The 72,089-nt window shown below is 39.6% G+C and overlaps 4 protein-coding genes and 1 pseudogene across 4 annotated transcripts in view; 2 read left to right on the plus strand and 3 right to left on the minus strand.

The window, feature by feature from the left end:
* The first annotated feature begins 361 nt into the window (after window positions 1-361).
* On the plus strand, window positions 362-1,326 carry LOC108425017 (annotated as a pseudogene).
* A 7,564-nt stretch (window positions 1,327-8,890) lies between these two features.
* On the plus strand, window positions 8,891-11,112 carry LOC108425020 (serine/threonine-protein kinase pim-1-like). The gene is made up of 6 exons (XM_037535632.1): window positions 8,891-9,068; window positions 9,733-9,827; window positions 9,924-9,974; window positions 10,082-10,460; window positions 10,576-10,752; window positions 11,006-11,112. Exons 1-6 carry the CDS (start codon window positions 8,891-8,893, stop codon window positions 11,110-11,112), a joined length of 987 nt encoding a protein of 328 aa, XP_037391529.1.
* A 6,453-nt stretch (window positions 11,113-17,565) lies between these two features.
* sema3h (sema domain, immunoglobulin domain (Ig), short basic domain, secreted, (semaphorin) 3H) lies at window positions 17,566-45,579 on the minus strand. The gene is made up of 17 exons (XM_017693443.2): window positions 44,925-45,579; window positions 36,143-36,297; window positions 34,944-35,006; window positions 34,607-34,726; window positions 33,942-34,035; window positions 33,306-33,425; window positions 32,481-32,626; window positions 31,140-31,254; window positions 25,992-26,061; window positions 23,530-23,674; window positions 22,542-22,761; window positions 22,007-22,095; window positions 21,869-21,910; window positions 21,084-21,238; window positions 20,687-20,748; window positions 20,315-20,457; window positions 17,566-19,273 (listed from the first exon to the last, which is right to left on the minus strand). Exons 1-17 carry the CDS (start codon window positions 45,031-45,033, stop codon window positions 18,875-18,877), a joined length of 2,247 nt encoding a protein of 748 aa, XP_017548932.1. The 5' UTR covers window positions 45,034-45,579; the 3' UTR covers window positions 17,566-18,874.
* An 11,909-nt stretch (window positions 45,580-57,488) lies between these two features.
* Window positions 57,489-62,778, minus strand: rhoab (ras homolog gene family, member Ab). The gene is made up of 5 exons (XM_017693444.2): window positions 62,621-62,778; window positions 60,159-60,316; window positions 59,413-59,533; window positions 58,824-58,954; window positions 57,489-58,305 (listed from the first exon to the last, which is right to left on the minus strand). Exons 2-5 carry the CDS (start codon window positions 60,312-60,314, stop codon window positions 58,132-58,134), a joined length of 582 nt encoding a protein of 193 aa, XP_017548933.1. The 5' UTR covers window positions 60,315-60,316; window positions 62,621-62,778; the 3' UTR covers window positions 57,489-58,131.
* A 2,472-nt stretch (window positions 62,779-65,250) lies between these two features.
* The window catches only part of tmem115 (transmembrane protein 115), an 8,063-nt gene continuing 1,224 nt past the window's right edge, over window positions 65,251-72,089 (minus strand). Inside the window, exons 2-3 of the mRNA XM_017693445.2 lie at window positions 70,136-71,166; window positions 65,251-68,951 (exon numbers count right to left, since the gene is read on the minus strand). Of these exons, the coding sequence (XP_017548934.1) occupies window positions 68,729-68,951; window positions 70,136-70,992 (1,080 nt within the window). The 5' untranslated portion in view covers window positions 70,993-71,166 and the 3' untranslated portion in view covers window positions 65,251-68,728. The remainder of the gene's footprint in view (window positions 68,952-70,135; window positions 71,167-72,089) is intronic.

The following is a 72,089-nucleotide window of genomic DNA, read 5'->3' on the forward strand; positions in this document are numbered from 1 at the left end:
AAAAACAAAATGCAGTGTATCAGCCTAGAACTATCATAACACAAATATATTTAGCTTATGCTCTATGAAATAACATTAAATATTCAATTGATCATCCTGTACTCATACACTCCTCAGAGAAAAAGGAAGAGAGCTGTGGAGGGATGCAGCCAGTGTGTCAAAGAGGAAACCCTGGCAGGGAAGAAGAGGAAGGGGGCAGTGAAGCGGCCAAAAAGAATAACTCAGGGACAGAAGAAAACCACTGAGCTAGCTACATCCTTCATAACCAGTAAGTTTGATTGGTAATCCTCTGATCAGTAATGTAGAGACGGCTGATGTTCATTTGTAATTTTGTTTTCTATAGAAACCTTTGACTCCTGCTATGAGGTTGGAGACAAACTGGGTGAAGGATGCTTTGGCTCTGTCTATGAAGGAAGACATGTTTCTGATGGCCTACAGGTTCTGCTCACATCTCAGATTTCATTTTATTGCTCAATATTTTCCCTTCTCTCTTTTCACTGCTAGGAATTTTAATATCTTTTTGTTTGCGTGTAGGTGGCCATCAAATTTGTCTCGAAATGGGAAACTGGTCGATGTCTCTACAGCGTAAGTGCACCTACTTAACACGTAACACAAAATGGTCTCAGACCAACCCAGTGAGCTTCTCCCCATGTCCTTTACTCCTCACCATGTAATTATCTACTGTTCTGCAGCCTGTTGAGTCCAAGGTTGTTCCTGTGGAGGTGGCTCTCCTGCAGATAATGAGCCAGCCTCCCATCTGCAAGAACATAGTTCAGCTAATTGAATGGTTTGACGAGCTGGACAGATACATCCTGATCCTGGAGCGCCCCCACCCTTGTGTGGACTTGGAGAGTTTCATGGAAAACCTTGGAAATTGCCTGGATGAAGAGACGGCCCGAGCCATAATGGTCCAAGTAGTGGAGGCAGCGAGCCAGTGCAGCAAGCGAGGTGTCCTGCATCGGGATATGAAAGGGGAGAACTTCCTGATCAACACGGACACCTCAGAGGTCAAACTTATTGACTTTGGCTGCGGTGACCTGATTAAGACAACTGAATATGACAGCTATGCAGGTAAGATTTCAGCACTCCCCTTTGTGGAGAATCTTCAGCTAAAGGTGACTGAGTGTCCCACAGCCACTTAGCTGTTAACTGAAGTACTGTGCTTTCTCTTTGTTATGTTCTTAAGGCACGCTTCTGTACTGTCCTCCTGAGGTTTTTGTTAGTGGGAAGTATCACGCTGATCCTGCAACAGTTTGGTCGCTTGGTGTCCTGCTGTTCAGGATGGTTTGTGGATACCTTCCCTTTGCTGACCATGTGGATTTTTAACATCAAGGATGGCGTATCTGAAGGTAAGATAAATGAGGCCTGGTTACTATGTACTGTGGAAGGAAAATCGATCACATAATCAATAGTTAGAAGAATAGTTTTGCAGCAGAGCCCAGATGGTCCCAAATGTATACATTTATAATAGTTTCCTTTCATGATATAGTTACATCTCATCCTTTTACTGGTACTCTTCTGAAATTTAGTGGTTAAGTGTCTCTCTCTTATCCAATCCTGTCACTCTGAACAGAATGCTGTAATCTGATTGAGTGGTGCTTGGAATGTTTCCCATACCAGCGGCCTAGTTTGCAGCAAATCACAGGGCATGAGTGGTTCCAGTGCACCAACCAGGCCTAGGATGAGTTTAGCCAGGGAGGCTAGGAGAAGAAACGGTAAGCCTAAAATATCTAGTGACAATTGAGGAGATACTGTGGTCCACATACATGTCATAAGGAAACTGGAAATGAAGATTAAGATTAAAAGTCTGAAGGTTTAGAACGTTAGAATCTAATGCATATCTTATAGTTTATATTTCAGGTTATAAAGCGCTGTTATGGAGAGTTAATAAAAACAACAACAGCAACAAAAAGTTGGATAAAGAACAGTGACATGATTAAATACAACGACAATAAAAAAAGAATGACAGAAGTGGAAGAAGAACAACAGCCATGGAAGAAGAATAAGAAAAATGGAAAACAATCACAGTGAAAAAGACGACAGTGAAAAAGATCAATGACACTAAAAAAAGCACAATGATACTGGATAAAAGACGACAACAACAGAGGATAAAGGAAGGAAGATGAATGACGGACAAAGATTGAAAAAAGGAGGACGATGGTGGATAAAGGACAACGTCAGTGAAGAAAGGACAGCAACAGTGAAACAACGACAGTGAAAAAGGACACAATCAGTGAAAACACGACAATCACAGTGAACATTTTTTTGGTGAAATTGTAATTAAAGTCATTTCTTGATTCCATGCTTTTGGCCTGAACTCTATTAAAGGTAACTCTATTAAAGGTAAATGTACGTTTCAGTTCAATCATCAGTGTTTTGCGTTTATTAATTGTTATTTAACTCCATTGTGTCTCCAAAATTCACAATATACTGCAATCACAGGGTGGAACTGGATAACGTGCTGCTCACAGATATACAGACCTATGTGCCACATTGTGTGTTGTTCTCTATCTGAGGCGATACGCCCGCCGTGTTGGAGCGGTCAAGATCCACTTGTGAACAAATTCACTTATATTGAGAGACGATGAGTCTCAGGTTTAAATCGACCATAAGTTCCTTATTACTCAATTTCACCCAATTTTATTTCTTATAATCCTCAGTCATATATTAGTCTAGATTGCACGCACTTCTCTCAGTGGCTTTTATGTCTATAATAACTGATCTTGCCAATTAGCCCTCCGGACCAGCAGGAAATTATTCGGTCAATACCAGTGGCTAATAATTCAGTTTAGCGGGAGCTTTGGTAGAAACACAATTTCACAATCAGCAAATCCATCAGTGTGTGTAGTTAAGCTCACAAGCTCACAGTGTAGCTAGTTAAGCTCACAAGTAGTGTATAAACATGTATAAATCCACCCCATATGAAACATTTAAGTGGAGAATTCCCCATTTTGAGAAATTAATTTCAGGCCTTCTGTCATGCCTCGGACTACATTGATGACTTGATGACTACTGTAAACTTTATAAAGAAACTTGTTTGGCTTGCACATGCAAAACTCTGCTGTTTAAAAGATTACATTAAACCACATCACATCCAGACAGGACAGGACATAATAAAACACATCTATTCATATTTTGTTTGTACACATATAAACATATTTTATGCATCTTGTATTTTTACTATACACATATTTACTGCAATGGATTCATTAAATAAAGCTATAACAAGCTCACACAGGAATAGCATGGCAGGCAGTTTGTCTGTGTCCTTTTCTCCATGTTGTCCTTGCATGTAATCCCCCACATGGTTTGCTGTGCTGCATGGAGATGCTTCAGTCGCTCAAAGAAAGGAGTAAAAATGTTTATTTTCTTCTGACATGGAGAGAGGAAAACATTGCTGGCTCAAGTCTGCAGGAGCAATAACTAAATTACTTCCCATCACTAAAGATTACAACAACAACAACAACACTATGACAATGCATTTGCACGTTTCACAAACAAAAGCCACACCATTAGGAAGCTTAATGGTTTGTTTATTAACAATAAGGAACAGGTAAAGAATCGCAAAACCCAGGGAGTTGAGACTCAGGGTGCAGGGTGGGGGTGCTGTCTTATTGTAGGGAGTCTTTAGGCTGAGTTGAATCCCCCCGTGATTCTTGCCATTAATCCAAAATCAACTAAACTACAACATAATGGACAGATAATAGTCAAGACAATCACAATGCTTGCAAACACTCAATCCACTCAGTCTCATATTTGTTTACTCTTTAACATCTTCAATATGCTCTCTAAATCTGTATCAATAGTGATGTATCACAAAAATAGCTCTTTCTTTTTGTATAACTTATGTTAGCTCAAACTCCAAAAAGGATAATGATATCCTCATTTCACCTCCTCCATCGCTACCAGTCCACAAGCTCATGCCCCAATGTTATATTTAACTAAAATTAACTCCCACCCACCCTGCGAAAAATCATGTTTAGTAACCTTTTCCCATACATATTCAACAATGGTGGATGAAATAACATTGAGAGCAGGGAATTTACATTTACTAGGCTGTTTATGGTTAATAAACCTTAGGTGTTGTGAACTTTACTCAGCATCCGAGTCTAATCTGTTATCTGTTAATGTTCCCTAAATCTACTTATTTAATCAGGGATAATCCACTAACATACTTTAATAAACATGTTCATTTGATTCAGATGTGCTTATTTTATTGTTGCTGTGCAGTGAAAACCATGTATATCCATTTTTGTTGATTTTTAGTTGTTTACATAATTTCAACCCACCAGTCCTTTACATTGTGTACTTGTTTTTCATTGGACAGCGATGATATACAAATTGATTCTTTAAATGTCTTACCTTTTAAAAGTGCATCACAACCGGTCTATTTTGCTGCAATTCGGCTGTGCTGCTTAGTATTTTGCTGACTTCCAGGAACTCCATGATCCGCCATTGCTGGAAAAATATGGTCCATTGGACTGAAAGGACATGATGCGACTCTCTCGCTACACGGTCCTGGTTGCTTGTTAACTAACTAACTTTAAGGTCACACAAGGTAAAGAAAAGAGTATAAAGCATGAATGTTAGCTAGCTGAAGAGTCAACTATTTTAAGAATTTTTAAAAATTTCACAGATTATTTGTCTCCAAATTTCCATTAAGTGTTTCTAAATCACACCAGTATTAGCTATATATTATTTTTACTACATGTAACTAATACTGGTGTTTTTTTGCTTGTAGCAGTTTCATATTCCTGAATTGCTCACTCTGTAACATTACAAGGTAAGGAAGAAGTGGCACATACGCAGAAGCCCAGTCAGGCGACAAGATTTCTGCCAGTTCAAGCAAGAGCTGAAGAAGCAGATCTGATGGAGGTTACTGATCAAGAAGAAAGCGAGTGGGTGTTTAAGCTTTCAGTTAAAATGAATACTGACATGGTAGGTAGGTTATTCCTTTAATATATCATCATTTCTAAAACTAAATAAAAATTGGCTTAAACATGTAAATGCAACTACAACTACACTCTAAAAAAGCTGTTTTTCCATGGGTTCTCTAGTAAAGGGAATCATTCTATTTAGAACCATAACTTCTACAAAGAAGTATTTCAATGGTTCTTTGCATGGTGAAGTGGTTCTTTAGATTAATGGAGAACATGCCATATATGGTTCTATAAAAAAGTTTCTTCTACTGTCACAATGTCAAGCTTGTAATAGAAGAACTCTTTTTGGTGATTCATAGAGACATTTTCAAAAAGGTTCTACATAGAACCACATATAACACATTCTCCATCAATCTGAAGAACCATTTCACCATACAGAGGACAATTCATGCATAACACGATTCTATATAGAACATATGATTCTAAATAAAACCATTCTTTTTACTAAAAAACATTGAAGAGCCATCTTCTTTAAAAGTGTAGGTTATGTGGAACTGTAGCAGTGCATGTGCTACCCCGGGCTCAAGGAGGACGCTGGAGGCAGGGTTTAGGGTTGCAGCAGCCATGTTTCTTTATTTCACACAAAATAAACAAAGTTCTTCACTCTGTCTCTTGCTGCTGCTGCTGCTGTTCCCTCTCAGCTCTTTTTAAAGGCACTCACGCTGCCAGCCAAATCAGCATCAGCTGACGCTCATTAAGCACCTGGGCCGAGAGGGAACAAGCACTCGCGGCTCTGCCTCCTCATCACTGCCCCAGCTGGCAGCTCAGCCACCTGTGTCGAACGTGAGGTGTATTGAAGCGGCCTCTCTGCGTAAGCAGGGGCGGGGCCCAGGCGGTGGAACTTGGGATTTGCTCCTTTCTCTGGTGCCTCTCTTGGCCGGCAGCAGTGTCGTCATTCTCCTCCTCCCACTGTCACTCTCATGCCTCTACTTCCTGTGGAGACTGAAGAAGGCTCATCTCCCCCCTCCCATCCTCACCATGTTCTACAGGGGCACTGTGGAGAGCATCCTGAGCAGCTGCATCATCGCTTGGTTTGGGAATTGCACCGCCTCAGACCGCAAGACCCTAGAGCATATAGTGAGGACAGCTGAGAAGATCATCGGGGTCTCTCTCCCCTCCATCATGGACATCTACACCACACTTTGTATCCGGAAAGCCACTAGCATTGTGGACAACTCCATCCATCCCTCACATGGACTTTTTTCACTGCTACCGTCTTGCAGAAGGTACCAGAGCATCCGTGCCACCACTGCCTGACTTTGCAACAGCTTTGTTCCTCAAACAATCAGGTTTTTAAACTCACAAGGACTGAGCTAACCCACACCCCTCCACCACACACGCATATACTCCACACACACAACTCTTTTGATGCTCTACTTGCACTATCTGGATCATTGCTGCTACACTGTGTTTTCAGTGTTTTACTCAGGTTTTTCTCCCTCAGTAACTTCTGTGTTTGTCTGTCATCTGACTGCGTGACTCTCAGATCACAGCATGTTAAATATCTCTGCACCTTATTCCACGACCTCATGTCCACAATGAGTGCTGTGTCAGTGCTGCGCTGTCCTGTCTGTTTACTGTGTCTAATGTCTGTTTAATTTATCATATTTATTGTTTCAGGTTTAATTTTTGTTTGCACACGATGTCTGCACGTTCACACTTTATACTTTTTGTTCCTTTTTGCACCGTGTTGTTTCTGGAGGAATGTAATTTCACTCCACTGTGTACTTGTACATAGATAGAATGACAATAAAAGCCTCTTGACTCTTGACTCATGTCCGTTGGGGGAGCTCGGACTATGCGCCCCGCCCCCTCCACACTCGCGGCTGTCTCCTTGGTGTCCTCGCTGAGGTTCGTCGCCGCTGGGTGTCCGGGCCCTGCCTTCCTGCCGGCTCTCGCGGCTGTCATTGTCGGGGCCTGGGGGGCGGGCACATGCCACACAGAACAAAATCATTCTTTCTGATTGATCTAGCTGAGACAGTACTGATTTATAATGTGTGTATTTTAAATAACATGTTAAGGACGTGTTTATCTAAGAGAGAGGAGGCAACAATGCTTGACTATCTTTGATAGTCAGATTCGGTGTCTGTTTGTGCCATCTTGACCAAATTTGACCAATTGTTCACACATTGCTACTGCATAATTTTATGATGAACCGATATTTTGGAGTAATTACCAAAAAATATCCCAGGGGAGCATGCTCCCAGACCCCCCTAGTACAGGCTTAGTCCCCCCAAACTATAAATCTCTAGTAGAGAAACAAACAAGTTCTCAGAAAAATACATTGAGTCTATCTGGAGTGTCTCTTAAGGCCTGAATAACATGAAAATGAAATGAAAGGAGCTAAAAATTCTAATAAATGGTGTCAGTTACTGTAATTTTAGTTGTTTCCAAAATATTCAGAGTTCTCAATTTTTAAATTTAGTACAGCACAAACTTACAAACTCTTAAATCATACAGTTGCATAAGAAACCACTTAGTAAACTGATTTCTTTGAGTTTTAATCTGAGTGGCTGAACCATGTTTGAAGCCGTTGTAAAACTCTCTATATTCGCACACTAATCACCCCACAACCGCTGAACATTGTATTATGGACACACAAAAAATCCATGTTTTTATTATGGATTAATCTTTGACTCTGATGCAGCTCACATGAACCACTGAGTGTACTGATGAAGTAAGAACATGTTTTTGTTTAAACTGAGAGGCTGACAACTAACTTTCTTAACTTGAACTAGGCTGGTCAGCGAGACGACAGGCTAAAACATGCCTTACATGCTAAACAGCCCGCGTGTGGGAAGAGAAGCACCATTAGCATGTTTCTAAATAAGACTTGCGGTGGTAATTTGGTGACCAAAAGGTACTTTTGAATGAGGCTTTTTACATTAAACAGTGCTACTTTATACATTATTATACTACATGAAGTTGAAAAGATGAAATGACTGTTATGTACAGTGATGGAAGACTGGACGTCCCTGTCCTCATTCAGCAGCCCATGGTTCCTTAGGAATGATATCTGAGTCTAAAGGAATTACATTTCTTGCAGAATACTTGATTATGATGATAATAATTAATAATGACAAAGTATTTACTAAAAAGAAATGTATTTTTCTTACAATCAAATAGACCCAACATTCCCTGTGAAAAAATGGCAGTAATCAGCAGCCTCTTGTGATTTTTTTACGTTATTATAAATTACACTTCATGTGTAAATTGATGAATAATGTAAATAACATGAACTTTCAGTGTTGTTTTATTAAAGAACAGCTCCATTTATAGCTCTGTTAGTAGCAAACAGTATTGTTCAAAACGGCATTCTTGAATGTGGTTTTCTTAAATAACTTTTAAAGAGTCATTACCAGTGAAAAATAATGGATGGATGGGTTGATGGATGTGTGTGTATATATATATTTGTGTATAGAGAGAGAGAGCGAGAGAGAGAGAGAGAGAGAGAGCTAAAGAGAGAGAGAGCGAGAGAGAGAGAGAGAGAGACATTGAGACCCACACTGTTAATTAGGACCATGCCAATGTGCATTCAAGCATAACATCTTTATTATGATGTCACAATGGATGAGTGACCTTATAATCTTCCGTACGTCCACATTTTCTCATTTCTGATCAGTTCGATGAAAAACAAACAGCGAAGCAGCTTACGTCCAATTTCTGTAAACTTTAATCAAGTTTAGTGGAAGAAATTTAACACAGCAGAAGAAGATGGAGCGGAACTCTGCAGCTAAAGGTACCATACATTCCTTTTTCAGTTTGTTTATTTATGCATTTATTATTTTATTGTGTTTTTCCCACAGCACAATATGAGCACATTTCAATATCACTGCATGCCAAAATAATTAAATTGAGTATAATGTAATGTATCAGCCTAGAACTATCATTACTACAGATGTATTTAGCTTGTGTTCTATGAAATAACATTAAATACTCAAATGATCATCATGTACTCAGACACTCCTCAGAGAAAGAGGAAGAGAGCTGTAGAGGGATGCAGCCAGTGTGTCAAAGAGGCAACAAGCAATGTTCCCAACACTGACGCCCCTGCAAGGAAGAAGAGGAAGGGGCCAGTGAACCGTCCAAAGAGAATAACTCAGGGACAGAGGAAAGCCAATGAGCCAGGTCAGTCCATCACCCTTAAAAAATTGCTGAGAAAATATGATTGGTTAAAAAGAGCTAATGCCCTGCTGAAAGTGACAGCAGGGGAGAAGAAAAAGAAAGTGTTGGACACTGATTCAAAAATAAAAATCACTAAACAGAGAAAATGGATTGAACTGACAAGGAAAAAAACTTTTTTGAAAAAATTGTCTACATTCAGAATGTAACAAAGTATTCTACAGTAAGTATTATGCTAGATGCTTTGTTGTCCTGCAACTGAACAATTCTGATATAGTCATTGTAGTGGTGGGTCTGATGAGAATTCCAGTGGGGTCAAGTTGTGGGGAAACTGACAGATCCAGAACATTAAATATTAAATAATTATCCTGTACTTAGAAGCTCCTCGAGGAAAGAGGAAGAGAGCTGTGGAGGGATGCAGCCAGAGTGTTGAAGAGGGAACAATCAAGGTTCCCAACACTGACACTCTGGCATTTAAGAAGAGGAAGGGGACAGTGAACCCACCCAAGAAAGTGACGGAAAGACAGAATACAGCCAATAGAGGTCGGTCCAACTGCCAGACAACTGCATTCTATGAACATTTAATTTCACTTCATTCTTACAGTACTGTAATCCTCTGATCAGTAATGTAGAGACGGCTGATGTTCATTTGTAATTTTGTTTTCTATAGAAACCTTTGACTCCTGCTATGAGGTTGGAGACAAACTGGGTGAAGGATGCTTTGGCTCTGTCTATGAAGGAAGACATGTTTCTGATGGCCTACAGGTTCTGCTCACATCTCAGATTTCATTTTATTGCTCAATATTTTCCCTTCTCTCTTTTCACTGCTAGGAATTTTAATATCTTTTTGTTTGCGTGTAGGTGGCCATCAAATTTGTCTCGAAATGGGAAACTGGTCGATGTCTCTACAGCGTAAGTGCACCTACTTAACACGCAACACAAAATGGTCTCAGACCAACCCAGTGAGCTTCTCCCCATGTCCTTTACTCCTCACCATGTAATTATCTACTGTTCTGCAGCCTGTTGAGTCCAAGGTTCTGCCTGTGGAAGTGACTCTCCTGCAGATAATGAGCCAGCCTCCCATCTGCAAGAACATAGTTCAGCTAATTGAATGGTTTGACGAGCTGGACAGATACATCCTGATCCTGGAGCGCCCCCACCCTTGTGTGGACTTAGAGAGTTTCATGGAAAACCTTGGAAATTGCCTGGATGAAGAGATGGCCCGAGCCGTAATGGTCCAAGTAGTGGAGGCAGCGAGCCAGTGCAGCAAGCGAGGTGTCCTGCATCGGGATATGAAAGGGGAGAACTTCCTGATCAACACGGACACCTCAGAGGTCAAACTTATTGACTTTGGCTGCGGTGACCTGATTAAGACAACTGAATATGACAGCTATGCAGGTAAGATTTCAGCACTCCCCTTTGTGGAGAATCTTCAGCTAAAGGTGACTGAGTGTCCCACAGCCACTTAGCTGTTAACTGAAGTACTGTGCTTTCTCTTTGTTATGTTCTTAAGGCACGCTTCTGTACTGTCCTCCTGAGGTTTTTGTTAGTGGGAAGTATCACGCTGATCCTGCAACAGTTTGGTCGCTTGGTGTCCTACTGTTCAGGATGGTTTGTGGATACCTTCCCTTTGCTCACCATATGCAGACCATGGCAGGGATTTTCAACGTCAAGGACGGCCTTTCTAAAGGTAAGATAAATGAGAGTGTCCAGGTAAACAAGGTATACCTTTGACTTGGTGACTACATACTGTGGAAGGAAAATTGATTACATAATCAAGAGTCAGAAGAAGAATATGCAATACCGGCCAGATGGCCCCAAATGTATATTGTTGTAATAGTTTCCTTTCATGAGATAGTTACATCTCATCCTTTTACTGCTAGCCTTTCTCCAATTTACTGGTTAAGCATGCCTCTTTGATCCAATCCTGTCACTCTGAACAGAATGCTGTAATCTGATTGGCTGGTGCTTGGAGCGCTGCCCATACCAGCGGCCTAGTTTGCAGCAGATAACGGAGCATGAGTGGTTCCAGTCCACCAACCAGGCCTAGAATCAGTTTAGCCAGGGAGGCTAGGAGAAGAAACAGTAAGCCTAAAATATCTAGTGACAATTGAGGAGATACTGTGGTCCACATACATGTCATTTGGTATATCTTTTGGTTTATGTTTCAGGTTATGAAGCGCTGTTATGGAGAGTTAATAAAAACAACAACAAAAGACAACAGCAACAAAAAAAAACAGCTTTCAATGTGACAACACACTGCTGGATAAAGAACAGTGACATGACTAAACACAATGACAATGGAAAAAGAATAACGGCAGTGGAAGAAGAATAACAGCTATAGAAGAACGACAATAGTAATAAAAAAGGGACAATGACAATACAAACAGAAATGTGATAGTGAAAAACGACAACGCCAGTGAAAAATGGACAGTGACGCTGAAAAATGGACAGCGACTATGGATATAAGACAATCAGTTCAAAAAGGACACCACCATGATATAATGGACAAGAACAGATGTACAACAAAAGTGGATGACGCACAGTAATTGAAAAAAGGCCGACTCTGTGGATAAAGGACAACATCAGTGAAAATGGACGACATTAGTGAAAAAAAACAACATCAGTATCAAAAGGACAACGTCAGTGAAAGTTTCTTTGTTTAAGTTTGAAAGAAAAGCACTGTTTGATTCCATACTTTTGGACTGAGTTGCATTAAAGGGCTCATATTCTACATTTTTTCTCATATTGTTTTTTTTCCTTGAGGTGCACTGATGACTTTCATGTTTATTGTACCAAAGTCCCAAAACAGTCTTAATTCATTTCTACGTGAACACTTTATCTTTTAGAATTCAATAGGCCATTGTTGTTCTTACTGTACCTTTAAAACTGATATATGCAAATGTAATCTGGTCTAGTTGGCTGTGCTGTATTGTATATTGCTTTGTGATAGGACATAATCACGAACTTTAGCTAGTGAGACTGTACTGATTTATAATGTGTGTGTTTTAAATAACAAGTTTAGGACGTGCTTATCTACGAGAGAGGAGGCAGCATTGCCTGACTATACTTGATTAATAAGATAAGATATGCTAAGATGCGTTTATTGTCATTGCACAGTGTACAACGAAATTGAGCAGCAATCCAACGGCACTTTCTACATACAAAACAATTTAAACATAAGGCTAAAATATATAAAGTGCAATATTTAAGGAAAAAAAGTATCAAAAATTTTAAATATAAAGAAAAAGGACTAGAAAACTATATTCTAAAACAGTCATATAGAACAGACTATAGACAGGTGAGGTAGCAGTTGTTGTTGCACACCTTGGACAGCTTATAGCATTATATAATATTGCACATCTAAGAATTATTGCACAGAAAGAATACAGATTATAGATCACACTCTCGAGAACAAATGAATAATAAATAGAACAGGGGTGGAGTGGAACACTGGAACAGTGTAAAGTGTCCTATGAAATCTGTGCCAGTAAAGAGCAGAATTGGTGTTCAGTCGGTTCTACTGAGCACAGTGTTCTATGTAAAAAGTCCTATGAAATGAAAGTATGAAGTGTGTGTGTGTTTGTGCCAACTTGACCAAATTTGAACAATTCTTCACCCATTGCTGCTCTAAAATTTCATGATGAACCAATACTTTGGAGCAATTACCAAAAACTATCATGTGGGAGCATGCTCCCAGACCCCCCTAGTACAGGCTTAGTACCCCCAAACCATAAATCTCTAGTGCCTGCTTTCTCCCCTGCTTCAACACATCTTACCATTAGTCTATTTCACATAGTGAGGGACGAGAGAAACTTGGAGTGATGTACTGAAAAAGATAATTACTGTACTCATGATTCAAAAGAATATATTGAGGGAAGGGAAGTGAGAGGTACTTTTTTAGATGAAAATCTTGTGAGCACCAGATACTATGAGTAGAGCAACAGATACAGATGAGCAGCACATACAGACATGATACATTTTTAAAATAGTACCTAGTGCTCACCAAATAGTATCTGGTGTTCACCTTATGGTATCAGATGCACACCTGATAGTATCTGGTGCTCACCACATATCTGGTGTGCATTTGATTTTTGCTAAAAAAAAACACACCCTGTGCCTTTAAGGGTTCTGTAGAAAATGAAACATTTTCAGATTCTGTTTCAAAGAGGTATGAGTTGGCTTTGTGTCAGCCTCTTTCTCAACCTTTCTGTTCCACCTTTAATGATTTCCATACCAGTTTAAGTAATTCTGGCCAGTGAAAGAATGTAACTGCAGCACCATTTAAATGTAACAGAAAACAAACTTATTAGGAAGGCTGGCTCTGTTGTAGGACTCAAGCTGGACTCTTTGGAGGCTGTGGCAGAACAGAAGATGCTCAACAAGTTGTTAGACATGCTGGATAACACATCACTCTACATGCTACACTGGACAAACAGAGAAGCACAATCAGTGGCCGACTGTTACAGCTGCGCTGTGTTAAACAGCGCTGTGTGAGATCTTTCCTAGCCGTTGCTATAAGGCTCCACAACAAGTCTCCTTACTGCAGAAACTGTACTGAGCTCCTTGCTGTCTGAACTGTGCTGAACCACATCACTGCATCTCCTCTCCAATTAATATACACTGTGCAATATATCATAACTACTATTGTAATTATACTTTCATTATGCACTTTACACTGTAATATTGATGCAGGTCTAAGTTATTTATGTCTATAATAGGTGCTTTTAGTTCACCTCATACCACTCAGTGCCTGCTGTCATGTAAATACAACAAATCTGTCTTACATGCCATGTAAATATGTAAATAGATATACTTTTATCTTATCTATCTATCTATCTATCTATCTATCTATCTATCTATCTATCTATCTATCTATCTATCTATCTACCTACCTACCTACCTATCTACCTACCCATCTATCTATTGTAATGTGATCGGGAAGGGGGATTAGCGATGATGAGGCAGACGCACACACTGAGAGAAGCGAGATTCATTAGGGGCAAATCCAGAATCAGGGTCAAAGCAGTCCAGTGTCAGGGAACCAACGACGGACAGGCATGACAAAAATGAACACAGGAAAAACACACAATGAAGGCTGGAAGAACGACGCTAAACAATACAATACAACGACCAAACAAAAACCAGCAACCTAACAGGGGAAAACAAAGAGTTTAAAAACAACAGGGTTAACAAGACACAGTTGGTTAACACAGGTGGTTAAAATCACGGGCAGGGTCTGGAAACAAGGGGGCAGGACCAGGAAGAAACAAAACAAGGAATCACATGGACAAGAGCCAAACAAAACAAAAGCACATGTAGGACTGGGAGGGGCCAATGGTGAGATCTATCTATCTAAAATTTCAATTAGATAAGCTGGCAAATAAGCAACCAATATCAGCTTCATCGTGTTTTCTACAGCATTCTGGAAAAAAAATATTTGTTTTTGTTTCATTTTTTGTTTGTTATACTTTGTTATGTACTATTATACTCATAATTATTGGAATCCCAATCTCCTGGGTTGCCAGATATGAAACAAATTGGCAGGCAAACACAGTGTGCTGCAGACATTAAAGCAAAAAAAAAGTATTGGATCCCAACCTAAAAACTTGGAATCCTTATTAAAAGCTTCATCGCCAGAGATGTAGTAAATTGTGTGTAAATATTGGTGATGTACACTCACCGGCCACTTTATTAGGTACCTGTTCAGTTGCTTGTTAACACAAATACCTAATCAGCCAATCACGTGGCCGCAACTCAATGCATTTAGGCATGTAGAGGTGGTCAAGACAACTTGCTGAAGTGCAGACCGAGCATCAGAATGGGGAAGAAAGGTGATTTAAGTGACTTTGAACGTGGCGTGGTTGTCGGTGCCAGACGGGCTGATTTTAAAAGAGGTAAGGAGCTATTTCCACAGGTAGGGAGGTCATTTTACTTTGATAGTGGGACAAGACACCCTTTTGAAGATATTCATTTTTATTCATTCATTTTTATTCTATGAAAAGCTAATTTCTGTTCTGAATCATTTTCTTCAACCACATGTTGGTTTACGAATCCTCATCTACACACTAAACTCATGTACAATATTAATTTACAGTATATAGATATTGTTCTTAAAGGTTCCTCTCATTGCCTTACCTTCTTTAAAACATTCACATTACACACCAAATACAAATTACACTAAAGCTAAATCTGCATGCAGTACCATCATTTTGCCAAAGGTGGTGACAAAGCAGTAAGTTAGTCTGCGTCTCTGTGCTAAAACGTGCCTACCTTTTGAGTTTTAAATCCTTTTTAGATTTTATTTTCCATTCCCTATAATGTTTACTCTAAATTAAAGGAAATGTTAGCTATGTTTTTTCTAGCTGTAGATCCAGCTCCAGAGCTATGAATCTCACCATGAATTCTGAAACGAAACAGCTGTTATTATCCTCACCACCAAAATCCTCCCTGCTAAGAAGCTCTTAGGAGAGCCTGACAGCAACACACGAACCACACCCAGCACACTTTCTCTCTTGCTCTCTCTCTCTCTCTCTCTCACACACACACACACACACACACACACACACATCTGTTTAATAAACTGGAGCAGGGAGATGAAAGAGCTCTCATGTTTTTAGGCCTTCAAGCCTCAGTCACACAGAACCACAGTGTCCTCAGCAGTCAGTCATCACCCCTTGCATATTAGTTTCTCTCTCTCTCTCTCTCTCTCTCTCTCTCTCTCTCTGCATTCATTATTCATTTTGTGTGCCTGTTTAAAGGTTCTGTCGTATCCAAGGCAACACGCCGAGGTAATTTCACAGTCTGTGTTTGGAACACAGAATATAATCTGATTGTAGAATTTCAATGTTCAGTGTTTGCCTCAGAATATTCTACATGGCAGGCAGGTCAAAGAGAGTTCAAGGCAGTCTGGCGTGACGTGATAAATTACACACCACCAACACGCAGTGATCCAAACAGGGTAAACTGTTTGTGTGTGTGTGTGTGTGTGTGTGTTTAGTGAAACAGTTCAAAGAAGATATAACAGACTTTTGGAGAATGAATACACAACACAATCACATATTCAAAACACATTCAAGCAGGGGAACAAAAACTTTTTGTCTTAGTGGGCTGAGCAGCAATGTTGTGATGGGCTGAGGGCCTAAAAAACAAAACAATATACAAGTCAAAAAGGAAGGCAGGTTTCAAATGTATTTTATAACATTACACTTTGTTGTTATTTAAATAGTTCATAAAATATAACTTCAAAGTGCCCATATCATAGAAAATTAACAACGTTTTCCTCACTTTACTCATTAAGTTTGATGTAGCATGTAATGTTGTAAAAGTTTCAAAACATACTGTTCACTCCTGAATCCATATGGAAACTGAGCTGCAGAAACAGCCTGTGTTGAATTCACTGGTTTTGTGCCGTCACTTAAATAAACACATTTACATACATCCGCCTTTCAGCCTACAGCAGTTTAGTGCTGCCCACTCAGCTGAAGTTATACAGAGTGCTTTTCAATCCCCACCTGAGTAAGCACCCTGCACTATACCAATAAGAGTCCTTGGGCAAGACTCATAACACTACCTTCGTGCACCTGTGCAAAAAAATGATCAAATTGTAAGTTGCTCTGGGTAAGAGCGTCTGCCAAATGCTGTAAATGTAAATACATCTGATAAAAATCTGTAACTCTCTCTCAGCTTTACGATATTTCGCTAAAAGCTGGTCAAAGATGCCTGTGCCTAGTCACAGTTGCTGTTTTGCTAAGTCACTGTTGTTAAGCTATCAGGTTTCATGGGAGGGTTTAGGAAAAGGTGTCTCATTTTTAATTTTTTATTTATTTTATTTTTATTAATTTTTTTCTTACAGATTAAGGACATATGTTGTTGAATGGAGTAAAAAATAGCAAATAGTACTTTGAAATGCAGTGGAGTGAACAAAGTGTCTTAAAAAGTGTAAACACTTTAACAAAGAACACATACTTGAATAATGCACCCCACTGTTACGACACCACCACCCTCGGATATCTGAGATAAGAGCTTGGTGTTGCTCTAGCTCTCGTGGTTGAAGTCGTGGTTGAAGCACATTTTTATTTCCTCTCGCCCTGAATGTGTTTTCACTCCACATCAGAAATGACCACACGTTTAACTCTGACTCCAAACATCCTGACTGACGTGTTTGTGTTTGTTAGCTGGAGTCTTCTGACTCTTCAGTCTGGTAAAATCATACACACCCTTCTCCTCCATGAAGTAATAGAGAGAGAGGAAAGAGAGCAGAAGAGACAGAGAGAGAGAGAGAGAGAGAGAGAGAGAGAGAGAGAGAGAGAGAAATAGACAGAGGGAGAAAAAGAAAGCGAGACATGGGCAGAGAGAAAAGAACAGGCAGTGGCCAGTTCTATCAAGCACCTTATTGTAACCTAGTTTTTGTCTTTTTCATACATTGAAGCTGATCCTAGGCCAACACTCTGACATGATACATACAGCCCAGTTCAACTGAGCTTAAGAAACCACTCACAAATCCACAGAACATTTTGATTTATTTAACATTACAGCAGCCAGTGGGTTCTAGCATTGGGAAGTTGCTCAGTTAACAAGTGGAAGTACATTTCCAAATGTATTAAATTAATTAAAGCTACATTTTCACCAAGTTGTGAGGTCATTTGATCATGTCATTATGGTACAAATTGTAGTCATGTCTGTTATTGCCATAGCAAAAGTCCATCCATCCATCCATCCATCCATCCATCTTCTAAGCCGCCTCTCCATCAGGAAAGTCACTTAATTAACATCAATATGTTTTTGTTTGTTTGTTTGTGTGTTTTTATAGCTATGTGTGCAAAGGTTAACCTCCTAATTGTCATATGGAAATGTCTCTCTTCCATTTGCGAGTATCCCTGAATAACACTCATTAGATAAGGGGTTTAATTACTAACCAAGTCCTCATCTGTCATCATAATTCTACATGATCCAATTCATATTCACATGTTTGCAGTCCATATGTTTTGTTTCTCATTAACTTTCATAATGGTAATGTAAAAAACAGTTAACTAATGGTTCATTACCTAATTCCTCTCTTTATTTTCTTAACTGTAGCTGAGCTCTTCCATTTGGTTAAGCATATGTTTAGAATCATTTGCAAGCAAACACCAAGCACAGCTGAACTGTGAAAAAATGAAACTGATGTGCAGATCCATGCAGATTTTGCAAGTCTCTCAATACCCTTCCTTCAAAAGTGATGATTCATCTAACTGTATTAAACCACTTTAAATGTCATAAAAAGGAGACATCGCTGAATAGATGACTTGACACATAGAGAAAATAAATACAAAGTTAAATAAGAAAAAAAATGTTTAGAACAATAGATTTAGATACAGCTAGTATGTAATAAAAAGTAAAATTTGTGCTTTAACCTCAGCAGTCTTTTTAAAACAAAGAGCTTTTTAAGATACTCCCAAACACTGGGAGGCTTGTCTTTATTTACACAGGCTACAGGACTTCCTAACTTTCAGAAGGGTTCCACATCTGCACAGTCACTGTTTAAATGACCAACTAATTAGCAGCATAGCCAAGAAAATATATCCCGGCTATATCCACACGTCCAAATGTCCACATCTTATGGCCACACTCTTTGTCTTTAAGGTTCTCCCTCATCATAGCCACACTTCATGTCATCCACACATTGCTGCTTAGGAACAGTCTTTACAATGACACTCATTTAGTCCTTTCATTCAGTTTCAGTAATGTTTTTCCTGTGTTCATAAGTATATATGCTATGTATTGTTGTTTTTTCAAGAATGCTATGAATCTTTCGTGTCCAGTTTGAGTCTCTAGGCACTCCTCGGAGACCTTGAAACCAGATTGTCCATTTTGCTTCTATTCTTCCTCCCTTTCCCTCCATGTTTGTGTCTGTCCCCTTTTTTTCTGTCCCGCTTCTGCTCCGCTTCTTTAGACCCTTTGCTGATGTGACGCCTTTTGCCAAGTTCCTTGCAGTACTGTTCCAGGTTGCCGTGGTGAATGAGTGTCATCACATCCTGGTACCAGGGCTGCGAGGTGGAGTCAGGTGTGAAGCGCTGGGCGGGGTTCCACACGCTTAAGCGAATCGTTACAGCTGTCCAGCTGAAGCCGTGCTCCTGCAGCTGACAGTGATATATCCCCCCATGATTCAGCTCTGCCCTCGGAATCAGAATTCCTCTGTCAATGACCACCAGCTGATCCCCTGATTTCACCTGAGCAGGAGAGAGAAAGCAGTTCAGATACAAGCACACTGCTGTTTGTAATGCATTATTATTCATATTATGATCTGCCTTCTGCCCGATGACCGCTGGGATAGGCTCCAGCAGCCCCCCGCGACCCTGAGGGAGAAGCGGCTTAGAAAATGGATGGATGGAATGGATGGATGATCGCATTCTATTAAGTATTGTAGTATGTGGTTCTGGATGCAGTTTTAGGCCAAATCTGAAATGGCTCCCTACTCCCTACACAGTGCACTACATCTGAATTAAAATCCTGACCCCTGCACTTAAACAGTACATAATATGTCTAACAAATAGCCATTGGGGTTTCAGCCACGTGTGTACAATTTGATACTGGACAAATGCACTACTTGGGTGTAGAAGCCAGAATGTCATTACTCAGAGCAAATAATATAGTGCACTATATAGGTAGTAGAGAGAGGAAGGAGGAAAAAGATCTGTAATTTTAAACCATTTCTATGGGTAAATATGAATTTTTTTCAGGTCTTCCAGGTTTACCGCAATTTTTTTGGGATTTTTTTTCTCTCACTCATTTAGTCACATGCAGTTCCACCCACAAGTTAGGACTCCTCCAATCACACGATACCACCAGTGCTAGGCAGGCGAGGACTAACACAAGCTCCCTCCAAGTCACATGAAGCGCCACAGAATCTTTTTGAACTGCTGCTAATGCTACCCCAATGGACAATTGAGCGTGTTTGGAGGAGAACGCGCTGTTTGATGGGGGGAGAAGGAGGGCCATCCTCCTTGAGGCCAACTGTGCTCTCGTTGACTCCTGGTGACGAATGGCTGTAGCATCACCTGGGATTGAACTAATGTCTACTGATGATAGGGTCAGTGCTTAGACGGGTGTGTCACTTGGTAGCTGGTTAAACTATATTTATACTAACAAACTGTGTTATATTGGTTGCTGGCAAATAGACTTCAATGTAAAATATTTGTGAAACATAAAAAAAAAAAATGCTGACTTCCATACTTCTGGCCTGTAGATAATGTGTGTGAGAGTGTCCGTACCTGGTGCTGTTCCAAACTGTTCTCTCCCGTCTGTTTAAACCAGGTAACTGCGGCATGTTGGGATTTCGGCAAACACTCCAGGTAGGTGCTGTTACCCACAGCAACCAATATTGCTCTCTCCTCTGTGTGCACCTGAAGTCCAGCTAAGCAAAAAAACAGCAAATAAATATATGCAGTTTGCCAAAACAAGCCCTATTAAATGATTTTTGATGATTGTATTGAGGAGTTTTGCTAAACAAAAAATTACAGTACAATATCACAGTCTGAATGTTTACAGTTACAGCAGAGCTGAGCAATATTTTCTTCATTTCAATGTAAGAAATCTCAGTAGATTGTATGATTTGGCAACACTTATTGTATGTTAACACTTACCTCCCTGTCTGACACACTGGTTTAAAGGATTCCTGTCATCTCCAACCTGACGAGTGTTTCTCCTACAGAAACACAGATAAATGAGATGTGTGCGTTGGAAGGCTGAACATATGTGTGCCTTTGGAAACATATTGCCACTGTCAAGAAAAACCTTGTATCTTAATTTGTTGGTTCATAATTTGAAACCATCAGCTGTTCTTTTGTGTGAGAATTTAACAATGCATAGAACAGTAAAATTAGTCCAAGAGTATTTGGAAAAAGCTTTTATGTTAAGTTCTATTAAGATTGAAAGATTTTTTCTTTTCCCAAAAATTTGCGGAAAAAAAGAAAAGAACATTTTGTAAAGCCAAAGCAGAATGTGTGTGTGTGTGTGTGTGTGTGCGTGTGTGGCGCTCACCTGCGTGCAACTGGCATGTAGGGGCTGCAGGCATGGCCATCCCAGGTGCAGTAGGGGTCTCGGGCCATACAGCACTCAGCACATGCCTGTCCATACAGATCACACTGAAACAGAGCGAGCTGAGACACCCCCTCCGCAGACCCCGCAAACAGCCACTGCTCAACAGAAAACACCCACATACACATACATGTTCATAAAAACCATCATTTTTAATGAAAAATGAACATTAACTCCTTAAATGTCCAGGACCCACTAACAGGTCCAAGGTTTGGACTTCTATAACGTAAGAATAACTTAGTTTGCATTTTAGTCCATGTAGTTACTGAATAATGAGCCTCAGAGTGTAATTAACCTGGGATTTTACAGGGTTAAAAATTGTGTTCCCTCCTTTCTTTTTACTCTTTCTTTATTATCATTTATATATGTAAACATTATCATTTATACAAATAAACATAGACAAACACAACACAAGATTTGAAGCTTTGCTTTTTGCAGTAAGAACAGCAGAGAATCTGCTGGGGAGTGCTTTCTTAGGCGCACACATATTCAGAAATTCACTCTTAGGCTGAGGTTCGTGAAAATGCTCTGAAGCGTTTGCGTGCTGTCTCAAGTGCTTTTGCCTGTGTGCGCTTCCTTGCATAGTTGTGTGAAAATTCACACTTCTGGAAATGAGTTTCATCTGCCTAGTCTCAGGTTGCCATAGAGACACTGTATGAGAGGTAGTGAGGATGAGGGTCTGTATCTCTGTTTGTGTGAGGGTGAGTATGATGCTGCCATAAACATACCTTTTTCTTGGACAGCGTCAGGGCAGTGATTGGTGACTTGTGCTGTAAGAAGAGAGGCACAACAGAGGTCAGAAATCTTTGTTTAGGTTTCATCCAATGAAATCTGTCCAAAATCCATAGTACAAACACACAGCGTACCTTAAAAACCTGCAGCTGTTCCAGTGTGACTTCTTGATGCTGTCCTCTGTCTTGGTAGAGGTATAAGGACTTCAGGACAAGTCCAGAGTCTAGTTAATACACACACACACACATACACAAACATTTGAATCAAAATCCAATGTGAATCTTTAAAGCTGTAGTTTGGCAAATATATACCATGGATTCATCGTCACTAGAGATGCTAATGCTCTAAATCTACTGTGTGTGGTATATAGGGCAGAATGAATGAGGTTATGAAGGTGTACAGCTGCTTCTCTTCAGTTAATTTGGTAGGGAATAAAATACCATCATTTGTTATGTAGAGTAGCCAGAAAACACTGAATACATTTGAGTTAAGAGGAAGTCTGTGTTAATTTGAATTCACTAAGCTATTGGTTTAGAGTTTTCTGCACAGTAATATACAATATATCATAAAACATATACTTCCAATATGTCCTCATCTCTCTAACCACGCACTTACTCATCTGTACACAAGCCCACACACACACACACACACACACACACACACACACACCTGTTCCAATGAACAGAACATCATACTGTCCATCCACAGCCTCCACTCTGTCCACGACAAGGCGGGTCAGCTTATAGCTCACGCCCACTCGAATCAGCAAAGGTCGGCCATGCAGAGGTAGCACTACATCTTGCAGTAACGGATGGGTGCGGCTAAAGAAGATGACATCATCAGGATACTCCCTTGTGGAGCGGAAGGTGCCATAAGTGCTGCTTGGACACTATGGGGCAAGATGGACAAAATGTTCCGTTACTATGACTGACAATATAATACAACATATTATGTATTATTTACATTTCACAGTTTGCAAAAACAGCAAATTACTTTATAGCCTCCACCTAAACAAGCACCTGTTTTAGAAACAAAAATGTTTTCCCCACAGTTCTTGCTACTATTTCGCATCTGTAACCACAGAACTCAATGCAGTATCTTTAAAAGTTCATCCAGAAACAACGGCACCGACCAAACATACTTAACCTACATGTTTTACATGTGCTTTTCATTTTAATGCATCACTTGATGGACTGCACTGTTTACTTCCCTACTTCTATGAATGGCAGTCAGTACCTGCTGTTTACAAGCAGCATGAAATGCCCACATTTCATTGTGTGGAAGTTCCTGGTGTGAAAATACTACTTGCACAGCAGGTACAACAGTGTGGAACTAGTCAATACAGCACAAAACTACTGAACTAAGTAACTGAAAGAGAAAAAGTCAGTTTTATTGGCCAGAGCATGAAGCAGTAACTTTGACCCAATATCACTGAACATGTTTTGCATTTTTAAATATATATTGAAAGTGTTCAATGCCTTTATAACATGAATAATGTAAACATCTATATGCGAGCACATCAGCTTTATAAAAATGCTCATTGCTGAAAGAGACAGCAGATAATTCAGATCATTTCCTGGATTATCATATGCACAAATATGATGAAGTCAAGAGTAAACTTCATGGCTAAATAACTAAAATTAAGAAGTGTACTCACTGTTCCAGGCCTGGGAAAGGGTACTTTGCCTGTAAACTCCGCCCATTTGTACTGTGGACCCTCCCTATGGAAGAAATTTCCTTTGAAGGCACGGATGATATCCTGCATGCGGTACACACATACCGCTGATCCGTTTAACACGTCACTGCAGAGACAGAGGAAAGAACAGAACACGGTCTAACAGCTGTCTTCATAAGTGACTAATTGATTCACTGGAAATTTAGATTTGTAATACAAAGTAATTATATATACATTTGCTATATTGTAATATATTTGTAATACATTTGTTTAGAACATTTTTTTTTTTGGTTAAGTATTGTTTATCTGATGGTGACAGTTTAGGTGGTCTACCAGGTCTTGCATGGTTGTTAGGAGCCCAATTTTCTGCATCTTTTCAGTTTTGGAAACTTTCACGTATGAATAAATATAAATAAATGAATAAATATTATTTAACTTCCTCTTTTATCTCATATTAAGGATCTATGTAATCTATACAATCTTATAAATATCTTCTTCAGCCATTTTATATATTTGGGTAGTTGTTTATTTGAATTTAATGTCTCTCTGATGGGGAACACGATGTCAGTGATTCCTTTGGGAACATATTTTGTTGGGAGGACGCAGTTTTAACTTGCTGGCTTTAAGGTTGGAGTAATGGAAGAAAGAGGCATTACACTCTTTAAAAAGGTGGTTCTTTAAAAGGCCCTTTAGTAAAGACAGTGGTTGTATACAGAACTATGAACACTCAAAGAACCATCTGCATGATTAAATAGTTCTTTGCGTGGTGATAAGGTTCATCAGATGGAGAATGTGTTGTATATGAGTCTATATTTAACTTTTTTTGAAAAGGGTTCTAATATCTGATGAAAAATTATTCTGCTATCATTACGATGTCATTTTGAATCAAAAATAACAATAGATGTTCTGCTATTGCTACATTGCCAAGTTTGGCAATTTTTGGATCGAGAGTAACAAGAAAAAACCTTCCTGGTACTATATGGAAGTCTTTTCAAAAAGGTTCTATATAGAACCATGTATAGCACATTCTCTGTCAATCTGAAGAACCATTTCACCATACAAGAACAATTTAATCATTTAAAGTTTGAGTAATCATTTGAGTGTTCATGGCTCTATATAGAAACATTGTCTTCACTAAAGAGCACCTGCAAAAGAGTATGGGGTGCACAAAAGTAAGGAGTGGACAAATTAAATACTGGTTGATTTGATTTTAAGCTTAATTTTAGAGGCTTTGGTGTAATTGTCTGATAAACAGCTGAAAAATGAAAAACGGCTTAATGGCCATTATGAGCAGAAATTAAATAGATGAAAGAATGAAGAGTGGTCTCTGACTTTTGCACAGTACTATAAGTGTTTGTTGGTAAAATGCAGCAATATTCCTTTTTTACTTTTCCGTTCTAATATCCATTCCATTGTTATGACTCAAGTTCCACTTCAGCCGCCAGTCCAACTTGCTGTAGTGAGCAATGTGAGATGTGTAAAAACTTTCACCATTGACCTAATGGAGCTGCAGAGAGCAACACTACACTCACTGTTTCCATAAGTCTGCCTTTCAGAAACTTTCTCCACCCAGCATCTTGATCCAAAACCAAACTAAAAACACACATGCGTGCACACGCAACACAGAAGTCGGTCACTTTCAAGGCACACACAGATGTGGACACACACACCCATATCACTTGATATTGCAGATGTGAAACCCTCTGGGTATATAATCTGTTATATATATATATATATATATATATATATATATATATATATATATATATATATATATATATGTATATATATACAAAATGAACATTAAATATTTCTGTATAATTCTGACCACTTCATTCATGACTGTCCACACATAATCCTCATAAAGCAGCTACAGTGACTGTGGATGGTTGACAAAATAATCAAAGACCTATCTTCACTCATAATCAGAGGTGTGGAGAAACACTAAACACTTGATTTAGTCACTCTACTACTCCACAGGAAGAAATACGCAGCTAACAATATGATGTAACATGGTGAGTGTGCCATTTCAGGCTAGGTTTGTTACAGGACTAGAACGAATTCATTGTGTTTCCCTCTAATATCCAATCCATTCTTTTTTGCTAATGTCAGGCCAATACCAATACGTATTGAGATTGATATGCCATCTTTAATTGTTTTCTTAAATCATTTGTTTTTGTAAATGTTAATGTTATACAGTACAGTGCAAAACCTCTCAGCCCACCTTTCATTCACAATGTCCATTAAGAACAAGTAATTGATTTTTCAGGTCATATTTCTGAGTAGATATATATAATTTACAGAGTGGAGATTGCTTTGTATTTGGGATTATTTGGATCATGAGAGGTAGAAATTGCAACCAACACTGATTCCTGATGTTTCCCAGAAAAAAACAACAACTTTTGCAGTCTTTCCACATCGTCCACCCTTATGAGTGGACTCACCTGGAGGTGGTGAAGACACCGTAGATCAGAGGATTCTTCTGGTCTTTGCCATACTGAATGAAGATATCCTCTATGGAGAAAAAAAAGAAGTGTAGGGTTAGAATATTAGAGAGGAGTGAGAGGGAGTGACTCAGACAGAAGAAAGAGAATGAGAAAATCTGTGCCAGAGAGAGAAAGAGAGGAACAGAGCAGGAGAAGGAGACAGACAGAAGCGAGACTGGAGATAAAGGCACAATATCTCTTACAGTCGTGTCAAAGACAAATAAACATATTTCTCACCTCAGTCACACTCTCTTTCTTTGCAAATAAACTTGCGCAGCCTGACATACTTGTGGTTTTATGCTCTCTCTCTCTCTCTCTCTCTCTCTCTCTCTCTCTCTCTCTCTCTCTCGCTCTGTGAGACATACTGTGAAGTGCATATCTGCATTTTCACATTCCACCCATTTCAGATATGATCAGACCCCCTATCTCAACTAACACACACACACACACATACACATAGAAAAAGCCACACACAGTGACACACACACACCCATTGGCATTAATAACACACACACACACACACACACACACACACACACACAAATACACACACACACACACACACACACACACACACACACACACACACACACACACTCACACTCCTGCTCATACACAGACTTAAACCCTTCACACTCATACAGTATACCCATAATGCACTGTAGTTCACAGTATTTCTCAAAAACATTGTGTAAGACTGAAGAATGACTGTAACTTCACAGAACAGTTTTACACTCTTACAATAGTGAAAAAAACAGATGTAAATCACTTGCATTTTTCCCCTTTTTTCTGTTTCTGACAGCAGTATGTCAAAAATGTTTACATAATATCTCAAATCATTGCTTGGTTTTTAGAAATGTTGACTAGAAATGAGTGTCTATAAATAATTACTTTTTCTTAAAATGCTATCACAAAGATTTTGTAACTTATTAAGTCAAAATAATGACTTCTCTTTAAAGTGTATCGTGTTGAGATTTTGAATTATCAAGATAAAAACTTTTTGGGGGGGATAATAAGTCATCTTTTAAGACACCAAGTCCATTTTTTCAACATAGGTCAAACTAAAATGAGAATATAAGTCTTAATATGACAAAGTAATTTAAAAATACTACAACAGAAAAAAATCCATGTTGCATTTCTCTCTGATGCCTATGGCTGCTTTTGCCATAGTCACAATTAAGAAGATTATTCCACTCTTTAGCAAAATTTGAAGGTAGTATTTTTTAATTGTATCAATTTGCTGTTTCAATTTTCAGCAGAATTTTTGGTCCACAAACAAAACTGAAATGAATTCTAAGATTTTAGCACAGCAATGTACAGTAAACTTACAACCTCCTTAAAACATTTCATTGTCTGTCATTGTCATTTATCTCTGTCTGACCCCTCCCATCCACCTTTTCTGTTGTTTTTGTTTCTTAGTTTTCTCCTACTCTTCTTCCTTTACCTCTCCCTCTCCTTCTCCGCTTTGTTGGGAAACTATCCTTGTAGCAGATTCTCTAAACAAAAGAGTCAGTTCTTCCTGAGAAGAGATAGTTTTGTCTGACCCGCACTCCACTGTGTTCCCCCATCCTGCCCTCATCCTCCTTTATGGCCACAAACAACCCCTTCTCCTCCTCTCCTCTGCTTTTCTACCTGCTCATCTATCCACCCCGCATCAGACTGCCAGGCAAACTGGAGACAGGATGAGGGTGACACAATCCCACACACATACCCTCCAACATTTTAAATACTTTCATTTAAATATTAGCTTCACAAAAAAGGATCCAAATACATATGAAATGATTCCAACAGCACACCACATGTACACCACACATGTACACCACACACACACACACATACACACACACACACACACACACACACACACACATACACACACACACACACACAGACACACAGTCTACATACTGTTCCTTAATTACTTTGATCCCCCCAAAAATCCCAAAAATATTTCAGACAACCATAAACAAGAATGTATGCTAGTTCCAAACCACACACCACTTAAAGCTTGTTTTCTACAATAACACACACTCTCACACACAAACAAAAAGAACTGGACTGACCTCCATGACAAATGACAAATTCTTCCACATACCTATTTTGCTACATACCAATGTCTCTGCACACACAAACACACAAGCATAAAGATCCTCCTATCAGTGGCAACATTCAAATGGCTATTCTAAAGGTGCTCATCAGATCAAGACTTACTTAAAAAAAAAAAACAACATCTTAACTCCTTGAAATCCCAGGCTTAATACATACTAAGGCTTATTATGCAGAAACCACAGGGACTTCAATGCAAACTGGTTGAGCTATTCTTATAGAAGTGTGTAATAAAACGTTGGGCCCGCTGGTGGGCCCTGGCCATTTAAGGGGATAACTGAAGAATAATCCAGTTTATTAGTGCTACCAAGCAAAACTGGCACAGTCTGTTTCTGTAGAAAACTCATGACCAGAGATATTATCTAATTAATGCCACTGCAGATTTGCCTTCATAACTGAGTCCCATTCTGGGCAAACTCCTCTCACACAAATATATTTAGCTATACTATATCTCAATTTATATAAAAATAAATCAAGGGTCAAGTTCTTACTGAAAAGGCTTGTTTTAGTCTTGCGTTTCATGTTCTAGGTTACAGTACTGTGAAAAAGTCACTTGTTTCAGACGCTATATGCACATATTTATAAGACAAAGGCAATATAAGTTATAACTTGCCCAGTGTAAAAAAGGTAACTACCAATTAGTTAAATTTTGTTAATAAATTAGATCAATTAAAATAGGCACACTAGAATAGAATCTTTCCAGCAAACATGAAGTAGGCTTAAAGGTCTCAACAAGCAGCACACAATGCTGTGATCAGAAGAAATTCTGAAAGAGATGAGAATATTGAAACTGAAATATATCATTGTCATATGTCTGGAAAGGGTCACAAAGTCATTTTTAAGGCATAAGTCTCCAGTGAACCACAATGAGAACCACTATCTCCAAATAGAGAAAACTTGGAACAGTGTTTAACCTTCCCAGAAGTGGTCGGCCTACAAAAATTCCTCCAAGAGCACAGTGACGACTCATTCAGCAAGTCCCAAAAGAACCTGGAGGAACACATTAATGTTGCTCCCATCAGATAAGGCCAGTGTTCATGATTTACAGTTAGAAAGAGACTGGGCAAAAATGGTGAGCTGCAAGGTGAACCACTGCTAACCAAGAGGAACAGAGGAAAAAACACGCCTTCCAAGGCTAGAGAGGGCAAATACTTTTTCACGGCACTTTACAAAGTCTCAGAACAGCTTGAGTGAGTCAGAATAGCTTGAGTCAGAGTGAATGTTGCATTCAAGAAGTAATGTTAATATATGAATTATAAATCTCATACACATTTAGAGCAAATCTCCATGTAAACGTAACCCTGCCCCAGGCCTTTGCAGTAACTCAGGCCACACACTGTGTGCCATGCAGTGTGGTCTACCTGCGTGCTACAGGCTCTGAAGCATGAGGGTCCCTGATGCAGAGAGGATTTGTGGGAGATGTAGTTGTTCCAGGCAACAGAGCATAGGGAAAACATCACAGTGGTGGAATTCTAACTACGGTGATGTTGGTGCTGTAAAGCATGTATGAGGGTAATAACATTATCATTCCTGTGTGAAATTGAGAAGTGTGTGACTGCAGTGGGAATTTCAACTTTACTTGAGTAGGAGGTTGAAAGCTTTTTGTTTTGGTTGGGAAGACTTTATGTGCTATTATTTATTCTACCATTCCAGTGTTTGGAATCACTGTTCAGTAGTTAAGAATAAATGTTTTTGATGATAAAAAACCAATTTGATAATAAATAATTACAATGCATACTTTATTTAACTAAAATAAAGAAAAAAGTAAAGCAAATATTGTATCAAACATGCTTTAGCACTGTAAAATTCCTCCACCAAATAAAGCATTTTGCATTACAGACTTATAACCTCACAATATCAGGTTCAGCTCAGCTTTTCAGTATTTTCCAGATTAACCTGAATATTGCTTAGTCCCAGCCAGTCTGTAAATCATTTCACAACCCATCTTGTTGAACAGATTGTATTCTGTTTGTTTCTGGCTCATTGCAGTTTTTTATTTGTTCTGTTGCCCCCCCCCCCCCCCCCCCCCCCCCCCCAAAAAAAAAGCTTACTTTTTTGTCAAAAAAGCTTACTTGAGGGCAATGACAGGTTCAGCAGGCCTGCTGTCACACCTCAGAATCTGACCAAATGGGCTGCAAGCCAAATACTATCTTGCAGAAGTTATCTATTAATCAGATTGTGCAGTTGAAATTAACTGTTGTATATTAAATAATATATGTTGTATGATTATATGATTCCAAGCTTTTGAATGGTAGTGAATTTATCAAGTCAAGGCCAATTAGACCACAACAAACAAGCCCATCCTTTTTGATGTACAGAGAACATTACACTTGCTGGCATTGTTTAGCATCATGTGGGCCAACGTCTCACTCACAGAGACAACAACAGACCTTAGTGGGAGGGCCAGGGGTCCGCTTGAATGGTAACCGCTAACCACTGTGTCACCTTGCACGCTGCATGATCCTTTCTGCATCTCTCGCTTTTCATTTAAGCAGAAAGGAGAGGAGGACTGCGCAGAGCCAGTCTGAGATGTGATAAAGCCTCATGCAAATACCATACCTGAGCTTGATTGTTCACTGGAGATATAGTGGGGTTCAGGGGGTGAGTTAGGTGTGTGTATGTGTTTGATGTATTTCCTTCAGTCTGCCTTGGCACAGAAGAGTTGTTTACTCTACAGACAGCTTTTGCTTACATAGACAGAGTGATAAGAAACTGGTCTGTGTATGTGTGTGAGTGTGCATAAACACCGATCTCTTAGCGCTGATACACCTTGGCCCATTTCTGAGCATTATCTAAATCAGAAGTATTCCTTTCAATAGAAAAAGGTCAGATTTTTAAAGTGTGAAGAAGTTTAAGAAAGCTGTAAAAAAAAAAAGCTTTTCAGAAGAAATTCAAGAACAAGTTGGCGTTTGAAAATGCAAGCAATCGAGTGAAACATCGTATTGTTTTGAGGAAGATTTGTTTGTATGGGTCATGTGTCAGGGTGTGTTTTTCACTCACGGAGCTGGTCGAAGTGCGTTTGTATGCCATCAGGTCCAGGCACTGAACAGACAATTCGAGCCTTCTGAAACGTGCTCCACTTATTCACCAAACTCCGCTGTCCCCCAATGTCATTCTACAGAAAGAATCACAAACAGACACATGTAATAAACTCTATAAAAGGAGATATCGAGATCTTGGAATGTTATAATTAAACACTAGACTATGAGAGGGAGTGTGTTATTGTGAATAACATCTTATCTATGATTTGTTTGCAGGCTCAAGCTGAAAGCGAGGACCACATATCATCACAGCCACGATATTGTTCATAATAGCACATGACCTCAAGTTCTATTTGGCTTTATATAGCAGTTCTGCAAAACAAAGAAAAAAGTAGACAAGCTTTGAACACTGCATCAAGTGTGCTTTAACACTGGAAACTTCTTCAGCCAAAAAGTAGTACCCTTTTATGTTACAAATAGACTGAAAAAACAGATACAACATGACGGTCAGCTTAGCTTTTTCAATATTTGCTAGAATAGCCTGAATTTTGTTTTATTCAAGCCAGTCTGTGAAGTATTTCAAAGCCCATCTCATTTGCTGAATTTTATTCTGTCCACTTCCAGCCGTTAAAGCTGCCAAATGAAAAGCTTACTTGGGAGCGATGAGGGGGTCAGAATTTGATGCAGGCCTGTTTTCACACTCTTCTTAAGTATTTGACCAAATGGGCTGTGGGTCAAATATTATAGAAATATCTAATGTATTCATTTTCTGTTTTGATAAAGTAGAAACAGAGTAGCATAGTAACATATTTTCCTGGTATGCTTCTCAGCCAATCATATTGTGTGGTCGGAGCTAACTGCTGTACAATCGATTATAATTGATTACAATAACATTAAATTAAGAATTTCATATCAACCCCCCCCAATAATATCCCTGAGCTATTTACACACATAAGCACTTGAAATATAGTTTATTGTCTATATTCCAGTAATGTGTAAATAGCTCATCTGATAAAATTTGTGCATTCAATATATTTAAAAATAATTCTGAATCATAAGAAAATAATAACATTGAACGAATCATATTACAATTTGAGATTTCATGAATCATTTTAGGATCATATCCTAAAAAGTCACAATCAAATGAACGTGAGGTCAGAGATTAACAACTGTACACTATAACCATAAAAAACAACTTTTATGTAACACTTTTCATTTCTGCGCCTCCATTTCCGGGGATGTACAGTGAACAGGGCTGGGCAGAAATGCAGGCTGACACGTCCACCTCCGCACATGCAGGTAGATGCGCAAGCACACAATCATAGAGGTGCAGACGTGCACGTAACACACACACACATACCTTGCAGACGCGGGCAACTCTGGAGTACAGAACTTTCCCAGCCGGCCCCTCTGCTTCCTGAGCGCGCTCAGTGAAGAACATATAGACCTTATCATCTTCCTCATTATCACTCTCTTTCATCATGGCCACGTGCACAAACTCAGCCTCTGAGAGAGAGAGAGAGAGAGAGAGAGAGAGAGAGAGAGAGAGAGAGAGAGAGAGATGATTATTTTTACGATTATTTATTGTTCAGCATTTGGGTGTAAAAAGTGAGTGTTGTGATTTGCTAAATAGGCACAGGAGCCCTTTAGAGCCCATAATATGATGAAAGGAGTGGTAGCTGCTCTTTTGTGGTTGTTATCTCACTGCATATGCCTTTATAGGAGTTTTCTATATATTTACAATGAACAATCTTTTCTGATTTACTAAGGCCAATAGTACTTCTTAAAATCTGTTTAAGAACTGGACTTTAAGTTGAATGTAATAGATTCTGTTAATACTAGCTTAAACCTTAAACCTAAATCTAACCCTAACATTCACTCATAACCTAATTCTAATCATAAATTTGAATCTCAATCTTAATGTTATAGAAATCAACTAAGTTTAACCAGACAGCTGTTATTAATTTGAGCATAGGGGACTTTTGAAATAAAGCGTTATAATAATATCCATGTGTGTATCAATATATGCATGAGTGCTTGAAAGTGTGTGTGACATGCCTGCATTGCTCCGTGTGTGTGTGTGAGAGTGTACTCTTTTCTGTGTGTCCAGACTGTGTTGCTTTATTTATTTACTTTCCTTTTTGTGTGTGTGTGTGTGTGTGTGTGTGTGTGTGTGTGTGAGTACCCTGTAGCCAGGTTGGGTCATATTGCTCGGTGCGGATCACATGCCGCTCTCCAAGGCTCCGAAAAAATGCAGAGTCACGACTCATGAAGTCTGAGGTGATGCCAGCATACAGCTCCCCATCTGCAACACATAATCAAACCAAAGGTTTAAAGGTTCATGCCAACATACACAAACACAGAAACCCAAAAATATCAGGTTTAAAAGGGCAATCTTTTGTTTTTTACCCCTTTGAGACCCACGTATGATGTTTGTGATCATAAGACCCACTTATGATCATTTCTCAACTTCTCTCTATCCCTTAGAGTTGAACAGGCTGTTGTTGTTGCTGTAAATGATGTCCTGATCCAACCTTTTCTCTCCCAATTCTGATACCTGATTAAGAGTATCAGCTGATACTGAGGACCGATCTGATATCAGTGCTATCTTTTTTAAATTCATTAATCTTAAATATATCTTAAAATCTTACATTTAAAATCCAAATACCTCAAATAATGTGCTGGGATCATAAATATGAATTGAATATAAAACATGTAACTTTTAAACAAATTTTACAATAAATTCCTATGAAATTGCCTCTTTGAGAGTATAATGACTTGTCAAGCAAACACACACAGACACACACACACTTACACATACCTATGATGGCAGTAGCGGTCCTCTGGTGGGGGTCATAGGGGCACTTCCCTTTACCTGTCTCAGTCTGCTCATACACCAGTGTTTGCTCCTCAGCCTGCAATACACATTACACTCTTGTAATTCTTCATCCTTTTGCCCAGACTGGTTTCTCTCTCACTTTCTCTTTCACACACACACACACACACACACACACACACACACACACACACACACACACACACACACACACACACACACACACAAAAGATAAGGCCAGCCGACTTTAATGCCATTGATGTTTCAAGTTTAAGCTCATAAAGAGGAAGAGTGTTAAAATCCTCTGTGCTGTACCACCAGCACAAAGCACCATGTCCTCTCAGCTTAACCTAAACACCTCACTACGGTCTTTATAGGCTTAATTCACACACACACACACACACACACACACACACACACACACACACACACACACACACATACACACACACACACACACAAAACAAGTCTCTGTACTTGGCTCAAAGGTCTGGCTATGAAAAAAAACAAGCATGAGAAAAGCATGTAAAGGCAGCTGTCTTGTGTTTTTGTTTTGCTTGAATACTGTTTTTTTATGATTTAAGTAAAAGATATTATATAAACTAGTCAAACTGATGATGAAAGATGATGATGATGATGATTTTCTGTACCGTGAGGAAGAACTGGACAGGAATGAATGCACAGCGAGGGTTGAAAGCACCAGTTCCACAGGCGTAAAGGTGTGTTTGGTTATAAGCCTCCAACACGCGCAAGAAGTTGGCACACTCCAGCTGAGGACAAGATAAAGAGAAATGGGAGTTTTAAAAAAGTCACACTGAATATTATAGATCTAACATATGAATGTTTATGTGTGTGTGTGTGTGTGTGTGTGTGTGTGCGCGCATGTGCGTGTGTGTGTGTGTGTGTGTGTGTGTGTGTGTGTGCATCTGTGTGAGTGTCTGTGTGTGTGTGTGGTTGTATGTGTGTGTGCTTCTGTGTGTATTTCACCTGGGGGTCTTTCCCAGCCATCAGACAGTCTTGGATCCGGTCTGGATTTGCTGGCCAGTGAATCTGAGACAACAATCACACAGATAAATGATAAAGCAGATGAACCGGCATGTAAAGTCAAATGTCATTTTGAATTCAATTTAAAGGCATCTCATATGATGACACATATTAAATATAGAGTACTGTCAGGTGAGCTGCTGATGGAACTGAACAAATCCATGCAATGGTTGGAGTGCACCAAGAATCCGGAAGTGCACTCACACTCCATTATTAGAAAAGTTACTTACAAAATATTTGAAATAAAATCTACTGATTTTATGAATGTCAGTGTTTTTACTCAACCACCTTCAAACTTCTTGAGGAAGCCCACTATTATTTGTGCTTTAAGTAAAATCAGGTGCACTAGTGGAACTGAATAGAATCTCACTGGATGCGTCAAGGAGACATCATGAATCTTCTGACTACTTTTTTTGAAAGCAATAAATTGTTACTTTTTACTGCATTAGTGCTTGTTTACATTTATTCAAATGTGTTTATACTTAAACAGAACCATTTATTTCTTCAATTTTGAATCATAATTTAATACAAATGACTGTTGAAAACTACTATCAGTAAATATTTTGTGAGTCAGTATGGCCTGCACTCCTGAGACTGTGCTCAACTGGTATGTGTGTGTCTGAGATTTAATCTGCATAAACACACACTTGTAGGGGATGAAAGCACATACACACACAGTTAGTCATGTAAATGGTGTGGGCTGGTCTGAAATGGCAGTTTTGATAAGATAAGAGTGCGCCTGCAACTGAATTCTTGAACAGATTTTACTGGTAATGAAGCTGTTCATATGTGTGTGTGTGTGTGTGTGTACATGTGTGTTTGTTTGTTTTATAAACCGTTGCAGGGTTACTCTCTCTCTCTCTCCCACCCACAGCACAACGCTGTGTCATTGGTATAGTGTGCCAGTGGCAATGCGGCAGAATTAACCCCTTAAACTCCAGGCTTATTAATCTGATATCAATCTTATAAGTTATTATTCAGTAACAAGAACCTAACATGATAAATAATAAAGTAGGTAGATATGATAGAGGACATTAAGATCGTTAGGGTTTAATAGTTTCAAATCATGCTCCTTTTAGGGATAACTGAGAGAGCACTGTGTGTATGTGGGTGTATGTCTATTAGAGAGAATGCGTAAGCACCTTGCGGGGAGGGTGTGTAATATCATCCAGGCTTGTGGACAGTAGATAGTCCTTCATGCTGATGTAGAGACGGCGGCCATCTTCGTCAGGCAGAAGAGAGTGGAGGTCTCCCGCAGAAAGGGGGAGAGAAAACAACCTCCCACTGCGCACCAAGTCTGAGAGAGAGAGAGAGAGAGAGAGAGAGAGAGAGAGAGAGATAGATTCTTGATTATGACAGTATGACTGGCAACTTTTTAAATATCTTTTTTTGGTTTATGTCTACATTTGTTGATTTGGCTATGATGGCGTAACAATTTCAAAACAGTATTGAACATTTTTTACAAATGACAATGGCAGCATTCGCCATCTTTTGTGAAAACTACTAATGCTAAATACTATGTATTAGGGATGCACAGTGATATCAGATTTCTGTATCAGCAAATATTTGATTTAGAAAAAAAATAGTAGCATCAGACAGATGCTGTTTGACAGATGTTTTGGTGGATATTTCAAACTGATATTTGATTACGTACTCATTTTTCTATGAAAGGACACAATGTCTAGGCAGCTCTGTGCTATCGTGCTAAATGTCTGCATTTTATTTTTTTACTGCGTTTATAACTCAGTTAGAAATAAAGGTTATTTTTTTATAGTGTTTATTCAGATGGATTTGATCCCAATTCCTACATTTTATAAATGTATAAATGTACTGGCACAAAAGTACATGAAAAACATAGGATTTAAGCATTAGCCCACAACGCCTATATCGGTGCACCCCTAGTGCGAAGCTGGGTGCATTCAGAATAAAGTGGGCATGTTGGTGGAGCTTATGCTCTGCACCAACTCAAGCCTAAATGATTACACTGATATTGCTTGTAAATGCTAGAGGTTGATGTCATCAGGGCTTGTTTTGAAAAGGGCCGCTGATCTGAGCCAAACTATTCTGTGTAGTATATAATTAGAGATGTGTAGAATCGACTTTTTAATACATAGAATATTGAAAATTGATTTGGAGACATAAGATTTCATTCATTGATTTGGATTCATAATAATACTCTTAAATGCAATTAAAAAATTAAGAATCTCTCGGATATTCACTTAAGAAAGTCTTATTTCCCTAAGTTGGGTATTGCCTCAGGACTATTGTAGGCTGTGAGAGACATTTTAAATAGGGTTTAAATTATTTAGCCCACTCAGTTTAGTATTTTCCTGCTATAAAACACCCAATTTAAACAAATGGCAGCGAGTGGGAGAGCAGAGGAACACTCATGTTGTTTTGCCTTTGTTTATGATTACTTTTAAATGTTGATATAGAAAGATAACACAGAAATAATGTCTACGATAAAATAAAAGCTATTAATGAATGTCCCATAGAGACTTTCAGTTGATTAGTGCTTATAATCATGCAACACAAACAGTCACTGTTTCTGTCACAGCAATACAGGAGAGTCAATTTAGCCAAATTGGTTTACTCAATAGGAAGGGCTGAAAAACATTCTTTGCATGTGTGGGAGAGAGAGAGAAACAAGTGGACGAGTGCAGGCACTGGATCAAATAAATAGGCCCACTACATCATAACTGAACTAGCAGAGACTCTGGCTTTGTTTAGACTGTGTTTGAGAACAGAACTGTGAAGCATTCATCATTCTGCTGCCAAGTCTCTCAATCTCAGCACAGCAAAACCAAAAAGTAGGTTTCACCTTATTCCAGACATAGTTCTTTGGCCAAGACATTCTTGATGTCAAATGTTTGTTTCTTTAGTTTTGGTTAGACTAAGAGGCTAATGTAGCTAAAATGAATAGAAGTCTATGTCAGCCAAATCTTTTTACGTCGTAGCTCCAGGGCAAAATTAAACAGGCAAACTTGAGGCACCAAATGTGTCTTGGACAGTCAATGACATTTGTCATAAGGGATAAAACAGCACAAATCAGAATTTTCATTTAACTATTCCTTTAATGTTTTGTTTGATAACAACAAAAAAAATCATTTTAGGTTTGCCTATGATGTCAGGACTCTTTTGTCCTTAAAATGCCCAAAAGCAAACAGACGAACACAAACACACATTCAGGGAAAACTGAATAGGCCAGACGGTCAGTCCAGAAAAACCAGCTTCAAGCATTAAACAATTGGAGAGATTTACAGATGCATGGGACTGCTGATGACAGACAGATAAGCAAATGAGTGAAAAGATGGAGAGATCAGATGGTGAGATAAAGCAAACGAGAGACGCAGAACAGAACAGAAGGACTGTTTACGAATTGATTACTGACAGACTGCTCGAGCACAACAGCAGTAACAGTGAGCAGTAACAGCACACAAATCTGTGTTCGGATTATTATTGTGACCTTTTTAGATTTCTTCTTGCAATTTTAGTACAGCCCATATATTATCAACACTGCTGCCTTAAAGGAGAATTTCACCATTTTTTCAACATTTCTGCATAATTCAATCACTGAGATGTAAACAAAGTCGCTCAGGGTGGTTTGATGTGAAATGCTGCATTCAAGAGAAACTTACCAAGTCAAGAATGGTTCACAATGCTGGTGATAAGAACCAGATTTCTGAAGAGTTTAATGACTGAACCAGCTGCCTGGTGCCTTATTTTAATTATTTCATGATTTAGAAGTATAACAGTGTTTACAAACTATATTAAATTCATTTCTTTTATGGCCTATTAACAAGACATTTGGTTAAGTTAGGTAAGATAGGGTTAACCTCCCCCTTAACGCACACACTTCAGTTGTACTGAACAAAAAGCAGCGCACACACAGTCTCTCACTGAGGCTCCCGCTGGGTGCCCACATAGACTGTAAGGCCCTCACATAGACACACATGCACACTCACACACATTCCTCACTCAATCTGAGCAGCACCAGCTGCACCCACTCCACCCTTTCCTGGGGACAGTTGCTGTAGCAACAATTACTATGTCAGCCATTCTGGGGTGTGTGTGTACACTAATACCCCCTCTGAAGGATTACGGCTGGTATTCCACCTGTCTCTCTGCTGAGTGCGTGTTCATTCTGCTCAGTCCCTCTTATAAGAAACCCTTCAACAACTAGGTGGTCCAAAGGTTAAAGCAGTGTAACCTTCGACCTCCAATGACTTGATGATTCGCCCTTTCGACCTAAATCAGACACACATACTGTGCCAAAGTAAGGGACCGTCCTTCATTTATGTAATTTCCAGTCGAAACAGCCACTAAACAGAAAATATGTATTGAACAACTGAATATAATATCAAAATATTCTGTATTTAATGTGTCCACTCTTTGCATTTATAACAGCTTCCATTCTTTTTTGGACGCATGCTTTCAGTTTTTAAAGAAACCTGATGGGATATTTTTCCACAGCTCCAAAGTTCAGTATTTTACACTAGTTCCAAGTCAATCCAAACACATTGATTTTGAGGTCTGGACTCTGAGGGTGGTTAGTACATTATTCTGAGAACACCAGCAGCCTCTTTGTTTGATTTGCAGATGTTCTTAACGTCTTCTTCACAGCTATACATCCTTTCAGACTCATAGGGCTGAGTTGTTTTCTCACAGTGGAAGGATGGATTTTTGTGGATTTTTCAGATCTGAAGCAAGAGTGGAGCTTGAGATGAGAGCTGTTAGGAGTTCCCCCTTTTCTACACATTTTTTAAATCATTTTTAAACTTTAGTTTTGGAAATTCCGTTTTTTATTTTCCACTTATTTTCCTCTGACTTCATCCTCATGCAAGTGGATTCTGTGTAATCTCTACAGAAATATCACCCAAAAAAGAGTCACTCGTACACTTAGAGGCTTGTTTAAACTGGAAATTAAATAAAGGAGGAATTCTTTTATCCACGCATCTGTCCATCCATTCATCCACCCACACACTCTGAAAAAGAGGTAGAGTCACCAACATTTCCGTGCCAGTCTGACTGGGTATGAATGTCTTGGTGTCCATCATTTTAGGGGCAGCTGAGGATATATTTAACTTCACAGTTTGCTGTGTGTGTTTGTGTGTGAACATTAGATTATCTTAGTCATGGGAGAGGTAGAAGTTGTATTATGTGATTAGAGCAAATGTGTGGCGTGTGATCCAGCTAAGGACATTCTCGGATCAGCAAATACGTACATAGACAAGCTCTCAGTCACACATATATTTAGTTTCCAGGTCCCTACAAAGCAAATATTATGTGATAGTGTTTCGCATGCCATTTGGGGGATTCCTCACTCTTTCTCTCTTGTTTTCAGTGAGAAAAAAAAAACATGAACTGTGCCACTGTCTTTGAGGATGCAAGAAAATTTTGCATTTAACAAAAAATATTAGCATGTAGGAAGTTACGTTTCCTCAGCTATATGTTCTTAAGTAAAACACTGGATGGATTTGCTCTTCTCTGAGCATTTTTAAACATTTACTCAGTAGCATACCACCAAACATATCTACACAATATCACTAATTGTTGCTAATTATATTATATATCTGATATATATTAATCTGATATATTAGATCTTCTGAAATCCTGACCAATGGGAGAGCTCTCTTGGCTGTATTTACCTAGATACCATAGAGAAGATCCTAAATAGATCATTTTCCATTGGTTTTTTTTTTTTTGTTCATTTACAGCAGTTCTCTGAAGGTCCATAAGGCCTTGAGGGTTCCCCACTGCCTTTACTTGAGTATATTTTTGAAGAAAGTAATCTGCTTTTTACTCAAATTCACTTCAGGTTCAAATTCACTTCATTCTGTTCTATTGTTTCAGCAGGAGTGCTTTGCTGTTGCTCACACTCCTCACTATCAAGCTTTATCATTTTATTTTAGACCATAATGATTCCCAAAAAGAAAACAACATTCTCAATAAACCTTGTTTATGTTCCTATTCTAACAAATGCTGGATGTACTAAGACGTTCCACTGCTGTTTTTGCTTCTACTCAAGTCATTATTTCATTTAAGTGTAACACTTTTACTTCAGTATGGGTTCAGGCTACTCTCCCCATTGTGTGTCGGTATGCAAAAGATGTCTGAAAGCAACTCTGTTTCACTCTGTGACAAATTGAACTCTCCAGAGAGCAAAACCGAATGAGTGACAGCAACACACAGTAACATCCGATTGGCAGTTTCATCCACTATCGTTCAACTATGTCTTCTGCTGGGATAAAATTACTAACCCCAAAAGACAAGAACAAAGATGAAGGCAGGTTTTTGGCAGAATTCAGGCCATATAATGGTCTGAAAATGGGAGCGTTAGGCTTGACTGTGTGTGTGGGTGTGTGAAAGAGCGATGAGGGTATATGTTTTCCTATGTGGTGTATACGTTGCTGCTGAATGGGCAGCCCTGTCTGGGGCAGCGTTCCCCTGAGGAAGAGTTTCTTTGTTGCGCCATAGGGGAGCGGAGAAAAACGGGACACACTTCCTGTGGAAATGGGGTTATCACTTCCCCAATTACAGCCCAATTAGAGAGAAGAGGTCTGGAGATTAGCACTGAGAAACACACATACATTCACACACAGGGGTTTGTTCTTATACCTTGCCCATGGCGGGGAGTAATTTGTCTGTCCCATATGTACAAGTTAGGGTTAATACTGTATAGTAATTCAGTAAAAAGTAATGAGAAGTTCTCATTTTCAAAAAATGAGATTTAATAGCTAGACTGAGGAATACAGGTTTGGCTCCAGATTGTGCCTCAGTGCCCAGACATCACATAGATTTGTTAAATTCCATCACCAGCATGCCTGAATTAACTTATCAAAGCTCCAATTGAACCAAAACAGGTGATGCATGTTAACTACAAATAATATTGGGCATCCTAAAAGAGAAGATTTACTCTCCAGATGAATGAAGTGCACATCCATCCATTTTCTAAGTCGCTTCTCCGTCAGGGTCTCGGGATGAAGTGCACATTTTCTATTTATTTTCTTGGAAAGATTGAAACATAAAATAGAAAATTCACCATAACTTTTGAACAGGCTGCATTTTATGTTATATTTTCCCAATATGTTACATTCAGACTCAGATTAAACACAAAAAGACACAAAAAAGTACATTCATATAAATCACAGACAGATTCTAATATTCTATGCACACACCTCTCATAAAAACACACACCAACCAAAAACACAGCAGTCATAAACACACCACCAGCGTCTGGATTTTCTCAGCTGTTACTCACACACACCTACTCACTATGACCTACAACCTTTCCTGAATACGAGCATACATCATAATTATATACTGCCACACACACATACACACAGTCCATCTATTACATTAACTTTTCCTGCCTGTCATGTCCCACTACAGCCTCAATATCTTTCCATCGACTCATTTGCATCAGCAACATCGCTACTGCCCTCATCTCATTCCTTTCATGCTACGCTCCATTATAGCGCTGCCTGGGGCTGCAGAGATGACTCCCGCTGTTGAGCTTCCAGAACCTAATCTACCACACTGTCAGTAAATTGACAGTGTTGGCTGGCTGGCTCTTTTCCCAGTTGCTTTGTCACATACCAGCAAACCGTCCATCTGTTGGGCAGCACAGTGGAGCTCTTAAAGCCCTCTGAGCACTATAACACACCCTACCCTAGATTATAATAGATATTATGAGAAATAGTGATTAGCAATTCAAATAGCAACTGAGTAATTTAAGTCTATTAAAAAAATACATCTGATGAATCAAATACATGTCCAAACACATCCAGACATCTTTTCTAGTTAGTGAATTCAGCTATTTTAAAGTGCATTCATTGCTGATATAAATGTTCATCAACACACGCCTTGTGTAATTTCCTCAGAAGAGTGCTGGCAATAGAAAGGGATGCTTTGAAACTAAGGTCACCGTGTCCAGTGCCAAGCGTTAGTGAGATGAGTATGAATCTTACCAGCAACTGGCTGTGGATCAGCAGAACTGTGCTCTCTGGAATGATTGAGGATCATCCAATAGCTTTGGCATTTGTGAGCCAGAACTAATTATTCAACATCAGCACTCTAACAGTGTGCTCATGGCTGAGTGCAATCAAATCCTCACAGCAATGTTCCAACATCTAGTTTAAAGGCTTCCCAGAGGGGTAGAGGCTGTTACTGCAGCAAAAAGGGGACAAAATCACTATCAATGCCCCGGAATTCAGCAGAAATCACCAGTAATCTAAATGAGCCACTGTTAAAGCTCTCCTTGGACAAATTCAGAAAAACTTAGTCAGTTTGAGTGATTTCAGCATGTGCATGTGTGTGGCTTGGCAAAAACTACCAGACGTAATATATCTATGTGGAACTCACAGCAAAATGTTATAATCATTAGTCTCAGCCACACTCCACATTCCAGCACAGATTCATACACATGCATACATGCACTAGGGGTGAATAAGAATCGTTAAGTAATTAAGAATTTGAGGTTAGAAGTTTGAGAATGTCTGTACTGATGAAGTAATCAATCTTTTATGATCGCATTTCTACACACACACACACACACAACCTGGACAATGGGAAAATGCTCTTTATATATAGCTGCTGTCCAATGAAAAACAAGTATCTCTAAAATAGTAACTTTATAGGAGAGGGAAAAAAAACCTTATTTACTTTCAATGTAAATTAATAGCCAAAGTTTTTTCCAAGCAATTTTGGACCATTTCTATTGGTCCATTCATCATGACATTTTGACACAATGTAAAGGACAGCTGCTGAGCACAAATGATAGAGAGAAGTAAAAATCGTAAAAAATGGAGATGCATGTTTTTCATTGGACAGATAATATTCACTGTGAACAGACTACCAATCACTCGATGCCTCAGGCCACAGCATTTCATGAGTGGCCAATTGCCTTGGACATTTTTTGTACTCTTTTTCTCTTCTTGGTCGGACATGGAACTAATTATACCAAATAATATGTTGCCGGAGTTTAGCTTTAACCACTGCAATAGCTAACGTGATGGTGTGGTCCTCCTACCAAGCTGTTCCACCTGGTATGATAGATGCTGTACCACTGACTGGAGTTCGCAATATCACTCACTGAAATAAGATCTTAAATAATATAAGATATTAAATAAGTTGACTATGATTGAAGTAGCTAAACAGCGCTCAATCACATAACCTAGATCAGATGACGTCAGAATGGACCAGCTTGGCAGGCTGGTCATCACAATGACAATGTTCTTAATAATTCAGTTTTTAATAGTAACACCTGGCTGATTTGTGTTAATTGTAAATACACATAAATATATACATAAACATGTTTCTGTTTTTCTGGAAACAAATCATTTTAATTTTGGCCACAAGATTCATTGGCTTCATGTCCAAAAGTGTATAGGATAGACAGATGGATTGTTGCTGATGGGATAAAACCTTTTACACATTTTGAAAACAGCAGCTGTGCTTTACTTTATTTACACCTGAGGGAAAACAATTACTTGTAAAAAGCTATTTATCTGGGCAGTTTATTTAAATGTAATTGACGATAAGACAATAAGTGGTAATTATATGTTTGCTGACATGTTTACCTAAGCATTTCCAAACCTTCCCTCATGGAAGCCAAGTACTTATCCAACACCTGTTTTGGCCAAGCAATACTGGTCATGAAATTCAACAGACTATGGATGTTCAGAGAAATCTTGAACCAAACCAAGCTCACAAGATAACTACTTTTTTGAAAATAAGAAATTCCTGTTACTTATGCTTATTTATATGTATTCTAATGTTAATATGTCAGCAATTTACAAGCAAAAACACACCTACAACTGAGATAAATGACTTTAAATACTTTCTCTCACTGGCACCTGAGAAGAGAGAAAGAGAGAGAGAGAGAGAGAGAGAGAGAGAGAGATGTGTGCCTAGATGTCATACCTGAGTGTGAGAACTGCAGTCTGGGTTGAGATGGTCTCCATGCTCCCGTTAAAGTAGAAGCCAACAGCAATGCAAAGACACCAGATAACATCCTCCTGGCTGTCCTCATGGCTGTCACACTCACTAGACTCAGTTTACACCACACACAGCCTAAACACAAACACACACTTCACAGCTGACGCGCACACAGATATGTGCATCACACACACCTCCTGCTGTGTGTGTGTGTGTTTCTCCACAGTGCAGTGAAATCTAATCCAGCCTGCTTCAATATTCCTGCCACTAGCGTCTCCTCTGAGCCCCCTCTACTTTTGCTTCTCGTTTGTCCTCCCGTTCCCTCTCTTCTTTCCTTCTGTCCAACTGTATCACTGGCTCTTCTAGAGCAGAATAAGTGCTGCCTCTCTCTCTCTCTCTCTCTCACTCACTCATACACCCTCTCTCCTTCTCTCTTACTGTTGTACCCTCTCTCCTTTTCTCTTACTCATACACCCTCTCTTTCTCTTATTCTCCTGAATCCTGTTGTTTTATATTCAGTTTTCTCTTTGCGGTTGACTTCTCTCTCTGTCTCTCTCTCTCTCACTCTCTCCTCTTTAAGCCTTCCCTCTCTTACTTCCACACACTCCTCTGTAAAGAAGGAGGGCTCTATTCCACACCTCTCTCTCCCTCCTCAATGCATTCTTAAAAAAGGGATGAGACAGTTGGTGTGCGCCTTTCATCTCATTCTGCATCTCTCTCTCTCTCTCTCTCTCTCTCTCTCTCTCTCTCTCATTCACTTTGTCTACCACACCCACTCTTTCTCTCTTTCTCTCTGTGATCCTGACTCTTGACTCCCTGATTATGTCTCCAAATCCCTTCCTCATTTTCTCTCTACTCTTATCTCAGTTTTACAAGCGCTTGTGAGCTGGGAGCACAGAATCATTCCCTGCCTCAAACTCACTGCACTGAGTGCCAGATTCCCCTGAATTGGTTAACAGCCACAGTGAGTGCCCAATGTCAGTCCCTGAGAGAGAGAGATTAGCAAGAATCAGACGCATAGACAGCTTTAGTCTGGATAGACTGACAGAGACAATGAGAATCTGGTAGGTAAAGAGAATTACAGTTGTTGGTACACCGAGCTACAGATTTGACCTAAAATTAAAGGGTTCATATCACAACATTTTTCAACTTGAGTTTACTGAAGTATTTAACCATTCAAACAAATTACATGAACTATCTTACACTTTCCCCCTTCCCCCAGCTTCCCGCCATCTCACAGCTAATAACATTAGTTCAAACTGATGTTACTACACAATGTATATCAGTCCCAGCAGTCCCAGGCTTCACAGAAGCAGAATCATAAAGTATATTGGGGGGGGGGGGGGGGGGGGGGTATAAGAATAATAAATGATTGCCATATAAATAAATGCAATTAACATTTAAACTTCCTTTTTGTTAATTGTATACAAATGTCAAATTACAAACATAAGCTGGCCAAAATTTGCCACCTACCTGCCTGATATTTAATCGCTTCCAACTGAAGACAGACGCAGCTGCTTCCTCTGAACATGTTATATCACTGAGTCAGAAGAGAACACTCATTGTTTTCATAAGACCCATGACGGCTCTCAATAAATGTGCTTTCTGCTTTCCTTTATCTGTTTGCCTGAATCCAACTGAAAAACACCAAATCAGATTCTGTTTGTTGAGACATGAATATATTGTGAAAGCTAACAACCGGGGAAAGTTATTGTGGTCAGTTTAAATAACTGCAATCAGCTCAAATCATTGCAATCAGCCGATTATGTAATAATTGTGACAGGCTTACCAGCCAATTCACATTAAAGTTATAAGCAGTGTTTCAGTATTTTTAACAATACAATGCAACCAATCAGAACACAGATCATTTTACACATTTCAGTCGTAATGGTACAGTGACATAAAACAGCCAGTTTAATTCAAAGGGATGTGAAAGTTAGTAAAATGTGAAATTAGTAAAAATTGTCATATAAAAATGATTTATTCCTTTTTTGGTATATAAATGCACAAACATCAAAGTGGACCTGAGAGAGGGCAAAAATGTAGGATATGGGCCCTTTAAGCCAAAAATAGGCCTGTCCTATTAATATTGTGTCACTGTTCAAAATGTGATTTGAACTGAACCTAATCTGCCTCTCTGGGCAGTTTAGTGTAAACCACTGGAGTGCATCAAAGAGACTAGATCAGAGACAGCAATGCTGCATGCCAAAGAGACAGTAGTGACAAAAATAAAACATTTTGAGAGAGAGGGAGAGAAAGAGAGAGAGAGAGAGACAGAGAGAGGGAGAGAAAGAGAGAGAGAGAGAGAGAGAGAGACAGAGAGAGAGAGAGAGCTCATTAATGAGAGTGAGAGACAGACTGAGAGACAATAATAACTACAGCCCTGTTAAACTCACTGTAATGCACAGAAGCCTGACAGCCAAGACCATGTTGCCCTCTAGTGGAACTGGAGCAGAGCAAGAAACAGCAGCTAGGTACAATAGGTCAGCCTGTTTGGCTTCATTAGGGTCGTTTTAATGACATGTACATAAGTGGCACATGTTGCATAAATGTTAGGTTTAGTAATTGCAGAGTACTTTTATGTTTGATGTATGTTTTAGAAGTTTAATTTGTTAAGAACAGGTGATAACAGTAATATAAGAATAACTAACCATTAACCACCATATATATATATATATATATATATATATATATAAAAAACCCAATTCCAAAAAAAGTTGAGATGCTGTGTAAAATGTAAATAAATGCAGAACACATCAGATGCTGAAACAGAAATTTGACCAATTAATGAAAAACAATTAATAAACTCATTCAAAACTTGATGGAAGCAATGCATCCCAAAAAGGTAAGACAGGGGCAACAAAAACAGCTGGAGAAGCAAATTTGCAACTATCTCACATGACTTGGTATAAAAGGAGTATTTTAGAGAGACAGTTCACGAATCTGCGAAAACCTGGTTCTAAAAATTATAGAACAATTTCAGAAAAATGTTCCTCAGCGTAAAATTAAGAAGACTTTGGTAATTCCTCCATCTACAGTACATAATATCATCAAAAGATTCAGAGAATCTGGAGAATTCCCTGTATGTAGGGTATAAGGCCGATGGTCAGTATGGGATGTTTATGATGTTTGGGCCCTCAGGTGGCACTGCATTGAAAACAGTCATGATTCTGTACTGGAAATCACTGTATGGGCTCAGGAACACTTCCAGAAATCATTGTCTGTGAACAGAGTTTGCCGTGCAATCCACAAGTGCAAGTTAAAGCTGTATCATGCAAAGAAGAAACCATATATAATCAGGATCCAGAAACACCACCAACTTTTCTGGGCCCAAGCTTGTTTAAGATGGACTGAGGTGAAGTGGAAAAATGTCCTGTGGCCCAATTAATCAAAATCTGAAATTCTTTTTGGAAATAATGGACACTGCATCCTCCAGGCTAAAGACCTCCCAGCTTATTATTAGCACATAGTTCAACAGCCAGCATCCATGATGGTATGGGTGAGTTTACTGCACATGGCGTGGATGTCTTGCATTTCTGTAAAGGCACCATTAATGCTGAATGAAATATACAGGTTTTGGCAACATATTCTCCCATCCAGGCAACATGTCTTTCAGGGAAGGCCTTGCATATTTCAGCTAGACAATGCTAAATCACATACTGCATCCATCACAACAGCCTGTGTCCTTCACAGAAGCTGAACAGACCTGCTTGCAGTCCAGACTTTTCACCAATAGAAAACATTTGGCGCATCATGAAATGTAAAATCCAGTAAAGAAGACCCAGGAATGTTGAGCATCTAGAATCCTACATTGGACAAGACTGGGACAACATTCCTCTCACAAAACTCCAGCAATTGGTCTCCTCACTTCCCAGACCTTTATAAACTGTTGTTAAAAGAAGAGGGGATACTACACAATGGTAGACGTCGCCCTGTTCTTTGAGATACGTTGCTGCCCTCAAGTTCTAAATGAGTTAATGTTTTTCATGAAATGGTAGAGATTTGCAAATCATTTACATTTATTTACATTTTACAGTCCCAACATTTATGGAATATACATATTTTCACATGTGTAGTAGCCAACTGACCCAGTCCTTTGAGCATAAAACCATAAAAAGGAAAAGAAAAATATATATTAGATTTTTAACTGCCCAGACAAACACAAACAAAAGCAAATTAGTTATTTGGTCTGTCGTCTTGTCCAAAAATGACTCTGTCCAAAATATGGCAAAACAGTGGTTTCTGTGTGATGTCATTATATTGTGTCTTTGGTTCATGCTCACCTCACCTCCACAGCTAATCCTGTCCTTTTAGCCATCCTTCTGTTTCTTTTTTCCCTGATAACAACAGAACAAATGACAATTACAAGTTGTAAAATGATTATTACTCAAATGTAATGTGGAGTGTGTATGATTTGGTGCTAACTTACAAAGCTGTAATTTATTCTCTGTCCAGCATGATGCACTGACATCATCCACAATGTTATGGTTTACTTTATTTAGTGGAAGCAAGGTATCGTCAAAGTAAATACTGCCATTGTTTGATTAACTGTCTAAAAACATTGGATTAGTTTTAGCAGAGGAGGTCTAGTAATGTAATCTGTGTGTGATTTGACCAGCCGATTCATACGGGGCTCAAATGACCTTTTAGTACATGGTTAGCCATGAGCAAAGTGCCTCTCTGAGTCTTATATTTGCTCTGTTGTTATCAGTCAAGAACAAACATTAGGATGGTTATAGGGACAAGATGAGCTAATGTGCAGGTGAGGACAGCACAAACCACAATGACATTAGTCTAGATATCATATGGAAACCATTGTGTAAATTACCACAGATCGAAACATCATCATGCAGACACTTACATCAGCATTTGCTGCCAAAAATAAACCCCAAAACGTGACACTGGACGCCCATCATCAACAGCAGTTTGAGATAATGGAGCATAATCATAGTATGTGCTTTTGGTGACCGGTTGAAGTGCCATAAAAGTGAATGCTGCCCAACAAGACAGAAAACACAGCCTTGTGAGAGGTACTTTTGAGATATTTCATACTCCTTCTCCTTTTCATTTTCATTCAACCATCACCAAAAATGAGGTGGATTTTAGTATCCAGTTGGCAAAATTTGTCTGGCCCTCTTGGGGGCCAAATCCTTGGGAATGTTCTGGCCAAGTTGGATCCTCAGTCCACATCCAGCCCACACACTGTAAAGCCAAAGTTTTAGGAAAGACTGTTCACTCGATGGTCAACTCCGCTGGGCAGCTGTTTCCATCCACACAAGACCAGATTTGAGTGGTGTCAGTAACAGGGTAATACCAGTTTTCCTGCTTGTGCTTCTATTTGATCTTTGTGCTTTTCAATACAGCAAGGAAAAAGCAGGATATATTTCCTCTGGACCTCCATGCATTTATTCTCTGAGTAGTGAGCATATCTATCAATTAGCACCCCAAGAGAGTGAAGTCATATTTACTGATTAACCATCTGGTATATACAACCTTCTGAATACCCAATATACTCAAAACTTACCAAATTATTGCTTCAAAAACATATTCACCATAACTGCTAAAATTTGACAAAAACTTCATAATTTGTATCGTTTGGCTCCATAACACACACAAAATGTGTTTTCAGTTGTTCTGTCTAGTGCACATGCACAAATCTCCACAATGAGGAGGGGCTTTCAGCAAGGTGATTGGCTTTTTTCTAGAAGCACTGGACTTTCTCCATAAACAGATTTTCTTATACATATTTCAGCCACTGCTGGAGCCTATCACAGCGGTCATTGAGCGAAAGGCAGGAGACACCCTGGACAGGTCACCAGTCCATCGCAGGGCCAGTGACCTGTCTCCTTCTTCATAATGTTTAGGAAGAACTAATGTCTTCATCATTCACAGCAGAACTGGCACACAAATGTAGAAACAAGGCCAAACCATATGCAGCTCTATAGCATCTGGCCCTGTTCTGGGCTGCATGCCTAACATCTGCCCAGCAGTCAACCACCACTCGCATAAAAAAAATCCACAATTGGCCCTAAAAAATGGTCTGTACAGTCTTGTCATGAGCATGAGAATTAATGAATAAGGTGAAGTCAAGCTCCATTTTACCTGTTAGCCTTCAGATTGCAAAAAAAAGGAAAAAAAAAGAAAAAAGGAGGTGCTTTTTTCCATAACCCAGTCTTGTTATTACATTACTGTGATGTTGATCTGAACAGGACAATTAATCTTACTTATATAATTAGTTAGTAGACTTGTAAAAACTACAGGCATAGCAGATTTGGATTAAAATCATGGATCTCGCTGGTAATCACTCAAATTACAGCACCTCTCAGGTAGAACTAATCCAACTCAAATAGGTCTTTAGTTAGATAGATCAGAGTACATTACCTAGAAGATCATTTTTGTGAGTTTCACTAAAACACCAAAACTAGTTTGCTGGGTTAAGAATTCATTCAAGAGCATGAACATTAACCATCATAAAGCTAAAGCCAGTTGTGACATCTTAGGTCAGAAACATATTTTTATAAGTTTATGTAAGCCAGTTTTGCGTGCGATCACTAGAAGGAGCTCCCGAGCAATTCCAAAATTAATGGGTTAATATTTGGGGCGTTTGAGCAAAATCATACTTTATTAAGGCTTAAACGTTATTCAAATAATATTAAATAATTAAACAGCTAGTATAAGGCAGTTCAAATTATTGTACCTCTGAGTTATTGCACATAATTATTATTATTACATATATGAACGGTTTGGTATTGACTATTGCACAGATGAACCCCACTTTGTGAATCACACACTGAGGGAGGAGTTACAGAGTTTAATGGCCACGGGTAAGAATGACGTCCTGTGGTGCTCTGTGGTCATTTCGGTAGAATGAGTATTAGACTGAATGAGCTCCTGTGTCTCATCACCGTGTCGCAGAGTGGGTGGGAGCCATTGTCCGTAATGGCCTGCAGCTTAGACAGCATCCTCCTCTCCGACACGGCCATCGGCGAGTCCAGCTCCACACCCACAGCATCACCGGCCTTGCGGATCAGTTTGCTGAGTCTGTTGGCATCTGCCACCCTCAGCCTGCTTCCCCAGCATGCAACAGCATAGAGGATAGCACTCGCCACCACAGACTCCTAGAAGATCCTGAGCATAGTCCGGCAGATGTTGAAGGACCTCAGGCGCCTCAGAAAATAGGGACGACTTTGGCCCTTCCTGTAGAGGGCGTCAGTGTTCTTAGCCCAGTCGTTTATTGCCAATATACTGTCGTGATTTTTGAAGAAATATGTCCTTAAATCACCATTTAATAAAAGCTTTGTAATAATCACTAACTTAGAAATTATTAAAGACAGAGTTATGAGCATAAAACAGAGAAAAACAAACCCATTTGGCGGAGGAGCAGGCCTAACGCTTCCATATGGAGCGGTGAGAGAGTTTCTGCTCCAGAAGCAGGTTGTGTAGGCCTTGAAAGGGATCTTTGATGGTAGGGGCACCTGGCCTAGGAGCCTGAGAAACGCTGCACATTTAGCGAAAACAAGCCAGCCACTAGTGAGCAAAATAGATAAGAGCCGGTAGAAACTAGTCCATCAATCAAAATTAATGAAGAAAGCACCCAACACTTGGTCAGGGTGACCTGAGTGCCAGGATGGGGGAGTTATATAAAAATATATATTTTGAGTTCCCTAGGAAATAAGGGTTCCTAAGAAAGCTAGAAAAAACAGTTCTACTGGTAACCAAAGTGATTTCAGGACGTATTAAAAATAGGTGGAGCGATGATCTCACCCCCGGGAGGGGTGATGACCTCACCCAAGAGTGGTACAAAGTGTATGGTTTTTGGAGTGTCTGTACATTTTGATTTTCGGGCACCATTTTGTCACATTGGAACTAATAAATGAAGAAAGCCTTTTCTTCCTAGATATTAGTAATCCTCCACAGTGTCCACACTGGCCCCCCTGATGGACACAGGGATCACCGGTGCCTTGTCCCTCCTCAGGTCCACCAACAGTTCCTTCGTCTTTGCCATATTGAGCTGCAGGTGGTTCCACTCGCACCATGCAACAAAGTCCTTCACCGTCTCCCTGTACTCTTCCTCATCACCCTTGTTGACACATCCAACTATTGCAGAGTCATCAGAAAACTTCTGAAGGTGGCAAGTCTCTGTGCAGTAGCTGAAGTCCGTGGTGTAGAGGGTGAAGAGGAAGGGAGAGGGGACAGTTCCTTGTGGAACTCCAATGTCCGACACACCGTGCTGCAGGCGTACGTACTGTGGTCTGCCAGTCAGGCAGTCAACAATCCAGGACACGAGGGGGGCATCTACTTGCATCACTGTTTGCTTATCACCCAGAAGAGCGGGCCAGACGGTGTTAAATGCGCTGGAGAAGTCAAAAAACATGACGCTCACAGAGCTGGCTGGCTTATCCAGGTGAGCGTAAACTCGGTTGAGCAGGTAGATGATGGCATCTTCAACTCCCAGGCGAGGCTGATAGGCAAGGATAGGCAAAAACAATAACACATTCATTACCTGAAAACAGATCAGCATAAACCATTTTAACACTGCTATCACATTTCTAAGAGCTTTTAAACTCGAGTTATAGGAGTTTAAACGGCACTTCATATATATCCACGACATCAGTTTGCACAAACCGCCAATGTTCACCAACCAATCAGCACTCAGTAGCAGGACTCGCTTGCTGGCGCCCTCTGGTGTTTAGCAGTCATGTTTTTGATATAACGGGGAAACAGGAAAAGTCCAAGCTCCTCATAAATGAGCTCTGGAGACCGGACGCTGGCAGACTGCTCCGACAGGCTTGGCAGTCGTTATAGCGCCCCTTGTAACGCCCGTAATGCAGCTGGTGCATGCACTGTATTATGAAATGTGCCGTGACACGTTTTTGAGTGAAACCCTGTCTGTGTAGCTCGAAGCGTTCATGTCCTTGCGTGAAGTATGTTTCTCTCCTTATCATTAGTTTGAGCCATACACGTCATCAAAAATGAGAAAACCACCGACAGAGTAACGCAGGCATTGCGGGATTCCCGCAGCATGTTAATGCTAAGGTAACAGCAATTAGCATGTTTTTGGCTATTCTAAACATTTGGAGTTAAGAGGTCATAAGTACGACCTGATTTGTGTTCAAGTGGTTTTGATTGTTTCCAGTTTATTTCTAATGTTTTTGGTTTACTCTTCTTCTGTCATTGAAGAGAGTCCGTGTTTTTTGTTACTGCAGCAAAGTGAAGAGCAAAGGATGCTTATGAGAAGTGATGCTTCTAAGCAGCTGTGTCACCTAAATACAGAGCTTATATCTGTATTTGCAGGTGTGGCTGGTTTTCGCCTGCAGTGTTCAGGGTGGGGCTGATGAATAACTGAATTCAGCCAGTTTACCAGCAGCTAGCATCGCTTTTTTGTTGCTCAACTCAGAAACGCTGCACTTATTAAAAAATCTGAATTCCCCGCTACTAAATACGACAGTGTGGTGGCGTTCAAGTGCATTCATCGTCTGGTAAATTCAATATTACCGACAGGACGTGAAGGCAGCATAAAAACATGCCTGCAAAACATCAGAGGTCGCCGGCGGGCCGAATGATTGGAGTGAAAGGCCCTAAACAGCTAAAGACAAAAAATTTAAATCGTTTCTAGCTACTTGCCTTCCTTTTTAAGGGACGTAGAAGGGTGTGTTTCACCACAATTAAAAGAAGATGTACTTGTATAATTTATAAATAACTCCTTTTTTTCTACAGCAAACGGGTTCTGTGTTGTAGGATGTTAGCATTCCTGCTACTGAGTGAAGCGGCCCGCGCTCTCTGACGTCATGAACGTACACAAGGCACCGCTACAAAATCATATACCTCAAAATATAACCGCAGTGTAAAAGTGTTTATGTTGTCCTGTGTTTAGGAATTGAAAGCAGCATTCTATCTAAAAATGTTTAAGCATTTATAAACGATGATTTTGCTCAAATGCTCCAGTACTCGCTCCGGAGCGCCCTCTAGCGTCAGACTATCTCCCAGAGGGACTCAAAAAAGCTTTACAAGTCGGCTGAACAAGCCCTTTTAACTGCAGGAAGGTATGATGGGCTACCCCGAGAGCCACTGTAATTACAGATTCCTCACGAAGAACAGGGCTGCAGGTGACATTTAAAAGCGATGAGGAGAAAATGTGGAATAAAATATTAGCCTTTAACATGAAGTGATGGGACACGCCTGCGGAGACGTTGAACAAAAGAAGTCGAGCCTAAAGCTCAGTGTTGTGTGTTACTGTTTACAGGCAATTTTACAGGCAAAATTACAAAAAAAAAAAAAAAAAAACAGGCTACGTTGAACATGTTCTGCAAACCGTTCACGCCGAGGTGGGGTTTACAGATCTGCGCATTTCAAGTGCGCTGCATTCAGCCACCAGGTGTCGCTTTAGGATAAAATAAAGATGAAGCCGCTGACAGCCGAGGCAGAAGTAGGAAAAGCTTACTGAAAAGGTGTTAATCACGATCTCAATTAACTCCAGGCCTTTATCACCTCATATATGGGCTTCATCCATAAATAACAACCTACACAGATATGTGCAGATTTAGCCAGAACTAATACCGGCGCTGTAATGTCCATCTAAACTTTTACATTTCCTTTGGTCTGTTTATTTCTGAGCTTGCCTGAGCACAAACATGAAGAAATGTTTAAAATCGATAAAACTATACTGTTAAAATAGCTTTGATCACTTTTATCGCTTTTATCATATTATTTTTTCTCACTCGAGACCAAAAGAACAAAAAAATCGTGAATTAAAAATGGAAAAATAAATTTAAAAAATAAACTTCACCAGATTAAATGACGCTCAGGAATCGTAAATTGAAGTTTATTACGCAGCAAACTCAACAGCTCCATATACGCCCCGCATCCTCAAAGACGGTGTGTCTGAGGATAAACAAAAATAGCCTAAACAATTAAACCAATGACAAAGTCTCGCTGTCATGCAAGGAAAATCCGTGACGTTGATGAGAACTCGCGGAGCGTCGCGCGCCCCCGATTCTATCAGCTGTCCGTTTGCTCATCTCTCTCTCTCTCTCTCTCTCTCTCTCTCTCTCTCTCTCTCTCTCTCTCTCTCTCTCTCTCTCTCTTTTCCCATACACGTGTTCACCTCTCTCCTCTCATTGGTGCAGTCGGAAAACGATGAGCTCATTGGTTAAAAATAGTCTCGCTCTCTGTCGCTAAAAATAGCCGAGTATAAAAGGCCGGGGTTTCGCAGAGGCGCGGCGCACTACACTGCCGGAGCGGAGCGGGGGAACACTGGAACAGCCAGGGAATGAGAGAGAGAGAGACAGAACGAAAGACAGACAGAGTCAGAGTGAGAAAGGCAGAAAGGGCGTCGGCGTTTTCCTCGCTGGCTCTGCTCGAGAAAGGCCGCCGTTTGGAAGGCCACTAGCTTTTCTCGCTGTCCTTGCTGGGTGGGGTTAGCATGACAAGTTTCCTTCCTGAAGTGAACTGAGCCTCTTTTCCCCTCTCACTGCTCAGAGCGGCCTGTTGCCACAGTCACACTAAATCCCGCTTTTGTTCACCTCACACTGTATAAGTGAAAGTAAGCAGAGGTGTAAGAGTCTTACAGAGCCCCTTCATACACAGTCAGAGCTTCTTCCAGAGTCGCAGGGTTAGGTGTGGCTCCACTGCACATTTTAATATTTTTCCTGACCCAATACGGATTAAGGAAAAAAAATAATTTAATTCCAGGCCTGACTTCAAATACGACTGGAACTGCTACTTAAACCAATAGTACTGCCTTCACCAGTGTTCAGTTAGTGGATACCCAGTCCTACAGTTTAAAAAGTGGTCAAACGTCTGAAATATCACATCATACAAAAACCAGTTTCCACCACTGACATTTTTGTAGGTATTAATAAAGCAGTACTTCCATGTACATGAAGAGAATTTACTCTCATTGAGTAGTTTTTTATTCCATTGTCTGCTTATGAAATTTGTAATCATCTATCAGAAACAGCTACACTTCATTTTTACATGACCATTTTAGTCTGTTTATTTCTTTAAGTTACTTGAACCATTGTGTACTTAAGACTGATCTACATAAACAGTCTGTTCTGATTGGCTGCCCTGTTTTGTGCCTCATTCAAAAAGTAGTTCAGGGTGAAACACTCCTTATAACTTCACAGTGATTGGATAAGAATGAACTGTTGTAGGTTTGTTGTATATGCAAATGCATTGGTTTTCATGACATCATGAAAATGATTTAAAACAGCCTATTTTTACATTTCACTGCTGTTGGAACAAGACCTCATATCTCTAAAATGACAAATTTACAGGAGAAGGAAAAAAAAAAAAAAAAAAAAAAACACTTCACTCTTAGTGTAAGCCAATGGAACCAGACTTTTCACATGGTTTTGGGCATCATCAAATTTGCACGATGTAAAGGACATTCTCAAATTGTGTCAATTGTGTCAGACCAATTGTGTCATTGGTCTGACAGCAGTAATACTTCTACTGTGTGAACCAAGAAGTGAATTTAGATGTTTATCTATCAATCCATTTATGTATGCAACATTCATTCATAAAACAAAGCAGTCAGACTAGTGCTCCTTATAGAAAGTATTTTATTACATAAGATTACCAAGTCTAGTTTACAAATTCCAGTCATGTAATGACAGTGTGTATACATTACTACACACCTGTTCATATGTACATGTATGTATACATATCTACCCCCACCCCTCCATTTCCTTTTTGCTTTCAAAACAAGTTTTAAATCCCAATCTAAAACAACCCATAAAAATGATTCATACATACAGATATTACAAACCACGTTCACATATTCAGCCCTGTTTCATGGTTGGTCAAAAAAAACAAAAACCAAAACAAAACAAACAAACAAACAAAAAAAACACATAATAATTGGCCAGCAATTGGAAGCTGGGCTGTGCATTCAACTGGCAGCTTTTTGAGTCACATGGCAGAATTTGGTGGGTGGGTGTGGCTTTTAGGATATCACAAAGCTCATCAGGTAAAGCATCATAAAAACAAACAAAAACAAAAGTCCTCTGCATTTCTTAAATACTGATAAAACATTTCCATGACTAAAGGAAAGATTAAAAATAAAATTAAAAACAAAAACTATGTTCAGAGTTTACTTTCTTCCAAAGCGTTTGGCGAGTTTGAGGAATGTCCTCATGGACACACACTTGTTTGCCCCTGTTTGGGGTTTCAGTCCAGTGCTGTGTGTTCACAGCAGAAGGCATTTGCTGTTCTTTTTGCCCCTACGTGCTTGAAGCGCTGCCCTGGTTGCCATTTCAAACACCTCCCGGACACCGTCCTTCGTCTTTGCGGAGCACTCCATGTAGCCAAAAGCTCCAATCCGATTGGCCATGTCCCTCCCTTCCTCAGCTTTCACTGGTTCCTGTTGGATGATCAATGAAGTGTAATTTATTTCTTGCTGTGATTGTACCGTAGCTCAGTATGATAAAGCAAGTATGTAGGTGAGGTGAGGAAATCATAAAAAAAAGGCTAATTGTGATCATGCTAGCTGCAAGCAAGATAGGTAGTCTCGCTGCTGATATGCACCCTGAGTTAGAAAGGGAAATTAAGTGAGAGTTACAAAATGCATGCCATGCATTTGAGGCTTTTTTTTGTGAGTAAATAGCTGTGTGCGAGTACCATGGTAACAGGTCTTTTACAGTGCTGTTCGTATTTTTTGTAATAAAGAAATAGGGCAAGAGAAACAATTCATCAGCCTTCTGCTCGAACTTCTTCTAAACATGCCAACACGGTAACCTCCAGGCCACTTTGAGTCCACTCTACCACACTAATCACAAATCACCATTATCACAACTGCAGGAAGGCTATGAACTCACATGTAGGGGGTTTCACTGGTAGAAATGAATGCACAGTTAGGTGCACCAACTCTGTGAGACTTACCTGTTTCATCTTAGCCAGCTCTCTACGTGTATGTTCATCATTGCGTAGGTCTTTCTTGTTGCCCACAAGGATAATGGGTACATTTGGGCAGAAGTGTTTGACCTCAGGGGTCCACTTTTCTGGAATGTTTTCTGCACAGACAGAGGACACAGGTTGAAGGTCAGACACCGGCTAGCTTTAACGATCCTCAAGTCTTTTGTAGCTAATATGTTGATTTATATGATGTTCTACAATTAATACAAATCCTACTCACATCACTAATCTTTAACAGGTCAGTCACTGACTTTTTGTTTTAATTGTAATGGTTCAATATACAAGGCAATAATCCAGTTAAACAAGTAAAGATCATTCTCAACCCAATTGGCTAACACAATATCTTAAATTTTAACCAGGAAGAAAGACAATGTCTTAATCTTAAACACCACTGAGACATACACCGACATTGTGACAGACAGCGGTACTCTCAGCAATTATACTCCAAAGCTGTTTGACAACAGAAGAATGAGATCTGAGTGGGAGGACAGTTAACATACACAGAGGATTGACAGTAGATTTGCAGTCTCATTGGGAGAAACAGAAAGAAAAGCACCTAAACTGTCTGGACTGTCGATGGAGAAGCACATGAGGATGACATCGGTGTCTGGGTAGGAGAGGGGCCGCAGCCTATCATAGTCTTCTTGCCCAGCAGTATCCCAAAGGGCCAGTTCCACCTAAAACACAGAGTTAGCTCAAATAAATCTACTGAAACTCCAATTAAGACATAATTTATTTGTTTATGTGGAGCAGTTAAGTGTAACAAGCTGATGTGGCAGCTAATACTTAACATCTCTGGTAGCATGTGTTAAAGAAACATTACGGGGGGGTTGCAATAAGGACGCCTTTCTAAATAGGGACATTGAACCAGGGCAGTTTAACTCAAAATAATCTCATATCAAAGAGCTCCAGCAGAAAGGAGTGGCTTCATTAGCTAATTAAACTGGGTTTGTGGGTCAGAACACAAAGCCACAGTATCTTAATACTGCAGACATCTCAGCCCACTTCAAGCACAATTATATTTTCATAATTCCATCCATCCATTTCCTGTTACTTTGTACTTGATGTAATATGACACTGGTGTAGAATTTTTATGATCTTTCAGTTTGACTCATTTACTGAAAAGGTAATTAATACATTTCATTATTACTTCCACTTGTTTAATATACAAGGTGGGTCAAAGCAGAACACACGTCTCTCTTTTACAACACCTGGAAAGGTGCGAACTTTTTACAGCATGATGTCAAGCTTAATTCACCTTGCGTGCATCTGTCAGAGGGAGAATGTGTGTACATGATTTACCTGTTTGCTATCCACTTCGATGTCAGCGACATAGTTCTCAAACACAGTGGGTACGTAGACCTCAGGGAACTGGTCTTTACTGAAGACGATAAGCAAACAGGTTTTACCACAAGCTCCGTCTCCCACGATCACCAGCTTCTTACGGATTGCTGCCATGTCTGCAACACACACATACACAAACTGTCTAGAGACACACTCTGCAGCATCAGCTCACTGAGGATAGTTGCTATGGCTACAAACACACACATTCTATTTGTACTTACAGACAGACCTACCCTACAGATCTCTCATGATATGTTAATCACACATGCAGGTCTACAGTCACACTGACATCTACCATGACCACTCTGCACTATAGATCACACGTTTGGAAAGTCACTTTCATACCAACCCAACACATTCTCCTTAAACCAAGATCACAAAAGGACGAAACAGAAGATAGCAAACTCTATTAAAAGACAGCTCAGTAAAGTTAGGCACCACAACTACGTCTTCACTTATCAGAATGCTCCTCAGAGGAAGTCCAGCTGTGGCCTGTGTGCCTAATATAAAACTTAAAAGGCCTATTACCAGGGATACATCAACATAAACAATGTAGGTTTCAACAATCGAAACTTCAAAATGAATATGGACCCAAGTTGGCACTGTAAATCTATTATGTTTGAGAACACACAGATGATAGAAACAAATACAGCATCTTGGGCAAAACAAACATTACAGTGTGTTTGTAGTTCAGGGTTAATAGGGTCCACCTATGCAATACTATGGCATTTTACATCTGATCCAGTGTCACAGTGGATTTCTGGCAACAGTTTCCCTATTCACAACTGTACAGCTGAAATTCAACGTGTACATCCTCGTTTTCCACACCTAAAGGCAACCTTTACAAAATCAGTAAGGTAAACTATTGGACATGTTCTCAGAAGGTTATCTAAGGAGAAAAAAAAACTGGATCCATAGTCAGAAACTGCCGAGTGTTTGTTCACAAAGGCACTACAGAACAAATCCCTTGAAGTGCGATTTAAAAACACAAAGATTTATCTTGTCAGAACGTAATGTTGTACGCACATTGCAACTCACTTCAACACCAGCAGGTCTGTAAGAGAACCTGACGGCTTGAGGGATAGATTTATTCATTTTGTATTTAACATACAGAATGGCTGTCAAAGTCAGATAAGTAATTCTAAGCCGATCACAATTTCTTCCAAACATGCTGGGTGGGTCTTCGGGCTCCTCCGGCTTAAGATGGCGTCAAGGCAGCAACAGATGGCTGTTCACGCTGCGGAGGATCTGCGCTACGCCGCTAATGAACTTCACAGCGATTCAATAGTAATTCAACGCTGGAAACCGGTTTGCGTGGTTTAGTATACTGACGAATAGCAATCTGTGTGTTCGGTGAGTGGGATCTCACACTCAACCCCCCACCCCATTGTAACCTTAACTTGGCTCAAGCTTCAGCCACTAATCTTTCTAGCGTTCAGGTTCGCCTTTAACGCTGTTACTGTATTTGTGTTGATGAATTGCGTTTAAGGATAAAACATACCTAGCTAACCACAGTGGGTGCTCTGCTTTGTTCATTACCTGACCTGAAGCTCCTTTATGTAACGATGGAGGAGTTCCCTGCTTGAAGAAAGTCTATCAGCTGAAAACAGGCGAAGCGTCCTGTAACTTACACATATCTCTGAACACTTAATCTAAGTTACAGCCTCCCCTCCTGCTCTGCTACCTCCCTGTAACGTCAAAATACATATATAACAGTCAATGTCCACTCACATGCCAGCTAAACGCTCAAACAACGTTAACGTAACGTTAGCCAGCTAGCTAACGTTAGCTAAATTTCACAGGACTCCACTGTAGAACAGGGAAACGTCCGCCAGGTCACCAGACAGCCAAGTTAACGTTAAGTAACTAGTTACTTAAATACACTTAGACAAACCGGTGTTAATTACTTATATTTTCTGCTGAGCTACAGTTAGCAAAAAGAGGTGAAAGATGGACCAACGTTAAACAGGGTTAAGCCTAGTTCGGTCAAAATTTGTGTCGAGCTAGCTAAATGAGCTAAAGCTAGCTAGCCTCAGCCGGCACGGTTGGGTTATATTCTCTAAGTTAATAAGTCCACCCACACAAATCTTTCATTAAAAGCAAAAACAAACGGAGTACACGTTTCCTCAAAGAACGTAATTAACCACAGTACAAGTACGTCCTCGTACACAATAAACTAGTCAGTGAAGCCCTCCAACAGACAACAATGAAGCCCTTTATAACAGATTAACGTCCCTTCTGGCGGAAGCTGCGTTAGCCCGCTGCTGCTACTGCGGCCGCTGGAGAAGTCCTGTCTAACAGTAGCTCTGAAATGAAATACAAAGTGCTACACAGCGCACGCCGTAGTACATCTGAGTAGGCGAGAATTTTCACTTTAAACACAGATTTGTACCGAAACGTAAACGGTAAAGTTGTCTTACTTGAAGCTCTGCTCGTCTCTCAGTTGTTGTCCAGCGGTTTGCGCTCTAGCCTCTTGTGCCCGATACAATGAGTCGGCGACGAGCACGCGCAGAGGGCGGACACGCGCACAGGGGGAAGGGACTGCGGGCGCGGTCATGAGCCACGCCTGCTCGGGCACGCTGACAGCAGATTACTTTATTTAACCCTTACACACGCGGACAGCTGGTATTTCTATTGATGGGCAATCTGGCGGTATTGTTCGTTACCGTGACACATTACGTCACGATATGCTTTTTTTGAGCATATCGTAGATAAAAACAGCGGTAACTGGGTGTCCCATTACAAAGACAGCAATCTGGTTTAACTGGATTTAGATCAGCGCCGTATGTGAAATGTCCAGTAAAATCCCTCTATTCACAGACTGTATATTTTTAATTGTTATTTTTAAATTTGACCCAATGTATCAAGCCTCACACACACATTTTCTAAACCGCTTCTCCGTATCAAGCCTCTAATAATATAATAGCTCTATTTATCATGAGCGTTATATTTTTGCCATATCGCACATGCCTGCCTGTATGCTGGACCCTGATATAAATGAATTTGTTTGAAGCACTGGATATTGATCAATAATTACTGATGAAATCACCATCCACACATCTGGTGTTGTAATATAATTTAATATTGCTAAGACACACTAAGTAATATTTGTCTGGTTTTCTCGTTAAGTTTTCAAACATAAGGAGGGAGAAGTTTTTAAATAACTGAATTTTATAGTTTCCAGATTAAATTTTATATCTTCTTAAGTGCCCTCACTCCAAAGCCTAGAGCACTCACACTCCCATATAAATGCAGAGCAGCTAACGGTCCTTCCTCTAATGTGGTCAAAGGGCTGTGGTGTGCTGTCAGCTGCGGGAACCTATTGGTATATTATGGCTCTATTAAGCCTACGCAGACCGTCCCTACCGTATAGACTATGCCAGTGGCGCCATCTGCTGGACATTTGTGGATGAGCTAATAATTTTATGTTTGAGAGCTGTGCTGCTTAAAAATGGAACTACCTTTTATTTTTCCGTGTTTGGACTGCACGAATTATTGAAATATGATCGCATCGTTTTTTTTACCTAACCTTCACCTCAACGTCCTTAAAAGCAATTATTTTACAAAAAGCTTGTCAGTGTAAATCCCGCGACCCAGAAGGAGAAGCGGCCTAGATGTGTGTGTTTGTGTGTGTGTGTGTGTGTGTGTGTGTGTGTGTCTCAGTGTAAATGAATGGCTTTTGTCACATTGGCTTCACGTTGTTTTTTTCCTTTTCACACGTGTAGTACCCAGCCGACCCTGTCCATTAAGCATAAACCCCCATTAAAAAAAAAAAAAAAAAAAAACAAAAACAAAAACAAAAACAAAAAAAAAAAAATATATATATATATATATATATATATATATATATATATATATATATATATATATATATATCACAGTACATAAAAATTATCATACTCAGAAAACATTTAATACACATCTCAATAAAAAACTCCTGTTCTGATGTTTAATTCAGTTCCTCACTGTTTTTTTTCATGTCATTTTTGTCAACATGTTTCATTAAAAATTCCCTTATTTTAATTAATGAAGTTACAAAATTCTTAACATTATTTTGGTTCTGTGAAGCAAATTTCCACCATATCCCAGTAATGAAATCCTGCACATTTATCTAAAGTGCATGGCTGTGATTTGAGGTAGTGAATTACAGAACGCCAGCATGAGTCAAGCACAATACCAGTATTGAGCTTATTAGTTCCTGCTAGAAAAAAACAGCACAGACCAGCATGGCTGGTCCCAAGAACACACACACATTTTGTAATCCGCTTCTCCCTCAGGGTCGCGTGTGGTCCCAAGCAGAACCAGCATATGTTGTGATTTGGATGCTGGTATGCTGAGTATCCAGCTAAACCAGCATCAAACCGACACTAGAATAGCACAGACCAGCATGCTAATTAGTGCTGTTTTCTTCAGCAGGGCTGGTAAATATGTCCACTTCTGAGGACTGCTCAGTATCATCTTCCCCCACAAGAGCTTAGTAAAGGAGAGATTAATAACTGGCTCATGTATTTGGTTTATCAGTCTACTCAGGCTTTAGCAGGACTTCAGTGTATACTGAATATAAGCACTTAATTCTGTATTCTAAATATGTATTTCATTACATTCAATCCTGGGAATGAGTCATCCTTCTTGAGTGACTAGATTAAAACAGGGACTCCTGTGTGTTTGGTAAGTGGCTGTAAAGGTTCGTGCGACTTTCTGTTCACAATCAAGAGGCACCCTTACAGTCAACCAATCTACCTCTGTACTTGATTCCACACAAAAACAGCCTGGTGACCAGATTTCCTTGTGAAACTCATGGCCTGGTGTACACAGTTATGGGCCTGCTTCTGCAAAAGCGCCATCATAAAAGCTAAAGGAAATGTGACGTTAAACATTCTGTCTACTAAGTTAAGCCAAGTTTAACTACACAATGCTTAGGCTCAGGTCAGATTAAAAAGAACAGAAATGAAGATATTTCAACAGCACCTTCAGAATTAGTAATACCTTTGACAACTAAAGCTGAACATAAAAAGCTAAGAATAAACAGTGCTGATAAGAAAGGACCTCATTCACCAATATCTTAATTTTTATTTACATTTGTTCTTGAGTAAGATTCTAAGAAAAAGCCCATGTCAGATTCTCAACCCGTAGAACTGTTCACAATTTTATGCTGGAGTGTGTGTAGAGTCTGTTCTTACCTAAGAATAAATCACAAATAATAAAATACTGGTGAATGTCAGAGTCTTTGTGAAAACTTTGTAAGTGGGTTTTAAGAAGAAATTTCTTCTCAACAATGGCTGGCATGTGAAGCTCCATGTGCTTTGTCTATAGGATCAACCATATATTTCCAGCTGAAGTATATATTAGGATATGACAGACAATAACTGTATCTATATACAGATAGATGACAAATTTTAGGAAAAACCTGAATATGAGCACACAGCATGTTCACACACTTCCAGACAGGTGCACTGCTGATACAATGAGGCAAGTAAAATACAACCATCTGTGGCATGTAGTGTGATGTGCAAGGAAAACCAGAAGAGCAACTGTTCTTCAGGTGACTGAGAATGTCAGTGCAGGACATGACTCGTCTCTCTGCATGAACAGGCTACTACACAGAGAGGCATACTCTAGTAAAGCTGCAGTGAAGAAACCCCTCATGACAAAATGACAACTGGAAAGTTCAGCCACATGAAGTATAGGTACTTGTCTACAGAGATGTGGAAAATGTGGTCCAGATGAGTCATCTTTCACCATATTCTTCACAAGTGGGCGTGCATGGGTGGCATGCACCATTCACACAAGACAGGCCTGAATGCTTGATGCCTACAGTGAGATTTTGCTGTAATGATCACTGTATATCAATACAAATTTATTCTGATTGACCACCTTATCTTACAACACATTTGCAGCCTGCCTGGAACAGACTCTTCCAGTACAGCAATGCCCCTGTCCACAGGGCACGAGGCATCACTGAATGGTTTGATGAGCATTCCCCTTCAGCAGATCTTGACCCAACTCAACATCTAAAGAGATGCTAAGGCATACTGAAGCTGTTCTGGTGACTCAGAGATGCCCAACACAATGACCATAATAAGAAAATTTATGTTGCTTTTCTTTTTCTTCCATATATTTCAATCATATAACATTAATGTGTTATCGTGTACCAAGAGTGGCAACAGGTGACTGTATGTCCACACTACCAGCTAAAATCTCCATGAATTTCCCATTCATGGAAAATCAAGTTTCAGTAGCAAAGGTGATCTCCTTATAGTCTTTTATTGGAGAGAGAAAGAGAATCAGAGAGAGAGGTGGGCTTCTGAGCCACTGAGCGAAGAGATGTTGAGACTCACAACCAGAGAGGGAGAAAGATTAACAGAATGTATTAAAAACCTGAAACAAACAAAAAACTATTAGTGAGAAATCCAACCACCTAAAAAAAACAAAAACAAAAACAAAACCTCAGCAAAATTGACCCACAATCCTGCCCCTCCATTTCTGAACATCACTGTCAAAAGTATAGAGAATGTGTGCTTTATACAAACAGGCGCAAATTCTTTCTATTTTTGCTCTCCCTCCAACACTTGCTCCCGGTGAAACACAAACAAATGTCCAACCCAACTTTCCCCACACATAACAGAGTAAGATTTCAAGATCGTGAATGCTGTAGGTTTACACAACCTAGAAAATACTTTTATGATGGCTGAAAAACACAGAGATCAACACAGAGAATGGACTCCAGAGGTCATATACATCAAAAGTCACATAGAATGTTCAGCTGATTGAGGATCAGCATCACACTGTCCATGAAACTATTGTTATTTAGGATATAAAAGTGATTAAACCAACTCTAGGTCATCTTTCTCACACTAAAAAGCTTGATACATATTACCTCAGAAGAGAAATGTGAAATGTAGTGTGTAGCTGAAACATTGCTGTATTGCTATCCTCAGTTTGAACTACCTAGGATGTCCACTGTACATACTCTCATCTTCATGCAAGGTCTCATATGCCCAAAAAGATGGACAATAAACACAGTTATAGCCTAGAGGTGCAACTTTCTCAAAATGTGTGGTGGCAAGGACCAGAACTGGCATGTTTCTCTCCCGCAGATGGTAATGAATATAGCCTGAAGGCACAAAGCACCACCAACTTGGGAGAGAATCTGCCATTTCTCATTAAAATATTACATGGTTTATTTACTCAGTCCTATTAATTGCATCTCCACTCAAGGCTACTGGACTGCTGGTGGCTTCAACTTTAGGAAAGTTGAACTATACCATGCAAGAACAGCAGGGGGTGGTAATACATCATTTCTGGCTTTCCTTTTGCTCAAAACTAGTGGTAATCTAAAGTAAAACTGTAACATAGAGATGCAGAGAAACTCTATACTGTTATACATAAAAATATCTGATCTATACAGAAATTTAGTAAGCTATGCTTAAGCTCAGCCATGATATACAGATACAGCCTCCAAACTGGCACAAATGTTTGTACTACTGTACTTCTGAAGAGCATATTTAGGTGATGTTGGACTACTGTGCTAAAATGTTTGTATTTGATTAATTTTACTATACAATTCCCAACCTATTGTATCCCTATTAAATTGTGTATCCTTGAGTGTATAATCCCCAGTCCAAAACTCCAGTGAGGTCCTATTCAAGAACAGAACTGATGAGAAGATGTGCCTCTAGTTTATAACTCAATGTTTGAAATCAATCAACGTTCAAAGCACAAAGAAAGTAAGGGAATGGTCTGGCAAATGTGACCAGTGAAATGTGGTTTGAATATTTATCATCTCAGGTATTATGAAATCTGCAAATCTCCACCTTTGGCAAACCAGCTCATATTTTAAAGGATGTTTTCAATGTCACCATGCTGGTGAAATACAAAAGGAAGCAGCCTTTTAACCCAAATTATAAGCAAAAAGGACTTAATGTCATTAAATAAAAAAATAGTTAACTGTCCTGCAACTTGCTGCTGGGAGGGGAAAGTAAACTAGCAGTTACCCTTAAGCTTTCTAGAGAGCCTGGAGCTCAGGTAAAATGTAAGTAATAAGCCCCAGCACAGCTTAAGCATTTATTTGGAAAGAACACCTTCCAGAAACCTTATGCACACATGTACATGTATACAAACACATACACACATCCATACATATATACACACACACACACACACACACACACACACACACACATAACAGGGAGAGATAAAGATATTCCTGTCTGCCTGTTTGTACATCGCCAAGAAAAGAAAAAAAAAACCTTGAGTGCCATATATATGGATTTTCAGGAAAGTCTGAAGTTCTTTTTGTACATTTTCAAAAAACATATCAGTGGATTTGTAGGCTTGGTTGTGTCAGGACAATGTATCTGATTTGACAGATAAAGATCTATGGCAATTCATCGTATTTTTGAGTGATTTGATCATGGCATGTCTACCTGCATCTTCAGCAGGTACTACGATTGTATCTTAACTTAAATTCTGAGGGTAAACTGTGAGGTTTTTGCACCCATTTATATGCGTGTATGTGTGCGTGTGTGTTAGGAGTGAGCAGGGGCGTCTTCAAAGCTTATAATGCTGGACTCCTGTCCTGTGGGATTCTGGGTAGAGCTGGGTGGTGGTAGCGAGGGATCACGGGTTGGTAGCAAAGGCGCATCCGTCCGAACTTCATCATCATCGTCATCTTCCTCGTCTTCCATACTGGGCCATGCAGAGTCCTCCACTCGCTTTAGACGTTCATTTAGGGCTTTCAATGCCAGTTGCCTGCAGACCAATTGCAAATATTATATAATGCGACAGTAAAAGTTTATTTTCATAGCAACCCTAATAGCGCACAAACTTTCAACTTTAAAGGGCCCATATCCTACATTTTCATTTATTTCTTTTCCTGGAGGTCCAGTTATATTTGTGCGCATTTAATTTTTATATGACCACTTTCCAATTTCTTTTTATCCCTTAGAAATAAATCTGTTCGTGTTACTGTGTCATTAAGATGTCTTTAGGCTTCACTCAAAAAGCACATAGCTGAAACAGAATTTCAATATAAACGGGCAGAGCTAAACTGCTGTAGGCCAAGTAGGTGAATATTTGTAAGCGAATTGGTTCCTGCAACATCACAGAAATAATGAATTTAAAATGGGCTGTTTCTCCAGCATTTTTTCCACATACGGACTGTACAGACAGGGTAGTCAGTTGTATGTTTTGTTTACAATGTTTTCACATAAGTTCAGTCTTTCATTTTAAAAAAAGCTAGTGAAATTTGGTTTTCCACGATACGGGCCCTTTACTGCACAGCTTTGCTCAGGTAGAACTTTACAATTCCAAGTCTGAGTGTCTTCCTATGCCGAACATTATATATCCTTGTAAAACAACTACTTCTAATTATTGTAATTTATTTCTTTTAAATGCAGTTAAGCCCTTTCAGCTCAACAACATTCTTAAAGGGGTACGCTACACATTTTTAACATAAGTTTTATTACATTAATAATCAATTTCAACAAATTATTTTATGTAACAATTCTATGATATGTACGACAAGCAAATTATAAATCATGTGAAAGTCATGAGTTATTATAATTGATGCACTTCACTTATGATGAACACGTATCACACTCAAAATACAGAATGACATAATGAAGTGATGTCATGTCAGTGCTATTTCATGCCAGATTTGTTGGGGAACTGGAATCGATTCATTGTTTTTTCCCCTTCTCATATTCAAACTGATCTGATATGAGCTTGATGCTGATTCTCATTGAAACAAACAAGAAAATTGCAATAAATATTGCTAAAATACATTTTTGATTACTACACCTGAGAAAAATAATTCCGTTTCACAGACGATAACTTTCCAAGAAGTACATGGGCTATATTGATGTTAGTAGCAACACAAATATCACCTACTTTCAAATTCTATTACATTTTTTTCTATCTAGTGCATCTCTTACCGTCTCCTCTCAGCATCCTGTGGGTCTGTACCAGGCAGGCTGATGGTGATGGAGGATGGTGCTCCAACATCATAGCGCTTCACCATTTTCCGACACACCTTTATCTTGACCAGGGCTGCATGCACAAGGCCAGCGACAAAGCCCACAGCTGGCTGCAGTGCCTCAGGGAAGAAGGAGGCAAAGGCAAAGTGGTCCGACATGTCCCCACGCCCACGGCTGTGTCGCTGATAAAAGCGCAAGTACACCCATCCTGCTAATGCTCCATAGCCACAGCCTGCTAGTGGAGCTGAGCTGTCCAGTAGCCCAGCTAGCCTCAAGATGGATAACGCTAGCAGGGCTAGGGCAGGAGCTGCCTTGAGACGAATCTGTGGCACCCTAAGTACTGTCGTATCGCCTGAAGTCTGCTTCAGGGCCACCAAAACACCACCCAGAAAAGCTGGCGCACCAAACACATGTACAGCAAACAGATACCTCAAATCAAATGTGGCGGCATAAGTGAGCACATAGGAAAGGCCGGAAAGCAGGCCGGCAGAAACGTTCACTACAGCGAAGAAGATGAGCAGCTCCAGAGCCCCCCAGAGAGGCTCTAGCAGTCGCCCAGCAACAATCACTGTGGCAACATTCACTGCCACACCCAATATGTGCTGTTCCACCACAGGGTGGGTCACCAAAGTCCAGATCCAGAAGTTTGGTGGGAAGAGGTAGCCAGGGGTGACGCCGAGAGCAACATGCGTGTCCACGAGCCACGATATGAGGTACAGCAAGAGCACTGTGGCGCAGATGGATTTCACCACCACACTGGTGCTGGCCAGAGCAGTCAGGAAGTGCTGCTGCGCCACAGGCAGGTAACGGTTCATGTTTGACAGTTTTGACTTCGCCTGTCACAAGCTAGAAACCGCCGAATAAACAATCCTCAGCAATCGGTGGCTCTGATGCTGTCAGTGTTAACAGGGCCGGATGAAACAACGGCAACTTCAATCCTTAAAATCCAAAAGCAACATGGCAGCCTCATCCACACCAATGTTGGTGTCCTATGTTGAGAAGAAAAAAATAAAACAGAATTACATTTCCATTTTTAACTTATACCAAATGGCTTTAGAATAAAAAAGGTATGCTGGCTTGGTCCTCTTGATACTGTGGGATGATTGCAGCCTGTATTACATTTGATACCAACACTTAGCCTGAGTTAAAATGTAAAGGAGGAATTCCACCAATTTCTCAAAATCTCTGCAAAATTCACTGAACACTAGTCACTGAAAAGTAAACAAAGACAAAGTGTATTGATGCGGAATGATGCATTGTTGACAAAGACTGTAAAAAAAAAAAAATTAAAAATCAGAATCAATCTTTATAATTTCTTTGTTGATAAGAATCAGGGGTTGTGATGCCTACAACACACACACACACACACATAAACATATACATATATATATATATATATATATATATATACATATACATATATATATATATATATATATATATATATATATATATATATATATATATATATATATTTAACAATCCACCAGGTTACCTACGGATATCCTCTGAGGTGTATATGTACAAAAAATGATAAATCTAATAAAATGTGTTTTCTTTGCCTTATAATGCCCTGCATGTACCTATAAACTATAAATAGATAAAAAAATTAAGACTAAATTAAAAAGACTAAATGCTTATCTCAGAACTATTGTAAAAGAAGGGTCCTCACTCACCAACATCTTCCTATATTTTTTCTTACATTTCTTCTTGGGAAAGGTCCTAGAAATAATCTACATGAGATTAATGATCTATTCTTAAACTACAGAATTGTTTGCATCTTTGTGCCCTTGAGTGTGTGTAGATTCTGTTCTTACCTAAGAACAAATCCCAAATAAGAAAACATCAGTAAATGTCAGAATCTTTATAACTGTGTAAGTGGGTTTTAAGATAAGAAGAAAACAAAAGAACT

This window comes from Pygocentrus nattereri, chromosome 28, assembly GCF_015220715.1.
Source record: "Pygocentrus nattereri isolate fPygNat1 chromosome 28, fPygNat1.pri, whole genome shotgun sequence".
Lineage (NCBI taxonomy): Eukaryota > Metazoa > Chordata > Actinopteri > Characiformes > Serrasalmidae > Pygocentrus > Pygocentrus nattereri.

What these genes read in the sequence shown, in the direction of transcription:
- rhoab (XM_017693444.2), bottom strand. Translation starts at nt 60,314, where the DNA reads ATGGCAGCAATCCGTAAGAAGCTGGTGATCGTGGGAGACGGAGCTTGT. An exon ending in TCGAAGTGGATAGCAAACAG is followed by an intron (nt 59,534 to 60,158) that starts GTAAATCATGTA and finishes TCTGTGTTTTAG; the next exon opens with GTGGAACTGGCCCTTTGGGA. An exon ending in CGACAGTCCAGACAGTTTAG is followed by an intron (nt 58,955 to 59,412) that starts GTGCTTTTCTTT and finishes CTGTCTGTGCAG; the next exon opens with AAAACATTCCAGAAAAGTGG.
- sema3h (XM_017693443.2), bottom strand. Translation starts at nt 45,033, where the DNA reads ATGAGGACAGCCAGGAGGATGTTATCTGGTGTCTTTGCATTGCTGTTG. An exon ending in ACTGCAGTTCTCACACTCAG is followed by an intron (nt 36,298 to 44,924) that starts GTATGACATCTA and finishes TCTCTCTCTCAG; the next exon opens with ACTTGGTGCGCAGTGGGAGG. An exon ending in AACAGCTGCAGGTTTTTAAG is followed by an intron (nt 21,911 to 22,006) that starts GTACGCTGTGTG and finishes CTCTTCTTACAG; the next exon opens with CACAAGTCACCAATCACTGC.
- LOC108425020 (XM_037535632.1), top strand. Translation starts at nt 8,891, where the DNA reads ATGTACTCAGACACTCCTCAGAGAAAGAGGAAGAGAGCTGTAGAGGGA. An exon ending in CTGGTCGATGTCTCTACAGC is followed by an intron (nt 9,975 to 10,081) that starts GTAAGTGCACCT and finishes ACTGTTCTGCAG; the next exon opens with CCTGTTGAGTCCAAGGTTCT. An exon ending in TGAATATGACAGCTATGCAG is followed by an intron (nt 10,461 to 10,575) that starts GTAAGATTTCAG and finishes TATGTTCTTAAG; the next exon opens with GCACGCTTCTGTACTGTCCT.